At 41.0% G+C, this 72,089-nt stretch overlaps 1 protein-coding gene across 3 annotated transcripts; it reads right to left on the bottom strand.

Moving 5' to 3' along the window:
* Nucleotides 1-25,321: 25,321 nt before the first annotated feature.
* LOC146618614 (acetylcholinesterase-like) lies at nucleotides 25,322-45,353 on the bottom strand. 3 transcript variants are annotated; one of them, XM_085370030.1, is made up of 10 exons: nucleotides 45,288-45,353; nucleotides 44,337-44,636; nucleotides 42,964-43,192; nucleotides 42,629-42,761; nucleotides 42,410-42,561; nucleotides 41,247-41,433; nucleotides 34,915-35,225; nucleotides 28,094-28,303; nucleotides 27,851-28,008; nucleotides 25,322-26,103 (listed from the first exon to the last, which is right to left on the bottom strand). In XM_085370030.1, exons 2-10 carry the CDS (start codon nucleotides 44,626-44,628, stop codon nucleotides 26,009-26,011), a joined length of 1,767 nt encoding a protein of 588 aa, XP_085226156.1. In that variant the 5' UTR covers nucleotides 44,629-44,636; nucleotides 45,288-45,353; the 3' UTR covers nucleotides 25,322-26,008. The 3 variants fall into 3 exon arrangements, 2 of the variants coding, with proteins under 2 accessions (XP_085226156.1, XP_085226157.1); XR_014906772.1 differs by lacking the exons at nucleotides 25,322-26,103; nucleotides 27,851-28,008; nucleotides 28,094-28,303 and adding exons at nucleotides 32,995-34,350; nucleotides 34,425-34,651; XM_085370031.1 differs by lacking the exons at nucleotides 25,322-26,103; nucleotides 27,851-28,008; nucleotides 28,094-28,303 and adding an exon at nucleotides 32,995-34,651.
* Nucleotides 45,354-72,089: the final 26,736 nt, after the last annotated feature.

The raw sequence follows: 72,089 nt of genomic DNA, 5'->3' as shown, positions 1-72,089 counted from the left end.
CAAAAATGTTCCCCAATGTAAACTCGTCCTGCGAAAGATGTAAACTGCAACCTGCTTCACTGGCGCATGTTTTGGAATTGTCCCTGTATAACAACATATTGGAATAATGTCTTTCAAATCTTGTCTAAAATTCTAAAAAAAAACCCCACTTAAGCCAGACCCAATCTGTGCTTTATTTGGAGTGAAGCTGGTTGTTGTAGACCTATCAGCCACCCAAAATAATGTGATACGTTTTTTAGATTAGATTAGATTAGATAGAACTTTATTAATCCCTCGGGTGGGTTCCTCTGGGAAATTCGATTTCCAAAAAAGCACAGCACCGACAGAAGTTACAGAGTTACAGAATATTATATATATATATATATATATATATATATATATATATATATATATATATATATATATATATATATATATATTATGGAATGCCCTTTAGGAAAATATTATATATATATTCCAACCAAAGTCTGAATATATAGAATGATCTTTTGAATATATAGAATGAAGCTTGAATATATAGAATGAAACTTGAATATATAGAATGATCTTTTGAATATATAGAATGAAACTTGAATATATAGATTGATCTTTTGAAAATATAGAATGAAACTTGAATATATAGAATGAAGCTTGAATATATAGAATGAAGCTTGAATATATAGAATGAAACTTGAATATATAGAATGATCTTTTGAATATACAGAATGAAACTTAAATATATAGATTGATCTTTTGAAAATATAGAATGAAGCTTGAATATATAGAATGAAACTTGAATATATAGAATGAAACTTGAATATATAGAATGATCTTCTGAATATATAGAATGAAACTTGAATATATAGAATGAAACTTGAATATATAGAATGATCTCTTGAATATATAGAATGAAACTTGAATATATAGAATGATCTCTTGAATATATAGAATGAAACTTGAATATATAGAATGATCTCTTGAATATATAGAATGAAACTTGAATATATAGAATGAAGCTTGAATATATAGAATGATCTCTTGAATATATAGAATGAAACTTGAATATATAGAATGATCTCTTGAATATATAGAATGAAACTTGAATATATAGAATGATCTTTTGAATATATAGAATGAAACTTGAATATATAGAATGAAACTTGAATATATAGAATGAAACTTGAATATATAGAATGATCTCTTGAATATATAGAATGAAACTTGAATATATAGAATGAAACTTGAATATATAGAATGATCTCTTGAATATATAGAATGAAACTTGAATATATAGAATGATCTTTTGAATATATAGAATGAAACTTGAATATATAGAATGAAACTTGAATATATAGAATGATCTCTTGAATATATAGAATGAAACTTGAATATATAGAATGATCTCTTGAATATATAGAATGAAACTTGAATATATAGAATGAAACTTGAATATATAGAATGATCTCTTGAATATATAGAATGAAACTTGAATATATAGAATGATCTCTTGAATATATAGAATGAAACTTGAATATATAGAATGAAACTTGAATATATAGAATGATCTCTTGAATATATAGAATGAAACTTGAATATATAGAATGATCTCTTGAATATATAGAATGAAACTTGAATATATAGAATGATCTTTTGAAAATATAGAATGAAACTTGAATATATAGAATGAAACTTGAATATATAGAATGTATGAACCTCATTTTTAGAGATGATGTGTTTCTGAATTCTCTGCCTTTACAAAATGGCATCAGCTGAACTATTTCAGTACTTTTTAGAGCTTGACAACTGTTTTGCGACAGCTGTTCAAACTGCAAATGGTAGAAATAATTTGGAATTTATACTACGTCACCTTGAAGAACATGTTTTCATTATTGCAACATTTCTAGTGCTCATGAATAATGTTCAACAAAATGTTTCTGGGAGAAGATTATGCACACTTCTTGAGGGAATTTATCAATCACTGATGGAGATGTCAACTGAGCTAACACTTCGAGCAGAAGCTGAAGCACATGTTATGGGCTCATTATATCATTCTACATCTCAAAGAGGAAGGTCAAGGTAAGTGATAAAAATGGAAACAAATTCATTCATAATGTGTATGGCACTTGAAAGAGTCAAGAGATGGCAAACAAGATAATGAATGCAAGAAATAAGAAAGAAGTTAACATATTTCTTCTTTTGTTTCTAACTCTTTTAGGTACAACATACCAGCTACTCAGCTGACTGACATGCGAGACTTGGGGTTTAGTTGGATGGCCATATCTCAAATGTTGTCAGTAAATGTTGGAACACTGTACAACCACAGGATACAACTAGTGGACTATGGAAATTTGCAATTTGAACAGCTGTCGCAAAACAGTTGTCAAGCTCTAAAAAGTACTGAAATAGTTCAGCTGATGCCATTTTGTAAAGGCAGAGAATTCAGAAACACATCATCTCTAAAAAAGAGGTTCATACATTCTATATATTCAAGTTTCATTCTATATATTCAAGCTTCATTCTATATATTCAAAAGATCATTCTATATATTCAAGTTTCATTCTATATATTCAAGTTTCATTCTATATATTCAGAAGATCATTCTATATATTCAAGTTTCATTCTATATATTTAAGTTTCATTCTATATATTCAAGTTTCATTCTATATATTCAAGTTTCATTCTATATATTCAGAAGATCATTCTATATATTCAAGTTTCATTCTATATATTCAAGCTTCATTCTATATATTCAAAATATCATTCTATATATTCAAGTTTCATTCTATATATTCAAGTTTCATTCTATATATTCAAAAGATCAGTCTATATATTCAAGTTTCATTCTATATATTCAAGTTTCATTCTATATATTCAGAAGATCATTCTATATATTCAAGTTTCATTCTATATATTCAAGTTTCATTCTATATATTCAAAAGATCATTCTATATATTCAAGTTTCATTCTATATATTCAAGTTTCATTCTATATATTCAGAAGATCATTCTATATATTCAAGTTTCATTCTATATATTCAAGTTTCATTCTATATATTCAAAAGATCATTCTATATATTCAAGTTTCATTCTATATATTCAAGTTTCATTCTATATATTCAAAAGATCATTCTATATATTCAAGTTTCATTCTATATATTCAAAAGATCATTCTATATATTCAAGTTTCATTCTATATATTCAAGTTTCATTCTATATATTCAAAAGATCATTCTATATATTCAAGTTTCATTCTATATATTCAAAAGATCATTCTATATATTCAAGTTTCATTCTATATATTCAGAAGATCATTCTATATATTCAAGTTTCATTCTATATATTCAGACTTTGGTTGGAATATATATATATATAATATTTTCCTAAAGGGCATTCCATAATATATATATATATATATATATATATATATATATATATATATATATATATATATATATATATATGCCCGTGATCAGATACCCTGCTGGGGTAATAGACTGGCCAAAGGAGGAGATAGAAGCCACTGACATAAAGACAAGAAAGCTCCTTACCATGCATGGAGGGTTTCACCCCAAGTCCAGCACCCTGAGGCTGTACGATAAGCGGAAGGAAGGGGGCCGGGGACTGGTGAGTGTCAGCACCACAGTCCAGGATGAGACAAGGAACATCCAAGAATACATTGGGAAGATGGCCCCAACTGACCGAGTGCTCAGTGAATACCTCAGGCAGCAGAAACCCAAGAAAGAGGAGGGAGACGAGGAACCATCATGGAAGGACAGGCCCCTGCACGGTATGTACCACCGGCAGATAGAGGAGGTGGCTGATATCCAGAAATCCTACCAGTGGCTGGACAAAGCTGGACTGAAAGACAGCACAGAGGCACTAATCATGGCAGCACAAGAACAAGCTCTGAGCACAAGATCCATAGAGGCTGGGGTCTATCACACCAGGCAAGACCCCAGGTGCAGGCTGTGTAAAGATGCCCCAGAGACAATCCAGCACATAACAGCAGGGTGCAAGATGCTAGCAGGCAAGGCATACATGGAACGCCATAACCAAGTGGCCGGCATAGTGTACAGGAACATCTGTGTTGAGTACAACCTGGAAGTCCCGAGGTCAAAATGGGAGATGCCCCCAAGGGTGGTGGAGAATGACCGAGCTAAGATCCTGTGGGACTTCCAGATACAGACGGACAAAATGGTGGTGGCTAACCAACCGGACATAGTGGTGGTAGACAAACAGAAGAAGGCGGCCGTAGTGATCGATGTAGCGGTTCCGAATGACAGCAATATCAGGAAGAAGGAACACGAGAAGCTGGAGAAATACCAAGGGCTCAGAGAAGAGCTCGAGAGGATGTGGAGGGTGAAGGTAACGGTGGTCCCCGTGGTAATCGGAGCACTAGGTGCGGTGACTCCCAAGCTAGGCGAGTGGCTCCAGCAGATCCCGGGAACAACATCGGAAATCTCTGTCCAGAAGAGCGCAGTCCTGGGAACAGCTAAGATACTGCGCAGGACCCTCAAGCTCCCAGGCCTCTGGTAGAGGACCCGAGCTTGAAGGATAAACCGCCCGCAGGGGCGTGCTGGGTGTTTATATATATATATACACACACACACACACACACACATATATATATAAATACAGAGACAATATAAATAAAATATACGAAGGGGATAAATAGAATAAATAGGAATAAAAATAAAAATACAAGTGAATTGCACATTTCAAGTATTGAGGTCTATTGCACCGTTGACTATTTACAAAAGTATTGCACAAAAGGTATTGCACAGTGAGGTGAAGAGGCACTACAGCTTAGTTGTTCCCCCCTCCTTTGTCCTCCTGTTTCCCCTCCCTCTCCCCTCCAGGGAGGAGTTAAACAGTCTGATGGCGTGTGGGACAAAGGAGTTTTTAAGTCTGTTAGTTCTTGTCTTTGGGAGAAGCAACCTGTCACTGAACAGACTCTTCTGATTGTTTATGGCCGTGTGCAGAGGATGTCTGGCATTGTCCATAATGTCCATCAGTTTCTTTAATGTCCTTTTCTCTGCCACTGTCACCAGAGTGTCCAGCTTCATGCCGACCACAGAGCTAGCCCTCCTGATCAGTTTCTCCAGCCTGGATGAGTCCTTCTTTGCTGTGCTGCTCCCCCAGCACACCACAGCATAGAAAAGTACTCCAGCAACCACCGACTGGTAAAACATCCTCAGGAGCTTCCTGCAGATGTTAAAAGACCTCAGCCTCCTGAGGAAGTACAGTCGGCTTTGGGCTTTTTTATACAGGTGCTCTGTGTTGCATGACCAGTCCAGTTTATTGTCCACCCACAGCCCGAGGTACTTGTACTTGTTGACAACCTCCACCTCCTCCCCCTCTATCTGAACCGGCAGTGGACCTGCTCTAGACCTCCCGAAGTCCACAACCAGTTCCTTAGTCTTTGAGGTGTTGAGTTGCAGGTGGTTTGTGTGACTCCATGCGACAAAGTTCCTCACCAGACTTCTGTACTCCTCTTCCTGATCATCCCAGATACACCCCATGATGGCTGTGTCGTCTGCAAACTTCTGAATGTGGCATAATTCAGAGTTGTAGCAGAAGTCAGAGGTGTACAGGGTGAAGAGAAGAGGGGACAGCACAGTTCCCTGTGGTGCTCCTGTGCTGCTGTTTTGTGATGCTGCTGGTACGCCACTTAATTCTACTAAATTGGAAACAAAAGGTGCCTGCTACCACATCAGCATTAATACAAGATGCATTGAGACATTTGCAGCTGGAAAGAATTAAACTCCTATTAAGGGGGAGGTTGGAGAAATTCCATTCAACCTGGCAACCTTTTATAGATCTCTTCAATACAGTGCAGATATAAATGATCACTGAGCTCATTGGTAGTTCGATAAATAACATCCTCTGTCTAACTTTCTTTCGTTGTTTGTTGGTTTTTTTTGTCTGTTTGTTTTTTACTTTGCTTAATTTTTACTGTATATATGTAATCATTTATATTTGAATCTTTGTCGCCTTTATGATAAAGAAAACTGGAAAACCAAATAAAGAAATTTGGAAAAAAATAAATAAATAAAACCCCATCACCTCATATTTCATGTCTTGTACTAAAATGGTTTATCAAGTACTGAATTTTGGAGTGTGTGGGCTCAAAGGAGGAAAAAAATACCTTTTTTATCTAGAACTACCAAAATCATCACTTTTAACTTAAGATGTTAGCTAAAGATAACGTGAGCTAGTGACACATTGATAACAAAATTTACAGTGAACTGTAGTTAGATATAAGGAGGCCAGGTGACAGGTTGTTCACCGGACCAATAGAAACTTATTTTTCCTCCTCTGGCTGAGTGTACCGAGCAGAGTCAACAGCTGACGCAATCGGTGCTAGTTTATGCAATAAAATAATTTTCTCTCCTGCAGACCTGTTGATGGATGTTAGGCTTTCCAATCATCTTTGGTAAAAAACAGTTATGTTTTTGGTGTGATACCTGTGATGTAGTAAACTGTTTGGTTGTGTTTGCAAAGAAAAGAGAATATTTTATTGTTTAAAATAGCGCCGATTGCATCATGCGAAGTGTAGTGGCTGTAGTGTTTTATTATAGGCACATCCTAGGTGAAGGTTCTTTTTTCTTGTTTAGTAAACCTTCTGCCTTTATAACCCTTTGGTGAGCAGGAGGTCACACCAATGCACCCCCAAACACAAACACACACACTCACGGGCACCTACACATACACACACATTCTCGCACATGCATACACACACATACAAGGGCCCGACACACCACAGGGGTGTTACAATGGGTGGTGCCTGTGTAAACTGTAACTGTATTCAATAAAAAGGCTGCAAGGAAGGCTGTTTATTTAAAGTTGGCAAGGAAACAGGTGAGGAGCGTTTAGCTCCAAGAGCCTGGTTCCGACCAGCCTCCCTTGCTAGCAAGTAAAATTGATCGATTGCTGTTCGATTGCTCCACCAATATGTAAGGAGGATAGAGCTCTCGTTGGTGACTCCAATGTAAGGGAGATCATATACCTACTTTGTGTGTGAATGCACGTGTGAGTGCGGACCAGATGTGGTCTGTGTGTGGCCGATTTTTGTCTTGTAATGGGGAAAAAACCGAGTAAGTCTGCCTTGAAAGGGTGTGTGTGTGTGAAGCCGTCTCCAACTGGGGAAGAGGTGATTCTGCAGGTCCCTTCTACCCCAGTGGACACAAAAGAAAGAAAATAGTTGTGTTGTTGATGAAATATGTGAAATAATAACATGGAGAGTGTTTGGTGTTTCTCAGCCTGAAACAACTACAATCTCACTTTCTGTTTTTAAGAAAGGAGAGTTTAAAAACCAGAGAGAGGAGATGTGTGTTGTTTAAGCAATGATGAGAATGATGAAAATGTCTCAGTGTGTAACTTGCAGGTGAAGAGCAGACCTGGATCAATTTTCCACATGCAGCAGTTGGAGGAAAATTATAGGTTAAACATCATTAGAAACACTCAGACCGAGCTTTTGGCTGAATTGTGTTTAAAGCTTCCCTTCTATGTTCCTCACCCTGAAAAAGCAAGCTCCAAGGAAGCTAACCTCTGCTGGAAGACAAGGAGTGCAGTTCCAGAAACACAGGCACGAACATAAACAGTTGACAGCAGCCCAAGAGACAACAGCAGAGTCCTGAGCAGAGAGTTCCAGCAGCGCTATGGGCAAACGGCATCAGAAAGAGAAAGAGAAAACCCATCATGGATGGAGATGCGTTTCCAGCAAGCTGCAACTTCACTGTGTGTGAAGAGGACTTTTGTGGAGAATGTCTGAGTGACATTTTCCGCATTTGGAGTGAAATGGCAAGATGAGACAGTGGAAGACACAGGACAAAGCTGAATACGACTGCCACTGGACTGCAGAGTGGGAGAGGAGAACGGAGTGAGAGGAGCAGGTGAGAACACAAAGGAATGCTGTTGTTTAGTGTGGGAAATCAAAATTGGGTTAGCAATCCTGGGAAAAAGGAAAATTACTTCTTTAAGTGGGAAAATTGAAAAGGAGTCTGGACCACAAAATGAGAATGGTACACAAAAACACACACAAACAGAAAATGTATTAACCATACTAACCCTACATACACATACAATGAAACTCATGAAGACCAGACAGCATCATAAGCATGCGATTCTGTTTGTCATCTTGTCCAAGTCAGTTAGTAAGATGAAAAGTGATACATAGACTAGTGGACTAATATTATAGTAGGAAAGATGATTGCATTATAGATGGGGGAAAACAGAATGCTGATGAGGGGTCTTGAATGAGTGAGCTGAGTGAGCTAATAGGCTGTTGAGTTTCTGAGTTGTGTGAAGAAGTCTTAACATTTGGTTACATGAGAAGAAACTCATTATGTGATAAGACAACAGGGTTATGTTGTGTGTTGTATGTTGGGTGATGTGAGGTGTGTGGCTGATGGATGAATGGTAACAAGATGGTGCGGCCACGTCCAGACGCCTTCCTGACCGCTCCGCTCCGACTATCTACTTTTCTTGTTTTTTACCTATTTTTTGCTCTGGTTTACATCCCAAAATCCTCTAGTCTTATAGTTTACGACAGCGGATCACTTGTAAACATCGGTGCCAAGGTTGCACATCTAATCTTGGACACTTTTAAACCTGACCCTTCCTGGCCGCCAGAGATTCTACGCGGCGCGGAGAACAACAAAGGACGGGCCGCTCATCCGAGGCGCAGAACAAAGAAGCGCCGGGGGAAACGCGCTGGAATTAGGAACAGACTGAGACAGCAGGCGCATCGCGCACCACTGCCCAGTATCCTACTGGCCAATGTACAATCCATGGAGAACAAGCTCGATGACCTAAGAGCAAGGGTCACCTTCCAATGTGACATGAGGGACTGCAACATTCTGTGCTTCACGGAAACATGGCTGACCCCCACCGTGCCGGACCAGGCCGTAACTCCGTCGGATTCATTCTGTGTGCTCCGCGTGGACAGAACGGCAGAGTCGAACAAAACCAAAGGTGGAGGAGTGTGTTTTATGGTAAACAGAAAGTGGTGTGATGCCAGGAGCATTTCTACTCTCTCCAGCGGCTGCTCGCCACATCTGGAGTTCCTGAGTATTAAGTGCCGCCCTTTCTATCTGCCCCGTGAGTTCACCTCGGTCATCGCCACGGCGGTCTACATCCCACCCCAAGCGGACACAGGTATGGCTTTGTCCGAATTACATGATGTGCTGAGCTCGCTTCAAAACAAGGACCCGGGCGCAGCCCTCATTGTAGCAGGAGACTTTAACAAAGCGAACCACAGACAAGTCATGCCAAACTTTTACCAGCATGTCTCGTGTCCAACGAGAGAGGATCGAATTTTGCTGGTGGTGGACTTCAGAAGGGGTCAGCACAGAGACTACAAGCCCATTATCATCAATGGAGCTCCAGTGGAGAGGGTGCAGTCCTTCAAGTATCTTGGTGTTCACATCTCCTCAGACCTGACATGGGCTGCCCACATTCAGGCCCAGACCAAAAAGGCAAGGCAGCGCCTGTATCACCTACGACAACTGAGGAAGTTCAGGGTGAGCAGGTGGAGGGAGGTTTGGAGTCTTCTCTCACCCCCGTTCTCTGCAACCTGCTGGAGCGGGGGGGCTAGGAGGAGGAGTTGGCCGTCCGACTGCGGTCTGGAGTGTGGGGCCTCCCTGCTGCCGCGGAGTCGGGGCGGTCTGCCTCCCCCCACCGCAGGGAAAAGGGTAACACCACCTGGGTCTGGGTGCAGTTCCCCCTCCAGGGGCAAGGGTACCTAGACCCGGTTTGTAGAGTATGCTTGGGGAGTGTGATCGCGTGTACAGCGTCTCTTTATGTCTGTCTCCACGTTGGTTGAGTGTGGAGTAAGTGCATATGAGAGCATGAGGGTGGGAATGGATGTTTGTATATGTGTGTGCCTGTATTTCTGTGTCTATATGTCAGGTTGGGTGTCAGGCGCCACCTCTCTGGGGACATCTCAGGCCCTCCAAGGTTTGGAGGCCTATCTCCCCCTACCACCACTTCCCCTGCCAGTGGCGGACTCCCTCAGACATCGGTGCGTTGGTGGTTCTTTGTGTCCGGGGATGGGCGTCCAGGTACACACCGGCTCACTCCTTGGCGGCCGCTTATCGGGGCCTGGAGCCTGGGGCTCGCTCGGGCCACTTCGGAGGTGGGGTGCCCCCGGCCTCTCGGCCTGGGGCTCGGTCACTCAGGCACGGCTGGCTGCCGGCGGAGCTCACGGGCGCGTCACTGCAACTCCCCCTGGCTTCTGCTCCGCGGCTGCTGAGTGAGCCCTCATCTGGGACTCTCCTCAGCTCTTTCTGGGACAGTGGCGCGGCTGCCCCTCTGTTGGTCTTCCTTGGTCTCTTGTGTTCTGGGGGCCTCTGGATGTCTGGAGTTTTGATCTCCTCCATACCTGCTTCATGCCCTGGAGGACGGGGCTGTGGCCCCCCCACACCCTCTAGCAGATCATTACATGAAGGAACCTTTTAAAAAAACAAGCGCGTCCATGCTCACAGGTGTACACACGGGTGATCACACCCACAAACTACACCCTTTTTGGCTCCTACCTCAAAGCACACTGTGTTCTGTTGATCTTATGTGCTGCACAATAATGTTTAATATTTAGTATTTACTGTCATATTCCCATATATCATTGTGATGTTGTTTATTCTATTACTCTTGTTCTCTTCTGCTTGTTTTCTTTTTTCTTTCTCAGCAGGTGATCCAGGTGATTGATATATGCATTTTTTATTTCTTTTTTTTTCTGCTCATTCTGTTGGTTTTTGTTTTTTGCCCTTCTCCCCCGTCCCTCTTCTCAGCTGTTTCTCTTTCCCTCTTTCTTTCTCCCCTTCTTTCCCCCAGTCAAGTCTGTCCCGTATTCAGTAAGTGAAAATAAAATAAACAATAAAAGGTGAATCAAATGGACCATTACGGCAAGGCTGGGATGGTCAATTTGGTAAAGTAAATCCGTTGGGCATCTTTCTTTGCCTTTAGACAACAATTCTGATGGCAAAAGAGCCAAACGGGACAGGCAAAAAGAAAAAAAAAACAAAAAAAAAAAAAGGAAGGAAGTTCAGGGTCTCTCCAAAGATCCTCAGGATTTTCTATACAGGCGCTGTGGAGAGCATCCTCACACAGAACATGACATCGTGGTTTGGGAACAGCTGTATGAAGGACCAAAAAGCTCTCCAGAGAGTGATCCGTACAGCAGAACGCTGCTGCAGGATTGCTCTCCCCCCGCTTCAGGACACCTACACCAGGAGATGCCGGACTAAATCAGCGCAGATACTGAAGGACCTGTACCATCCTGGCAACAAACTGTTCCAACTTCTGCAATCTGGTAGAAGGTTCCGCATCTTCCGGGCAAGGACAGAGAGACTCAAGAGGAGCTTCTATCCCCAAGCCGTCCGGGCCCTAAACACACACACCCGCCCGCTCACATCATCTCACATCATCTATAATTGCCTGAGACAGGACTCTCTTCCAGACACTAAACCAAGGAACAATGTACATTTCAAATTCCTTTAATTTTAAATATGTTTATATTGTCTATCCTGTAAAATAGTCAGATGTCTATTCTTATTAATGTACAGAATTCACCTGCTTGCTGCTACTACTGCACATTCACCCAATGTACATACTATATATATATATATATATATTAGGGGTGCAACGATATTCGTATCGATATTGAACCGTTCGATACAGTGCTTTCGGTTCGGTACGCATATGTATCGAACAATACAAAATTTGTAATTTATTTTATCAACTTTCCTTCTGACGATGCTGTCTGTGTTGAGCGCTCAGTGAATCTGCGTTCGACTGCTCCGCCTAGGGTCGACAGTGCAGCCTAGGCGGAGTAGTCGAACGCAGATTCACTGAGCGCTCAACACAGACAGCATCGTCAGAAGGAAGAGCGCAGGGCAAGCTAGCGAGGCAGAAGTTAAGCTCCCCTTACAACATGGACCTCCCCCATGGACCACCCTCATTCAGATCTGGCGTTTGGAATTATTTTGGTTTTCATGTGACGTATGACCCTGAAGGTAAGCTAGTCATGGACTAAAGTAAAACAGTATGTTGGATGTGCCATGCAATGCTCAATTACATGGGTGGGAACTAGTGTGTTAGCGCAGTTAGCTCGTTAACGTGTTGGCCGTCTAGCCCCATGCACGGGGCGATCGGCGGTAGCTCGTTAACGGAGATTTGCCGTGTTGTGGCGTTAAGGTCATTTCAACGAGATTAACCTGAAAGCACTAGTGGGAACACAACGAATATGACTGCACATTTACGCCGACATCATCCTAGTGCAAAGACAAGTGGAAGCAGAAAAAAAACAAGCAAGCATGCTACTAACTTTAGCCGAGTCATTTAGACAGCTGTTTAATATGCTGCTGAGAATATAGCCCAGAAGAAGCGGATAGTATAGCTTTTATTTTGGAAAGAGACATTTCTCTGTAATAAACTCTCTTTTCCAAAGATGAGTGATTCCTCAATCAGATACAGGGCTTGCAATATCGCTAGCCCGACGTCCTGGGGCTAGCGATTTTTTCAGTCGGGGTACCAAAATCTATCTCTGCCCTGCCCGTCGGGCTTTTGTAGGAAGGAAAAATATATGTCAATGCTTTTGCATTCTTTCGGAAATGTAGCTGGGTAATTATGTCATTGGCATCGGTGAACCACTGTCAATATGTGACATATTGAAATCGCATTTGAATTTCCGCTTGTTTTTTTGCTTTCACTTTGCAATCGTGCGAACTGTGTATAGAGAGCGACAGCACTGATCTGTGAGTGATGATAATTTGCGCACCAATTCCTCTGACATCGTCTTATTAATCGTTAGCTTACTATGCAAACATGACAAGTGAAATCTCCCGCAGCAAGCTTAAACATGTGAGAGGTTGATCGCGCAGAGAATCGCTGAGCTTATGTGAGTGCATGTGTAAAAGCATTTCAGTTCTGCTGAGCCAAATAAGACAGGTCAGGGTGAAGAAGTGACAGCCAAAGAAAAGCTTACCACAAAACGGAGAAGTTATGACAAATCAGACTATAAGGCAAAAAGAAAGTGCAGCTTTATGGTTTCATGGACAAAAGAATTTCTGTGGCTGCAATATGACGAGCTAAATAACCAGGGCTGCACATAAGTGGTCCGCAGGTGCGCATTCGCTGTCAAAATAAAAAACACGCACAAGGGTTAGGGTTAAATTTAAAAACTGTACTTTTGAGTTAAAATATATATTTATAATTTTAATAAATGACAAATTAAAAAGGCATGAACATTTTTTTTGTATTGAAAAAATATCGAACCGTGACACCAAAGTATCGAACCGAACCGAACCGTGAATTTTGTGTATCGTTGCACCCCTAATATATATATATATATATATGGCCTGTAAATGGCCTGTATTTATATAGCGCTTTACCAGTCCCTAAGGACCCCAAAGCGCTTTACATATCCAGTCATCCACCCATTCACACACACATTCACACACTGGTGATGATGTTCTTCCTCTACAGCCCCCCCCCCTATTTTTGCACATGTCGAGGAGCGTGTCAGGCTGCATTTCACTGTTTGTTATACTTGTATAACTATGCATGTGACAAATAAAGAACCTTGAACCTTGAATGTTTGAGATTAAGTTGGCTGATGATTTGTCTTTTGTTACAAAGTTGCCAATTAGGTTTGGCATGATTTACCCGCCTGGGACGAAGAACATGTGTCATGACTTAGTCAAGGCTTTTTTTTTTCCTTTTTATGTTGTTACTTTCACAGTGCACTGAAAGTTTTGTTTAATAATCTCTGTCATTTAAGCAGGTCTGAACAATTTGAACAGGAAGAGTTACGCAGCGTGTTGTCGGGAACGGTCGCAAAGTGAGCTTCTCCAAAATTAAAATGGGCTCGGGAGAAAGTCACTTATTGGGACAATCAGAAAGCGAGTCCATGTCTAAAAGGATTCTGCAAGGTAATCCGATCTAAATTATTTTTCTATATTCATAGAAAAAGAAACAAAACGGAAACGAAATGCGACGATAGATTCCACTATCAGCAACGAATAAATGAATGAATAAGCAATGAGTGAAAGAATGGGGAACTGACTGGACTGGTAAAAGCTGACAAGAGTTGACTGACATGACTGACTTGACACCACTATGCAAGGTTAACTCCCACCCAGATGTGACAAAGTGGGGTAGCTGTATGGATGTGTGTGTCTTTTGTTGCAGGAGCAGGAGGAGACCAGAGTTGGAAACTTTTGGTCACATGACACTGTGTGAGCTTTGCAGATTTAACCTTTGACTGTAATTTTTCAGGGTTTTTGTGTGACAGAAACTGTGTTTACAGGCTATATGTTGATTTGTCACGGCTGATGGAAGGTATGGACTCAAGCGCGGAGCTCTGGGTTGAAGCAGACAGTGCGTTTATTTACAGTGCGTGAAAGATAGTCCTTAAACATCAATATATCCAATAATTGTCCTTTTTTTTTTCAGTTTCCAGAAGTGGTGAAGGTGAGTTTTCCCGTGAGGTCTGTGTGCGCTCCTTCCGTGTGAGCTCCTCCTCCCGAAAACACCAGTGAATCCTTTACTCCACTCCTCCGTCCCGTACTTCTCCAATCTGAAAGTCGAGCAAACACAACAATGGATGAGAAGGCTTGCCTGGCCACGCGGGTGACAAGATCACGCGCACACTTAGCTACCGAGCTCCGAGTACAATCCAGCGTCGACTGCCGTCTGGACACATCGTTAAATACCTCCGTCTAGTGAGGAAAGATTAGCGGCAGCTGGAGCCGAAGATTACACTTCCGGGTCAGAGATCGGCCTTTCTCACTCTCTCGGAGACGCCGTTCCTCGGCAGCCAGACCCGCAGAGTAGGGAGGGAGAGAGAAAGAGAGGAGGGCATACACACACATCACAAACAAACAAGCAGGTCGTCCGGGAAGACCATCCGACCGTGACAGTACCCCCCCTCTAACGGGAGCCCCCGGGCGACCCACGAAACTTATCCGGGTGCCGGCGGCGGAATTCCCTCACCATACCATGGTCGAGGATCGCAGACCGCGGCACCCAAGAATGCTCTTCCGGACCGTACCCAGCCCAATCCACCAGAAACTGAAAACCCCTACCGCGCCGCCTGGCATCCATAATGCGAGTAATGTCATACGCCGGGGAGCCAGCGACCATCCGGGCGGGCGGCGGGGGCTCAGGAGGCGGGCACAACGGGCTGGTCCGGACCGGCCTAAGTTGAGAAACATGAAACACATTATGCACCTTCATGTTGCGCGGGAGGGCCAGCCGGACCGTAACCGGGTTCAGGACAGCTTGCACCGAAAACGGGCCCAGAAACCGGGGACTCAGCTTCTTGGACTCGGTCCGCAGGGGAATAGTCCTAGAGGAAAGCCATACCTGCTGGCCCACCCGATAGGCCGGTGCAGGAACGCGACGACGGTCAGCGAGCTCCTTATTACGTCCGCACGTCCGCAGAAGAGCTGCCTTGGTCGCCCTCCAGATCCGTCGACAGCGCCTCATGTGTTGTTGGACGGAAGGCACAGCCACCTCGCCCTCAGAGATGGAGAGAAGCGGGGGCTGATACCCCAAGGAGGCTTCGAAAGGAGAGAACCCCGTAGCAGCCGACGTGCTGGAGTTGTGGGCATATTCAACCCATGCCAACTGGTCACTCCAGGAGGACTGGCTGGAGGAGACGACACAGCGCAGCAAGGCCTCCAGCTCCTGGTTAGCTCGCTCCGCCTGTCCATTAGTCTGCGGATGAAAACCAGAAGACAGACTGACCTGGGCTCCCAGCTCCGCACAAAACAGCCTCCACACCCGAGCGGTGAACTGGGACCCACGGTCCGAGACAATGTCCTGCGGAATGCCGTGAAGGCGAAAAACGTGCTGGGTAAGGAGCCGGGCGGTTTCCAGTGCGGTGGGGAGTTTGGCAAGGGCAACAAAATGGGCAGCCTTAGAGAAACGGTCAATGATCGTGAGTATTACGGTGTTACCAGAGGATGGCGGAAGGCCGGTGACGAAGTCCAGAGCGATGTGCGACCATGGCCGGCCGGGGACGGGCAGCGGTCTGAGGAGTCCCAATGGAGGGGAGTTCGATGACTTATTTCGAGCACACACTGGGCATGCCGCCACATAGTCGCGGACGTCCTGAGAAAGAGATGGCCACCAGAACAACCGTTGCAAAAAAGTGACAGTGCGGTTCTTACCCGGATGGCAGGCGAACCTCGCGGCGTGGCCCCACTGGATAACTTTACACCTGGCCGCCGAAGGAACATACAGTCTGCCGTCCGGACCAGTCCCGGGGTCGGGTTCCTGTCGCTGGGCGTCCCGGATCACCCTTTCGATCTCCCAGGTAAGAACCCCCACAAAGCAGGAGGCGGGCAGGATGGGCCTCTCTTTCTCCCCCGGGTCGACGTCAGGTGCGAACTGGCGTGACAAGGCGTCCGGTTTCGTGTTCTTGGACCCGGGTCTGTAGGTAATGGTCAGGGTGAACCGAGTGAAAAACAACGCCCACCTGGCCTGTCGGGCGTTCAGACGCTTTGCCGCTTGGAGGTAGGCGAGATTCTTGTGGTCGGTCCAAACCACTACTGGATGCTCGCTCCCTTCCAGCCAATGCCGCCATTCCTCCAGCGCCAGCTTGATGGCCAACAGCTCCCGGTCGCCCACGTCGTAGTTCTTTTCCGCCTGGGTGAGACGACGGGAGAAAAAGGCACAGGGGTGCAGTTTACCGTCGAAGCGCTGTGAGAGGATGGCCCCAACCCCTGAATCCGAAGCATCCACTTCCACCACGAACGGTAAGGTGAGATCAGCTTGGGCGAGAATGGGAGCCGACGCGAACAGGCGTTTGAGACGGTCGAAGGCCTGCTGAGCTGCTGGAGACCACAGAAAAAACTGTTTGGGTGAGGTGAGTTGAGTGAGAGGCAAGGCTACCTTACTGAAGTCCCGGATGAAGCGCCGGTAAAAGTTGGCGAAACCAAGAAAACTCTGCAACTTCTTCCGGGTCGTGGGCACTGGCCACTCCAGAACGGCCTTGATCTTCGCGGGATCCGCTCGCAATCGGCCCTGTTCAACGATAAAGCCCAGAAAAGAGACAGAGGAAACGTGGAACTCACACTTCTCAGCTTTGCAAAACAGGCGATTCTCCAGCAGACGCCGCAACACCAGCCTGACGTGCTTGACATGCTCTGTTTGGGTCCTGGAGAAAATCAAGATGTCATCAAGATAGACAAACACAAAGCGGTTAAGAAAATCTCGCAAAACATCATTCACCAACGCCTGGAACACAGCGGGAGCGTTTGTAAGCCCAAAAGGCATCACCAGATACTCAAAGTGGCCCAGGTGGGTTTTGAAAGCAGTCTTCCACTCGTCCCCCTCACGGATACGAACCAGATGATAGGCATTGTGGAGGTCGAGTTTGGTGAAAACGGTGGCTCCCTGGAGGAGCTCAAAAGCTGACGCCAGAAGAGGAAGAGGGTATTTGTTCTTGACCGTGATCTTATTCAGGCCCCGGAAATCTATGCAAGGGCGTAGGGTCTTGTCTTTCTTTTCAACAAAGAAAAACCCAGCGCCCAGTGGAGAAGTGGATGGGCGAATGATGCCCACAGCCAAGGAGTCTGTTATGTAGCGCTCCATAGACTCACGCTCGGGCTTAGCGATGTTATAGAGACGGCTTGAGGGCAAGGGAGCACCAGGGAGCAGGTCTATCCCGCAGTCATACGGGCGATGGGGCGGCAGCGATTGGGCTCTGTCCTTGCTAAACACCTGACTCAGGTCGTGGTAATCCGCCGGTACAGAAGACAAATCGGGTGGAGCGGGCAGCCCGGCCGGGTCAGTAGTCACGCAGACAGGCACTGCAGAGCGTAAACACTGCTCGTGGCAATACGTGCTCCACCCAGTAATACACCCCCTAGCCCAGTCTATATGTGGGTTATGCTGCTGAAGCCAGGGAAAACCCAAAACTAAGGGGGTGTGGGGCGCCTTGAGGAGAAACAGGCGAATCCTCTCTGTATGATTGCCGGACAGGGTGAGAGTAATTTCTTGGGTGCGGTGAGAGACAGAAGCTAGTGTGCTGCCATTAAGCGCCGAAACCTCGAGCGTTTCAGGGAGAGGGACGACTGGCAAACCTATCTTGAAGGCCAGAGCCTCATCCACAAAACTCTGCTCGGCCCCAGAGTCGATCAGAACGTTACATGGGTGAATGCAGGAAAGAAACTGTAATTTCGCGGGACAGCTAAGGTGGAGAACCGAACTTGCAGGTGCACCCGTCAGTATCCCCACCTTTACTGACGGGCAGACTCTTTTGACCGAGAGGGGCAGGCATCCGCGAAATGCCCCCTCTTCCCGCACTCAAAGCACTCACCCACCAGTCGTCTTCTTCTCCGGTTGAATCTAGTCCGCCCCAATTGCATGGGTTGCTCCTCATCAGCTGGAGAGTCGGGTTCCTCCTCCCTCCATTCCAGCGAGGGAATTCCCACGCCCCCTGCTGACCTCCGCCCATCTCCAGATCGCCTCCCAAACTCTCGCATATGGTCATCCAGACTGATACACAAATTCACCAAGGCACTCAATGATTTAGGTAGCTCTTTGGATGCCAACTCACGTTTGATGTTCTCATTCAAGCCGTTCAAGAAGGCCCCTCGGAGTGCCTTCTCCTCCCAGCCGGCTTCTTCGGACAGGATCCAAAAATCCACGGAGAAGTCAGCCACGGTCCGCCGACCCTGTTTCAATGCAAACAAACAATGAGCAGCACTGTCTGGGTTAGACCCCTTATCAAATACACATCGAAACTTGCTTAAGAAGTTACTGAGCGCTCAGCACCGCTTGAGCCCACTGCAGAGCCCTTCCCGTCAGTAGCTCGACCATAAAGGTGATTTTGGTAATGTCAGAAGCATACGCTTGAGTCTGCTGCCTAAACATCAAGGAGCATTGAATCAAAAACCCCCGACATTTATCCAGGTCCCCGCCAAATTTCTCAGGCACCGGCAACGCGTGTTCACGTCGTGGCGGGGGTGGAGACGGCGGAAGGGGAGACGCCGCCGCTTCGTCAAGCAAGGCTATAGGTGGTTGTGGTTGCGCAGGGCCCCCTTGTGGCTGAACGGGTGCCCTGGGTGTAGCGAGTAGCATACCTTTTAGCTCCGATACCACCTGTAGTAATGCGGACTGCTCCTTGGCGACATGCTGCAGCATTGTCTCGTGTCGCTCCAATCGTTCAGCCTGAAGCGCGATTTCGCGCTGGAGGGGGGTAGAGTCCGCTGAGTCCATTGCTGGCTGGATTGTTCTGTCACGGCTGATGGAAGGTATGGACTCAAGCGCGGAGCTCTGGGTTGAAGCAGACAGTGCGTTTATTTACAGTGCGTGAAAGATAGTCCTTAAACATCAATATATCCAATAATTGTCCTTTTTTTTTCAGTTTCCAGAAGTGGTGAAGGTGAGTTTTCCCGTGAGGTCTGTGTGCGCTCCTTCCGTGTGAGCTCCTCCTCCCGAAAACACCAGTGAATCCTTTACTCCACTCCTCCGTCCCGTACTTCTCCAATCTGAAAGTCGAGCAAACACAACAATGGATGAGAAGGCTTGCCTGGCCACGCGGGTGACAAGATCACGCGCACACTTAGCTACCGAGCTCCGAGTACAATCCAGCGTCGACTGCCGTCTGGACACATCGTTAAATACCTCCGTCTAGTGAGGAAAGATTAGCGGCAGCTGGAGCCGAAGATTACACTTCCGGGTCAGAGATCGGCCTTTCTCACTCTCTCGGAGACGCCGTTCCTCGGCAGCCAGACCCGCAGAGTAGGGAGGGAGAGAGAAAGAGAGGAGGGCATACACACACATCACAAACAAACAAGCAGGTCGTCCGGGAAGACCATCCGACCGTGACATGATTATGCTATTACACTGTGTTGTTAAGAAAATGGTGGATATTACAGGGAAAAATGTGACTACAGTGTGAGACATACTGTGTTACTTCTTTTTACAACAGATTGTTAACTCTGTGGAAGCGCAGACCCAGCATACGGAAGAGGATTAGGGCTACTTTTTTTCTTCTTTTCCAGAATTCTGAGAAAATCAGAAAATCAGTCTTCTGACTTTAATCTCAGAATTCTCAGAAAAAAGTCAGAATTTTGAGATTAAAGTCAGAATTCTGATTCTGACCTTTTTTCTCAGAATTCTGGAAAAGAAGAAGAAAAAAAAAGATGTGCCCACTTTTTTTCTTCCCCCAGTGGCCCTAATCATTTTCCGTATTGTTGAATTTACACTCATAAGACAAGAATTGATGGAACACCCCATAGAACAAGTTGTACATTGTCACAAAGTTTATGTATACAGACATAAAATTCCATGACAGTTACTGCATGTAAATTGTAAGTGTGAGTAAAGTGTAAGTAATATTAAAGTGTGACTATTTTTGTAACAAATATCTTTGTAAACATCCTTTCTAATACAGATGCATACACTGCTTGCTGCAACTGACCTACTCTGCCACCTGAGGCAAAACATCTCCATATTTTGTAAAGGGTGGTCAGAAAGCATTTTAGAGTCACTTTAAAAAGTCAAATAAAAGAGCAATTTAATATATTTTATGTGATATCTTGTTTACATAATGGTGTCCTTTTTATTTTCATTTAAAAGTAAAAATTCACTTTGAGATTTTATCAACTCCTGCAATTAAAAAAATTAAAAAAAATTTAACATTTGCCTGATGAAGTCTACTTTTCCTATGTGGTTTATTATTACAGAGAAAGGGTAATTCTGGAGGTGTATTAGTATTATTTAGCCAGTGTGTGATCATGTTCAGTGAAGTGATGACTTATCCTCCTTACCTCCCACTCAGACTGCCACAACTAACGTGAAAAAGGGAGTAAGACCGAATGCAAATGTGCTCTACCAGCTGAACAAGGCAGAATCCTTATCAGATGCAATGCTTATACTACAGATAGCTAAGTCATAGTTAAAATAAAGTACTTCCTGTTAAGTCTGAAATTTTACATATCGGAACATAACAGACAATTCCGTAGTTCTCACTAGGTCTTAATTTTACTTAATTAGGTAAACCACAGATGAGCAATTACAAATAACATATTACACTGACATTATTTAACAAAACTAAGCCAAAATAAAGAAACAGTATGTGGAAAAAACTATACTGTAGAACCCCGCAGAGCCACCTATAGCAGCTATGAAGTAGTTGTAGAGAAATTTTGGCTCACTCTTATTTACAACATTGCTTCAGTTCATGGAGGTTGAAGGCTGGACAGAATGGGGTTAACGTGAGACACATGGAAAGAGTTGTGAATTTTCACATGTCAGGTTAATCTCAGAAGGACAGTGACAGGGCTGATGATAGACAGGATCTCAAAGGGACAAACGATCTTGAAGACAATTTTTTTGACTTAGTGTGCAACAAGATATTGTTGATAGGCAACCATATTTTTTGACCTGGGGTGTACTCGGGCGCTGGGACTTGATGGCAGTCAGCACGCTGCTTGTTGCCATTTTCAACAAGGCATCCAGGTTGCCCTCCAAAAGTGCTGGCAGTGGTGGGGATGCTGCTGGACAGAGGGGGTGCTCAACTCAGCATCAAAGGATGACAAGTCTGTGTCGGCAAATGTTAATGAGTTCCAAAAAGTTGATTTTGTTCACCTGGACGTAGTGTTTTCACTAAAAACGCTACATCCAGATGAACAAAACAACTTTTTGGAATATCCTTACCTGGATGACTGAACATGCATCAAGACATGTTGATGAGTTCTTGGCATAATCAGCCCACACCAGGTGGGGGCTTCAGTTGGTTTGATTGGAGGATGGCACACAACAAAGTGCTGCCTCCAGCTCCTAAATGAGTCTCCCAGTATGTTCATTGGTCTGTGAATGGAAAACTGATGACAAACTGACAATTTAAATGTAGAATTCTTTCCAGTTTAAATTGGCAGGCTCAATCAAAAACATAGTTCAATTTTTCAATTAAATTTTATTTCATAATGTCCAGGGGAATGCAATGGAGTCGGAATACATGCTAGGCTAGAAACTGAGCAGTTTCCAAAGCCATTGGAAGTTTAGGAGGAGCGATGAGTTGGGCTGGTTTGCAGAGACGATCAATGATTGTAAAAATAGTGGTGTTACATGATGCAGAGGGATGCCTGTTGATGAAATCCAATGAGATGTGGGACCACAGCTGCCCAGGTACAGGTAAGGGTCTCAGTAATCCAGCTGGATGTGAACAGGGTGTTAGTTATTTTGTGTTCTGTTTTCAGAACACGCTCCCACATACTCTGCAAATCTTTGACCAAAGATGGCCACCAAAACAGCCTCTGAGGGAATGTTAGAGTTCTCTGGAACCTGGGATGACAGGTGAATTTGGCTGTGGCTTCCCAATGCAGTAGCTGAGATCTGGTGGAAAGTGGGATGAAAAAACGGTAAGGAGTTCCACTATCTGGATCTAGTTTATTTCCCAGGTTATACAGGATGCTATGGGGCTGTGCCATGGGGGAGTCCAAGACTGAAAACTGACAGGAGAGAGCAAAGCACCAAAATGTTTGCTTTTCTAGAGTTGGTAACAGCTGTTGATGATGCATGTTTCCAGAGCATGTTTCCTGAGCTCACAGCTTCCTAGCTCACAGTATCATTTGATAATAAAGTGTGTGAAATCTTTATTTCAGTATCTAGCACTTGGGTTTCATTCTTAGCAGCCTTGGAACTTTTCATTCAAGGGCGTAGATTTGGCATGGACGGAAGGGACATGTCCCCACCAATAATTTGATCTATTCGAGTAAAGAAAATCAAACACAATAATTTCATCCTAATGGTACTGACATATTCATAGGGTTAATTTTTGAGACAAAATGTCATGAGGTAGTCATGATTTTGCAAATATTCCAACCAACACTAAGCTCAGAGAGTAATGGTGATACAAGTTCACAGGTGAAATTGGATGATGACTTGATGGTTCATGACTGTATTTGAAGCACATGTGTGACTGCATGTATGTGGAATGTCTCACTGTCATTCATCAGGTGACAGAGGCAGCTCTGCCATGTTGTAGCTCAGACAGAGGTGAAGAGGCGAGGTCACAGGTGACTGACTGATGATTTGGTGCTATAGATTAACTAGTATTTATTGCCATGACAATTGTTAGGCTGCTGATGTAAATTGATTCATTTGACAAAGAATCTGAATTGACACGTCTCACTTTTTATATGGCTCGAATCAATGTGTTATTTTATCAGGTGGCAATATGTCCTAGTGCAGTCAGAGGGGAAGAGCCAGGGCCAAAGCTGAGGCACATCAAGCACATAGTAATAATAATTGTAATCTGAGGATAAAACGCATGTACTTAGGCTGAAAGAAGCTTCAGTGCTCTCAGAAGACTAAAAAGATGGGTAAGGTTAACAATGACTCAAATGAGATTAAACAATGCTGCTGTATGTCCACCAGGAGAGACTGGACAGTATAGATGTAAAACCAATATGCCAGCAGTTTATCTCAGTTAACGAGAGGAGCAGGCATGTGTGTGGTTACTGTAGTTATCTACTACAGATAACTACAGTAATGGTTAAATAAACAAAAGTCTCACCACCGTGTTGACATAGCCTACAAAGGGTAAATAATACAGACACATTCATTTAAGATTATCCTTTATCTCACTCTCCCTACCATCATCTGTCACACCAATTTGTTTGCTGTCCTTCACTATATCCATTTAACCCTAGAAGTTTGTTATATAAAACCACCAGTGTATTATCATTTTAGTGAGACTGTTTGTGACTGCATTATTGCATCTGACAAGTTCAACTTTATTACATTTTATTAGAAGTTAATTCTGAAATTATCCTTAAAAATTAGCTGTATATAAATATTAATTTATCCATAGTTAAACATAATAACTCTCCGGAGTGAATGGAAAGGCCATGACAGTTTTTAATTTCAATATAATAATGTGTGAATTCTAAGAAATGTGTTGAAATGAGTAAGAAGGGGTAATCAAGTATGAGTCTGTCATATAGCTCAAAACCACAGTTATGTGATCAGTGCCAGAAACAAACAAACAAAAACCCAATAATAGTTTTCTGAATAATATAATTATTCAGATATGTACACGATGAATCCCAACCATAAAAAATAAAGCCACAGTGTGGTGATTTTTACAGGAAGGCATGCAGACACCACCACCACCCCCTTTTAATTGTGCATACAGCACTACAGCAAGGGTGCATTTTACACATTAATAATCATTTAAAATTAACCTAGGCAACGTCTCTTTTTTATTAGGCCTGACTTAGTAAGAACTACAGCCCCCTCTCCAACATCGTCAAGGCATTCCTTGCTAAAGGAGTTATTAACAACTTTTCACATTCCATCCTCTACTTCACAGGTTGGCCAAGGTGGTGAGGAAGAGGAAAATCATCTGTCACAATGACAAATCACTGAAGCTTGTGTACTTGGAGATACAGTACAAGCTGTGTTTCCACACAAAGGATAGGAACTGATCTCAGAGCAGTGAAAGCAGAGCAAGTGGTAGCTTACCATGCACATTTACCATCAAAGACCAGAGGTTCATCCACAATGTGCATGCACAAACCACCAGAAAAATGCTGCTGGCTTTACCTATGCTCATTGCTTGTCCTAAAGAAAGGTTACAACTTCAACTACTGTTTCCTTAATTCATACAGTCTGGTAATGAAAAAAATCCACATTGTGGACAAGTTGTTGCTGTGGCAGTTCAGTTTAATTATTCAGTTAGCAGTAGTTTGTGGCTCAGCTGCAGAGGAGGGGTGGAGCAGTGGGTTTAGGGTGCAGGCTGGTCATGCCTTCACTATTTTAGTAGGTTGCCGGGACCTGACAGTTCTGTGTGGTGTGGAGCAATGAACGTGACTGGAAAGCTGCTCTCATAAAAGCAAAGGAAAACAGTGCAAATAAATTAGCTCTCATTGGATCAGCTTATGCAGATAAATTTAAAGCATGACTCTACTTGAATATTTCAGAACAAATGGCAGTGTGTTGAGGCTATTCGGTGCTCACAGTTAACTGTCCTAGGGTGTGGTGTACTCAGATAAAATATGTCTGTTGTTTGTCTCCTGCTTTGCCTCTTCAATCTCAGTAATTTTTCTACATGGCTACATTTTCTATGAGTTTTCGGATTGTGTTTTAAAGTAATTTTAAAAACAGCCTCTAAATGTAGACTCAGGGTACACAACAAATCAAACATACTAGGTCTACTAATTGTACAAATTGTACGCTTGTTGTACTCTTTAAAACTGTAAATGGGCACTCTTGCACATTTTAGTTTATAACCTCTGGACATAGTATGTGTGAGTGCAAATATATTTGTATTAATTTATTGTTAAATGTTTTTTTTTTTTTTTTTTAATGGAATAGTTAAATGACTTGAGCCCAATGCCCCATGTCAAAGGTGACTGCCTGTGCAGTCCATGCACTCCGGTGCAGATCCCAGACATTATTTTGAATTGGAAGACCAGTGGTAAAGGGTCACAGGGTCATCCTTCAACCTGCTCACATTAGCTGTCAGCATCCTCTATTGGACATATGTACCATATCCATATGTTCATCCTGTTCACATCGAATGATGAGACTTTCTGCATACAATTGTTTAAATGTCAAAAGTTTTTTCTTCATAACAGTTCAACCCTTTATTGTCATCATTGAGTTACTGAGAATTCACTGTCTGAGAGTAAATACAACAGTGCATGCATACAAAAAAATTATGTATAACTGAAAGAGGAATACATTTTTTGTCAAATACAGTGATAATTTTGATTGATGATTATGTTTTATTGCTTTAGAAAGAGCAACTCTATCTGTAATTGTTAAGCAATTTGAATTAGGCGTATTACCAAGTGTAATACCATCCTTTTGTGACTTTGTGTTTACATCCTTGTTCATCTTTTTTTATATATGTTATGCACAGCTGGATTAACAATTGACAATGCTTTACTGGGACTCTGATATATTGGCACAACAGGCACCGACACACGCCACGTCTCCTTTCTGTCTGGTAAATTTACATTTACCAGACTTCAACTTTGTAGAAGACAGGCCTCTTCAGTCCATCAGTAGGTTAAAGTTATAGCCAATAACATGAGCAGGAACAAATAATTACAGCGGAGTATAATCCCACTTGCATTATGACAAGACACCAGTTTATCTGTGGAGAAAAAAGCACAAGAACATCATCATGATGTTATTTCACAAAGAATCTTTCGGCTTTAGTTTACACGTGTGTGTGTGTGTGTGTGTGTGTGTGTGTGTGTGTGTGTGTGTGTGTGTGTGTACTGTTAGATGTTTCTCTTTTTTTGTCCTTTCCTTTTTCCAATAAAAAATATTTAATCATTCTGCTATGTGGTGTATGATTCCACAGTAAGTTTAATTGTGGAGGTGTATCAGTATTATTCACCCTTGTGTGATCTATGCTCAGAGAAGTGATGACTGACCCTCCTCTCCTCCCACTTAGACCTCCAAAACTTAGGTGAAACACAAGGGGAGCAAGACAGAATAAAACTCTCCTCCACAAGCTAAACGCCTTCCTAACAAAACCTGATGTAATGCCTCCTACTACAGATAACTACAGTAATGGTTAACAAATGTACACTCTCTATATCTTCTAAAGTGTTACATATTAAGATATAATGAAAAAGTATCTAGTCCTTACAGGATGTTAAAATTGGAAAAACAGAAACTGAGAGAAAGAATGTGGTGGACATTAGTGTCATTATTTAACAAAAACTAAGACAAAATGCAAAAAAAAGGCTATGAAAAACTAAGAGTGACATATTTTTCAATAGCTTCCAGAACCAACTTTAGAAGCAATAATTTGAAGTGATCATTTTCTATTTGACTTTATCAGCCTCTCACATTGTTGTGGATGAATTTTGGTGCACTCTTCTTTACATTAGGGTTCGTTTTTTAAAATAAGCAGAGGTGAAAAAATACAGAAAGTTTTACCTTAGCAGAAGTACAATGCAAAGAAAAAAAGTAGCTATTTCAAGGACATTAGCTGTAACTTTAGCTAACAGACAAACTGTGCACATAAATAGTTTGTGTGTTTGCTGATATTTGTGAAGGTTATAAAAACTTTTGAAATTAGCTGCCACTTAAAAAAGCATTAAAATCTTTATGCTCTCTCCCCTTCTCTTGTGCTAGGTACAGTCCTACAATTCATGACATCTGCACCAAAAGTGCAATAAAATCATTCTGGCCTGATTTAACCCCCTGAGTACAGTGCTGTAAATGATGCTTAAATTATATTTTTTGAACTTTTCATGTCTTTGTATGTGACAAGCTCTTGTGATAAACACACCAATATAGCTGGCTCAGTATTGTTCCCTCCATTTAAGCACAAATAAGTTTTGGTTCGCAGGGCAGGGAAGTAAAAACTTCCCTCAAACGTGTTGAACCTTAAGTGAATTTGCTGAGACATCCATTCCTGGTGTGCTTGGCAACTGTCTTTAATGTTTTCCACTGGTTAATAATTGAAGGACTTAAATTCTTTGGAAATAGCCCTATATCCCAGCAACAATTGTTTCTTCTAAGAGATGGCTGATGTATTTTCCTCAAATCCTCCAGACCAGCAAACTGGCAACATTTCAGTTATTATACGCGTTCACACTTGGTGGTGACCAGTTAATCAAATAGATCTGAGTAGCAACACCTGACTGTAGATCACCCTCTTTATTCCTACAGAAGCACTTACTTTTTCAGAGACGGCTTCATTTTTTTAAAGTAAATAATGACACTGTGGAATATGTAATTTTTTTTTACTTCATCTGAGATTATATTTAAGATTCATTTTAAACCTGCCAAATTTAAAGAAAATATACTTTCATTTAGACTATATAGAGTGATCTTTATATATGTGTCATGCATGTATGTGTGTAGGTGTTTGTGTATCCAACCTGACACGCTTTGGACTTTTGGGATAAATTTGCTCCAGAGCTGACATTCTTTGGCTTTCATCATTGTCTTTTCTTCTGGATGTTTATAATTCAGTGTGACATACTTCTGCTCTTGAACAGTAAACACAGGCCACTTAGCTCCCTCAAGGCCTGGATTTCTGAAACAGACAATAAATCAGTTCTAAGAATCATCAGGGTCTTCATACTAGTTGAGTGAGTGTCTGACCATCTGGTTATGCTTACCCTGTACGAGCAAAGTTGGCCCAGTGTTTCATAAACTTCTTGGTCATATTAACTTCCTCCTTTGTGTATCCCAGAGATGCATTCAGAGGCATTCCGAATACAAATTCTATCTCATACCCATGCATAGCACCCATCCACTCTGGCCAGGGATTGACTGATGAGTGGTGATCAAATAAATATACAAAAGGCTTACCACCATGTTGAGAGAGCCTGCAAAGTGTAAATAACAGAGATATATTATTATATTACAACAGGTTAGCTCAAGATGGATGAAACATAACAGAAAAATAAATAAAGTGGTTCATACAAACTGAGGAAAAAACACAAAAAATGCAGAAACATTGTTAGTGTTAGTAATTGTCATTTTTATACTGGTTTGCAGTTTTAACACTGGGATTTCCAGGCTTCTACCGTTCTACCTTTAAAAGCCGGAGAGCAGTCAAATGCTGGAAGTGGAAGCTAAATTGGCTAGTCATTCATATGTATATTAGGTCGTTACCTAGGAATTCTGGAGGGAGGGGAGTGGGGGTGAGTGATTGAGGGGGTGGGGGAGTGGAGTGTTTCAGTTTGCCATCTTAGGGAGAAATCAACACATGTCCTTTGTATGTCCTTTGTTGCTGACATTTATTGATGAAAACAGTACAAAAAACCAACCATTTGTACACATATTTACAAATAATGATAAAAAGTGAGTGAGTACATTTCAACATTTTCAGCAATCACTCACAATCCTGGCACTGCCACGGTATCTGTCGTCTGCATTTACCACATGTGTACCTGTAGCAGTGAACACATCGCACAGTGGCCTGATTTTTTTTGCATCTGTGTTTGACCTGACACGTGGCCCTTTTTCCAGGGCTCGGTGTGGAGGGTTGTGTCCGAAGCAACTGATCTTTTCTTGCCTTCTTCGCAGCTACATGAGAGCGAGCCAACTCCCTTGCAAGCTCCACCAGGAAGTCCACCCGTCTTTCCTTCGTCCCGGTGCATGCTTGATACAGCACATGTGCATTCAGTGCTGCCATGTCAATCATGTTATAAAACACGGCGACTGGCCAGCGCCGTGTTCCTTTGCGGACAGTGTACTCCCGAACCATCTGGTCCATCACATCCACGCCACACTTTGTTTTGTTGTAAAGGGTGACAGTGTTTGGCTTCCTTTTGGTAGTGTTATCAGTCTGAACCACGCTGTGCATGCTGCTAAGAATATAGACTGTCTTCTTCCGTTTGGCCGCATACGCCGTCAGCGTGGCAGCAGAGGTTGAAAACACCTAAGAAATAAGATAAATTGTTATTTCCATAGCCCTTTTACACACAATGAAACACATAAACATAGAACCACAAAAGACCTGCAACATACCTGAGTGGTGAATTCATTGCGATCTGTCTGTCTAGTGGATTGAGGAATTTCCCTGCGAATCTTGTTGACTGTGCCGAGGATGGTGGTTTTCCGTCCAAGAAGTTTTTGCGCAAGTGAAAGCGATGTGAAGAAATTGTCTGTGGTAACATTTCTGCCCTTGTCTAGGAATGGTTCCATCAGCCTCATTACTACATTTTCAGAAAGTCTCTCCCCAGTGGGACGATTGGGGTCCTTGCCAAGATATGGGAAGACATTGCAAATGTACTTGGATTTTAGGTCGCAGGCCACCCAAAACTTGATCCCAAACTTGTCCGGTTTACTTGCAATATACTGCAGGAAACAGCACCGAGTCTTTGATGGGAAAAGCTGTTCATCAACGGTGATATGTAGACCAGGGTTGTAGCACGTGATGCAGTTGGTGACAAATGATCCCCACACACTGGAAATTGCAGCGAACTTATCAGTCTTTGCTCGATCACTGCGGGTGGACTTGTCATCAAAGCGTAGGTGTTGCATGATGTCTTGGAAGCGGTTTCGTGCCATAGTTCCAATTATCTGTGGGTTTCCCAGGTTTGCTGACCAGCAGTCATTTACCGATGGAACCCTGTAAACCCCCCGCAAGATGACAATTGCAATAAATGCCATTAGTTCAGGGAGGTCCATGAACCAATGAACATGCTCCGTTTGCTGTGCATGTTGAATAGTCCATTCTTGAATGCTATGAAGCATGTCAAGAGTGATGAAACACAGGAAGCTCTGAAGGCGACTCGAGATACTTCTCCTGGCCTTAGCCGTTGGCTCTCCATCTGCAGTGTACAGTTCTATTGGGGTGAAAGGGAGACGGGTCCCCACATGTTCTTCACGCCACACTGTGCCATCTTTCGCTGTCTCAGTCCCCAAACAAGCTCTCTTTTTCGGTGGAGAAGCAGTCTCCTCATCTGCAGTGTGAACAAATTCTAATTGTGAGCAATGGGAAGGTCAAACAAACTTACTAACTACATCCACTTACTTGTTTGAAATGAAAAAGGAAATAACATGAAATGAAACTAACCGGAAGACTGATCAGACAGCTCTGAGTCTGAATCCGGCTGAACTTCTAGGTCTTCTCCATCCGAGTCACAAGGGTCGACTTCCGTCAGGATCATTTCCAACGCCTGCTGAGTAGTGAGTCTTCTCTGCATTTTCTTTCCTTGGAGAGGAGGTCCGTACACCACAGAATTCTTCAGGGCAATGAAGGGTTAGGCTAAGTGCAGTGAGATTGTGTCATATATATACCCAGTACAAAAAACACCCAGTGCTCTGATTGGTGCACAATCATAGAGATGATTGTGCACCAATCATAGAGCACTGGGTGTGCCCCGTCACAGTACCCCGCTTAGTGCCCTGAAGAATTCTGTGGGCATCATCTCTATGATTGTGCACCAATCAGAGCACTGGGTGTTTTTTGTACTGGGTATATATATGACACAATCTCACTGCACTTAGCCTAACCCTTCATTGCCCTGAAGAATTCTGTGGTGTACGGACCTCCTCTCCAAGGAAAGAAAATGCAGAGAAGACTCACTACTCAGCAGGCGTTGGAAATGATCCTGACGGAAGTCGACCCTTGTGACTCGGATGGAGAAGACCTAGAAGTTCAGCCGGATTCGGACTCAGAGCTGTCTGATCAGTCTTCCGGTTAGTTTCATTTCATGTTATTTCCTTTTTCATTTCAAACAAGTAAGTGGATGTAGTTAGTAAGTTTGTTTGACCTTCCCATTGCTCACAATTAGAATTTGTTCACACTGCAGATGAGGAGACTGCTTCTCCACCGAAAAAGAGAGCTTGTTTGGGGACTGAGACAGCGAAAGATGGCACAGTGTGGCGTGAAGAACATGTGGGGACCCGTCTCCCTTTCACCCCAATAGAACCGTACACTGCAGATGGAGAGCCAATGGCTAAGGCCAGGAGAAGTATCTCGAGTCGCCTTCAGAGCTTCCTGTGTTTCATCACTCTTGACATGCTTCATAGCATTCAAGAATGGACTATTCAACATGCACAGCAAACGGAGCATGTTCATTGGTTCATGGACCTCCCTGAACTAATGGCATTTATTGCAATTGTCATCTTGCGGGGGGTTTACAGGGTTCCATCGGTAAATGACTGCTGGTCAGCAAACCTGGGAAACCCACAGATAATTGGAACTATGGCACGAAACCGCTTCCAAGACATCATGCAACACCTACGCTTTGATGACAAGTCCACCCGCAGTGATCGAGCAAAGACTGATAAGTTCGCTGCAGTTTCCAGTGTGTGGGGATCATTTGTCACCAACTGCATCACGTGCTACAACCCTGGTCTACATATCACCGTTGATGAACAGCTTTTCCCATCAAAGACTCGGTGCTGTTTCCTGCAGTATATTGCAAGTAAACCGGACAAGTTTGGGATCAAGTTTTGGGTGGCCTGCGACCTAAAATCCAAGTACATTTGCAATGTCTTCCCATATCTTGGCAAGGACCCCAATCGTCCCACTGGGGAGAGACTTTCTGAAAATGTAGTAATGAGGCTGATGGAACCATTCCTAGACAAGGGCAGAAATGTTACCACGGACAATTTCTTCACATCGCTTTCACTTGCGCAAAAACTTCTTGGACGGAAAACCACCATCCTCGGCACAGTCAACAAGATTCGCAGGGAAATTCCTCAATCCACTAGACAGACAGATCGCAATGAATTCACCACTCAGGTATGTTGCAGGTCTTTTGTGGTTCTATGTTTATGTGTTTCATTGTGTGTAAAAGGGCTATGGAAATAACAATTTATCTTATTTCTTAGGTGTTTTCAACCTCTGCTGCCACGCTGACGGCGTATGCGGCCAAACGGAAGAAGACAGTCTATATTCTTAGCAGCATGCACAGCGTGGTTCAGACTGATAACACTACCAAAAGGAAGCCAAACACTGTCACCCTTTACAACAAAACAAAGTGTGGCGTGGATGTGATGGACCAGATGGTTCGGGAGTACACTGTCCGCAAAGGAACACGGCGCTGGCCAGTCGCCGTGTTTTATAACATGATTGACATGGCAGCACTGAATGCACATGTGCTGTATCAAGCATGCACCGGGACGAAGGAAAGACGGGTGGACTTCCTGGTGGAGCTTGCAAGGGAGTTGGCTCGCTCTCATGTAGCTGCGAAGAAGGCAAGAAAAGATCAGTTGCTTCGGACACAACCCTCCACACCGAGCCCTGGAAAAAGGGCCACGTGTCAGGTCAAACACAGATGCAAAAAAAATCAGGCCACTGTGCGATGTGTTCACTGCTACAGGTACACATGTGGTAAATGCAGACGACAGATACCGTGGCAGTGCCAGGATTGTGAGTGATTGCTGAAAATGTTGAAATGTACTCACTCACTTTTTATCATTATTTGTAAATATGTGTACAAATGGTTGGTTTTTTGTACTGTTTTCATCAATAAATGTCAGCAACAAAGGACATACAAAGGACATGTGTTGATTTCTCCCTAAGATGGCAAACTGAAACACTCCACTCCCCCACCCCCTCAATCACTCACCCCCACTCCCCTCCCTCCAGAATTCCTAGGTAACGACCTAATATACATATGAATGACTCCAGCATTTGACTGACTGCTCTCCGGCTTTTAAAGGTAGAAACGCAAAATGATGACTCCGCGGGGGTCTAAGGTAGAAAACCAAAATGACTGCTCTCCGGGGGTCTTTAAACTATTAGTAAGGTGGCATTTCTTTAAACCAGCTCTATTTGTCAGTGTTTTGTCAGGATTTGTTTGCAATAATCGCAAGAACATAAGAGTTGAGTCTTGTTCTTGTTCTTAGTCTCTAGATGTTGTGAGAATTGTGGTTTGTTGCAGCAGCTTCCGTAGTTAAGTGTGTTTTGCGGTTTTATTCATAGTGTCCTTTTTGTCTTTTTTTTTTAGATTTCAGTTTTTACAAACTATAGACCTTAGTCGTCTTTTTTTGTAATTTTATGGTCCTCACTGTCTTTTTTATATTTGTCATGATGAGGGGTAAGACTGAGTGGAATGGCTCTGTGTTTCTATACACTCAGGACCTGGCACTCTCACACTCAGGATCTGGCACTTTCAAAAACACAACACTGCTGCCTGTAGCCAGACCGGTCATCCTGCAGGAACTCAAAAGGTGACATAATCAGTGCCAGGCCAGAGTAAGAATATAATCAAGGAGAAGGAAACATAAACCCTCCTTTCCACCGGTCGTCATGGGGAATGTGAGGTCTCTTAAAAGTGGATAACTGGTAAAGCATCAGAGTAATCGGCAGTATCGGGAGCGCAGTGTATTATGCTTTACAAAGGTACCTGGACCACACCACCACAGTATCAGACTTTTTCATAGTTTGGCTGACAAAGACGCCAAGCTGAGCAATAAGAAGAAAAGATGGAGAGATTGCAGTGTTTGTTAATAAATGGTGATGCAATCCAGGACATGTTATCTACGATGAGAATTCTCCGCTATATTAATACGTGTTTATGTAGCAGCTAATGGGTCAGCAGCATGTGACATCACACACGGGACTTTCACTGACCTAAAGCATAAACCCCCAGAGCCTTTCATCACCATCACTGGCGGTTTCAACCATATCTAGCCTCCACTATGCCAACTTTAAAGCAGTATCTGGTCAAAACATGAAAAAATAAAACTTTGGATCTTCTGCACGCAAACATGCAGGATGTATACAAAGCCACTGCCCTTGCCAACTATGTAGATCAGACCAAAACCAGGTCCTGTTAACATCTCAGTATGTTCTTGCAGTTCTAAGACTTCCTGTTGCCACCAAGCCTGTGAGAAGAATTCTGGAGTCAGGGAGCCAGTGAGACTGCATACTGGGACATGCTGAATGAAAAGTAGAGGATCTTCAGGCCTGGGAACAAGGACAAGTTGAGAAACCTACACCATGACCTAAAGGCAGGGCTGAGAAAGTGTAAAGATACCTACAGAGAGAAGCTGGAAACCAAACTCCAGTTGAATAATTTCAAACAATTGTAGAGAGGGATGCAGCTGATCACTGGCCTCAATCAAAGAGATCAACAGCAGCAGGAGGGCAGCATGGATACAGCCAGATTCTCGAGGTTCTGGATGGGGGGGGCTGTAATGTTTTATTGCAGATACATCCTATCTGGAAGATCTGCTTCTTTTGATGTAAGCTTCCTGTGTTTACGACCCTTTGGTCAGCAGGACAATAGAGAAATTGAATTGAAATTGAATTGAATTGGAGGTCTGACACACACACACACACACACACACACACACACACACACACACACACACACACACACACACACACACATTCTTACTTAGATACAGAAGTTCACACATATACATACAATGCCTTTTCTTAGAACCATGTGGGCGTGGCTTTGTTCTGACGTGTTTTGTGTTTATTAACTGTGACTAAAAAATATGATCAATAAGAATTACTCATTACCTGTGAGCAAAGTCGAGCACTGGACACATGAACATTTGATCTCCAACAAGACTACATACAGAGTCACGGTTTTTCACCCTGTTGTCCACATCTGTCCAATCCGTGTAATGGAAAATGGCTGCATCTCTCATGACATCACTCGCAGTATCCATTGCAAGCGTCACTCCTGCCAAGAATTCCTTTCTAGTGATGAGACTCTGACCGGTGTTATTAAATCCAGGGACTGCATAAACAGCAAAATATGTCCCTTCATCCTTATTTAAACCAAACATCACATCTTTCTTTGCAAAGTTACCAGAACTTAGAAGTACCTGCAGAAGGAAGAGAGAAAGTTGTTTAGTTGTTTTTGTGAAGTTAATTTGTTTATACATTTACACAGGGAGTGCAGAATTATTAGGCAAGTTGTATTTTTGAGGAATCATTTTATTATTGAACAACAACCATGTTCTCAATGAACCCAAAAAACTCATTAATATCAAAGCTGAATGTTTTTGGAAGTAGTTTTTAGTTTTAGCTATTTTAAGGGGATATCTGTGTGTGCAGGTGACTATTACTGTGCATAATTATTAGGCAACTTAACAAAAAACAAATATATACCCATTTCAATTATTTATTTTTATCAGTGAAACCAATATAACATCTCCACATTCACAAATATACATTTATGACATTCAAAAACAAAACAAAAACAAATCAGCGACCAATATAGCCACCTTTCTTTGCAAGGACACTCAAAAGCCTGCCATCCATGGATTCTGTCAGTGTTTTGATCTGTTCACCATCAACATTGCATGCAGCAGCAACCACAGCCTCCCAGACACTGTTCAGAGAGGTGTACTGTTTTCCCTCCTTGTAAATCTCACATTTGATGATGGACCACAGGTTCTCAATGGGGTTCAGATCAGGTGAACAAGGTGGCCATGTCATTAGTTTTTCTTCTTTTATACCCTTTCTTGCCAGCCACGCTGTGGAGTACTTGGACGCGTGTGATGGAGCATTGTCCTGCATGAAAATCATGTTTTCCTTGAAGGATGCAGACTTCTTCCTGTACCACTGCTTGAAGAAGGTGTCTTCCAGAAACTGGCAGTAGGGCTGGGAGTTGATCTTGACTCCATCCTCAACCCGAAAAGGCCCCACAAGCTCATCTTTGATGATACCAGCCCAAACCAGTACTCCACCTCCACCTTGCTGGCGTCTGAGTCGGACTGGAGCTCTCTGCCCTTTACCAATCCAGCCACGGGCCCATCCATCTGGCCCATCAAGACTCACTCTCATTTCATCAGTCCATAAAACCTTAGAAAAACCAGTCTTGAGATATTTCTTGGCCCAGTCTTGACGTTTCAGCTTGTGTGTCTTGTTCAGTGGTGGTCGTCTTTCAGCCTTTCTTACCTTGGCCATGTCTCTGAGTATTGCACACCTTGTGCTTGTGGGCACTCCAGTGATGTTGCAGCTCTGAAATATGGCCAAACTGGTGGCAAGTGGCATCTTGGCAGCTGCACGCTTGACTTTTCTCAGTTCATGGGCAGTTATTTTGCGCCTTGGTTTTTCCACACGGTTCTTGCGACCCTGTTGACTATTTTGCGCTTTGGGGTCCTTAGGGACTAAAGCGCTATATAAATACAGGCCATTTACCATTTACCATATTTTGAATGAAACGCTTGATTGTTCGATGATCACGCTTCAGAAGCTTTGCAATTTTGAGACTGCTGCATCCCTCTGCAAGATATCTCACTATTTTTGACTTTTCTGAGCCTGTCAAGTCCTTCTTTTGACCCATTTTGCCAAAGGAAAGGACGTTGCCTAATAATTATGCACACCTGATATAGGGTGTTGATGTCATTAGACCACACCCCTTCTCATTACAGAGATGCACATCACCTAATATGCTTAATTGGTAGTTGGCTTTCGAGCCTATACAGCTTGGAGTAAGACAACATGCATGAAGAGGATGATGTGGACAAAATTCTCATTTGCCTAATAATTCTCCACTCCCTGTACACAAACACGCAAATACACACACATATATATATATACATACATACATACATACATACATACATACATACACACACACATATATATATATATATAAACACCCAGCACGCCCCTGCGGGCGGTTTATCCTTCAAGCTCGGGTCCTCTACCAGAGGCCTGGGAGCTTGAGGGTCCTGCGCAGTATCTTAGCTGTTCCCAGGACTGCGCTCTTCTGGACAGAGATCTCCGATGTTATTCCCGGGATCTGCTGGAGCCACTCGCCTAGCTTGGGAGTCACCGCACCTAGTGCTCCGATTACCACGGGGACCACCGTTACCTTCACCCTCCACATCCTCTCGAGCTCTTCTCTGAGCCCTTGGTATTTCTCCAGCTTCTCGTGTTCCTTCTTCCTGATATTGCTGTCATTCGGAACCGCTACATCGATCACTACGGCCGTCTTCTTCTGTTTGTCTACCACCACTATGTCCGGTTGGTTAGCCACCACCATTTTGTCCGTCTGTATCTGGAAGTCCCACAGGATCTTAGCTCGGTCATTCTCCACCACCCTTGGGGGCATCTCCCATTTTGACCTCGGGACTTCCAGGTTATACTCGGCACACATGTTCCTGTACACTATGCCGGCCACTTGGTTATGGCGTTCCATGTATGCCTTGCCTGCTAGCATCTTGCACCCTGCTGTTATGTGCTGGATTGTCTCTGGGGCATCTTTACACAGCCTGCACCTGGGGTCTTGCCTGGTGTGATAGACCCCAGCCTCTATGGATCTTGTGCTCAGAGCTTGTTCTTGTGCTGCCATGATTAGTGCCTCTGTGCTGTCTTTCAGTCCAGCTTTGTCCAGCCACTGGTAGGATTTCTGGATATCAGCCACCTCCTCTATCTGCCGGTGGTACATACTGTGCAGGGGCCTGTCCTTCCATGATGGTTCCTCGTCTCCCTCCTCTTTCTTGGGTTTCTGCTGCCTGAGGTATTCACTGAGCACTCGGTCAGTTGGGGCCATCTTCCCAATGTATTCTTGGATGTTCGTTGTCTCATCCTGGACTGTGGTGCTGACACTCACCAGTCCCCGGCCCCCTTCCTTCCGCTTAGCGTACAGCCTCAGGGTGCTGGACTTGGGGTGAAACCCTCCATGCATGGTAAGGAGCTTTCTTGTCTTTATGTCAGTGGCTTCTATCTCCTCCTTTGGCCAGTCTATTATCCCAGCAGGGTACCTGATCACGGGCAGGGCGTACGTGTTGATGGCCCGGATCTTGTTCTTACCATTCAGCTGACTCCTCAGGACTTGCCTGACCCTCTGCAGGTACTTGGTGGTTGCAGCTTTTCTAGCGGCCTCTTCATGGTTCCCATTCGCCTGCAGGATCCCCAGGTACTTGTAACTGTCCTCTATGTCTGCAATGTTGCCTTCTGGTAGTTCAATCCCCTCAGTTCTTACTACCTTCCCTCTCTTGTTACCATCCGACTACACTTCTCCAGTCCGAATGACATTCCAATGTCATTGCTGTATAGCCTGGTAGTGTGGATCAGTGTATCGATGTCTTGTTCACTCTTGGCATACAGCTTGATGTCATCCATGTACAGGAGGTGGCTGACAACTGCTTCGTTCCGTAGTCGGTATCCGTAGCCAGTCTTGTTAATGATCTCACTGAGGGGGTTCAGGCCTATGCAGAACAGCAGTGGGGACAGAGCATCTCCTTGGTGGATCCCGCACTTGATGGTGACTTGTGCTATGGGCTTGGAGTTGGCCTCTAGTGTTGTACGCCACATCCCCATTGAGTTCCTGATGAAGGCTCTTAGGGTCCCATTGATCTTGTACAATTCTAAGCATTCCAGTATCCAGCTGTGGGGCATTGAGTCATAGGCCTTCTTGTAATCAATCCAGGCAGTGCACAGGTTGGTCAGTCTGGTCTTGCAGTCTCGGCTGACTGTTCTGTCTACCAGTAGCTGGTGTTTTGCGCCTCTGGTATTCTTGCCAATCCCTTTCTGTGTCCCGCTCATGTATTGACCCATGTGCCTGTTCATCTTAGCCGATATGATGCCTGACAGGAGCTTCCATGTAGTACTGAGGCAGGTTATTGGTCGGTAGTTGGAGGGGACCAGTCCCTTCTTGGGGTCCTTGGGGATCAGGACCGTCCGACCTTCGGTTAGCCATTCCGGGTGTCTCTCGTTAACTAGCAGCTGGTTCATTTGTGCTGCCAGACGCTCGTGGAGTGCAGTCAGCTTCTTTAGCCAGTAGGTGTGAACCATGTCGGGCCCTGGTGCTGTCCAACTCTTCATACTGGAGACCCTTTCTTGGATATCTGCCACTGTGATGGTTACTGGACCCTGTTCAGGGAGGTCGCTGTGGTCTGCCCTCAGATCCACTAGCCACTGAGCATTGCCATTATGGGTTGCGTCCTTCTCCCATATGCTCTTCCAGTATTGCTCCATCTCCAGCCTTGGTGGTGCTGTTCTCTTATTGTTCCCTTGCCACTGAGAGTACACCTTTGCTGGTTCTGTGGAGAACAGCTGGTTTATTCTCCTGCCTTCTATCTCTCTGGTGTACCTCCTCAAGCGGCTGGCCAAGGCTATGAGTCTTTGCTTGGCAGTTTCCAAGGCCTCAGGTATGGACAGCTTGCTGTATTTCTTATGCACCTTCTTTGTCGCACCTTTCTGCAACTCCGTTAGTTGGCTAACCTCCCTCCGTGCTACTTTGATGTTGCCCTCTAGCCTCCTTCTCCATGGAGGGTACTGCCCCTTGTGGCTGTTCAACTTGTAGCCAAGCATCTCACTGATCACCGCTGCCGTATTGTAGATCAGCTTGTTAGTGTCGGTAATCGTGGTTGTAGGTATCGTCCATAGTGCTGCATTAACATCATCTAGCAGACCTTCTGAGGGTACTTCACGTAATCTTGGTAACCGACTACGGGGATACAGGTTTCAAGCTTGGCCATGATCCTATTTTTCAGGTCAGTTCCTGTCCATGATTCTTAAGTGATCCAACATTAGACCACATAATGATCAGAGAAATTATAAAAAGCCAGATAGCTACAACAGTCCTCTGCTAGTATATTAAATACTAAAATTCATGATAGTACAACTGAAATTATCTCTCAAAACTGAACATGACAGCATGGCTTAGGTTGCAAAATTGCAACTGAAGAAGTCACAAAACTTCTGGAACAATGTCCTTTAGATAGACAGGACCAATGTGGAGATGGGATTGTGATAGTAGGCTCAAATGTGAAGCAGTCTCCCTAACAGCTTAACCTTAGGCAAAACTGGGTCATGCAACAGGACAATTAACCTAGGCACACCAGCAAATCTACATCAGAATGAAAAAAAAAAAATCCAGACCAAGTGTTTGTGGTGGGATGTCAAGAGACTTGTGCATAAGCAAATGTCCATTAACCTCAATGAACTGAAGCAACATTGTAAAGAAGAGTGGGCCAAAAGTGATGAAGAGTCATGAAGTCGTACATAAAGCAGTTACATCAAGTTATTCCTGTGGAAAATGGTTCTACAAGCTACTGAGTCACAGTGTATACTTTTTTTTAAAATATTTTTTTTCCACACACTGCTTCTTTAACTTTGTTTTTAATAACTAAAAAATCACTCGGTGCAAGATGCCATGTACTGTAGTTCATCTAAGGTTGTATTTTATTTAATCTGGTAAAAACCAGATAATTGTTATTTTTTTTTCATGTATAACCTTAGAATTAAAGAGGGTATACTTCCCTTTGATTGTATAAACGTTTATTTTTTTTTCTTTTGACAACATGTGGACTGGTTGCATGCAACTTTTTCCTTAAACCAGTGTTTCCCAACATTTTGGAGCCACGCCACATATTTCACATTATAAAAATCACACGGCACACCACCAAACAAAAATGTCACAGAAAGCACATTGATATTTTTCCCGCGCACCAAATATAGGAAAATTTGCTCATCTGGGTAGGAATTTTTTCCAGGATCCAGGTCAGATTGACTACTTTTTCTTTTCAAATATTTATCTATTGCTATTATGTGCTGCGTTGTCTCACTCACAGCATGATTATTATGTCATTTATTCTTCGTCTTCTACTATTTTACTGTCAGTTGGCAACCAATTTAATTAGAGCAGATAGTTGTATTGCCCTCTATTTGAAGAGAATGTAATTGTTCTGCCAGTTACTCAGGTGGAACCAGTTAATCATCCACGGCACACCTGATCATTTTTCACAGCACACCCATGTGCCGCGGCACAGTGGTTGGGAAACACTGCCTTAAACCCAAGTATGAACAGCACTTATTGGAGATGCATGATGTAGCGAAAAAAATATTTCTTAAAGAAAGTCAACCAAATGCCAAATATGGGTACTCACATCAACTGCATCTGGTAAGAAGTTCCCATCAACATGAGGCATAAAGGGAAGACTTAATAGTGACGATTGAGTGAGAACCTCAAATTGCTTGGTTGAGACTTTTTGAGGATCAGCCTGCTGCAGACAAGCTTCTAGACGAGCTGCAGGAGATGAGGGACAATCCACAAGTTTTGCCAGCATAAGAGACCTAAATATTGAAAAAGAATAAAATAAGGAAGAACTCATAGAACCAAACTTTTATTCAATGCAAATCAAATCAAATCAAATCAAATCACTTTTATTGTCACATTGTCACACAATATGATCTCACAGATAGTATGAAAGACAAATGTAGATTTTGGAACTGAATATTGAAGTCAAAAATCATGTTTTTTTGTAGTAGATAAATATATATAACTGAATGAAAATATATATCCACACACACACACACACACACACACACACACACACACACACACACACACACACACACACACATTATTATTTATTTTTTACTGTGATCAAAGCCTTTTTTGACAAAAAATAATATATGTTTTTATCTATTGCAAAGCCACAGTGTTCTTGTTAGTCTGTTAATCTGATTGCTAAGAATTGTTAAAATTAAACGTGTCAGTATACAGAAAGACTACTGTGTGTAAGTATCTTCAAATTTGGCAGATCCTTGTAAACTTAGCTGCAGCCTGGGACAACAGCCAAGCCCTCACTCTAGTAGGATATTTTTAACTGTGTGGGATCACCACAGCCATTGACCTGAAGCACAAAACTAAACACCTCGATACCTGGTTAGTATAAGACTGCAATGAAAAACACCATTTGTGTGCTAGCCAACACTTCAGAATTAACTATAGCCACTGCTGTGTATTCTTTTTACACTAAACTCTGGAGGGTAGTATCAGAAATAATATCAGACTATCAGGATGTATTAATATTTGTAAGTAATATCAGTTTCAATATTGGTATTGATAAAATCCTAACGGTACCTATATGGACAGAGGATGAATGAGAATGTCGACCTATTGTTGGAGCTAAAGGCAAAGTCATCAGGTTTCAGCCTCTGGAAATCTTCAGACTTTTTAATACACTTGTCATTTTGTCAGTCTAGATACAAGGGTTAAGTCAACCAAGTTGGCTCAAGACAAAGATGATAAAAAAATGTACACTACCTGTCCCAGGCCTCAGTCTGACTAATTGTGCCCCAGTATGCATTGGGGGAGCCACTCTGCATCACAGCCCTTTGAAAAAGATCCTGGCTGCCCGGCGAGAGCAGCTGGAAGCCAACAGATGCAGACCCAGCACTTTCTCCGAACAGAGTAACCTGGAAACAATGCCAAATTAAAATTGTTTCAACATGTGAAAAACCTTTCTAGAATTAAGGCATTTACCTTAGAAGGATCACCACCAAAAGCTGCAATATTATTTGCAACCCATTTAAGAGCCAGGCGTTGGTCCAAAAGGCCTGCATTACCCTGGATATTTGTGTTGTCGGGAAGAGACAGGAAACCAAACGCTCCCAATCTGTTATTGATGACCACAACAATAAGGCATACTGACAATGTATGACTGAAGCTAAATCACAATATTGCTTACTCTTATTATTCTAAAAAGAATATCACCCAGATTTGTCATACTCAATTTTATTTTCTTGTATAAATGTGTAGAGTTTCTAGTTACATATAATAACTATATTTAATTACTATTAGTATTTATTACCTCTTACCTGTAATTCATTGATACCACAACAACACTTTCAGATTTACTCAGGAAACGGCCGTCGTAAATGTCCAATGACGATGTTCCTGAGATGAACCCACCACCATGAATCCAGACAAAGACAGGGGCAAGTGGTGCAGGCTGCGTTTTGTTGAAACGTGGCGACCAGACATTGAGGTACAGACAGTCCTCACTCAGAGGAGTGTTTGGGTTCCACATTTCTACACCTTTGAACCCTGGAAAGAATTTTGTTAGATAACAGCAGTAGTATAATTATATAATTTTGAAGAGCCTGATTGGGACAACATTACTGCAATCTACAAGTTCAAATTAATTTATTCATCGGTCCATTTCATTTTATTAGCTTGAAGAAAAATTAACTTGAATTTACCATTAATGTACTGTGTACAGTTGTATGGTTGTTTTTACCTAGAATGAGAATCACTGACAACAACCTGATAACAGTGAGTTAGGTTCATTTCTATCTCTGATGTCATATCTAAATTAAGTGAGTGTGCTTATTACATTGATATATGTCTGGTATCCGTTGCAGTAGTTCAACAATCTCCGACAGGTGGCTTCATCTATAAATACAGCCAGCCCAACCGCAGTAATTCTTTTGAGTGAGGGGAAAGGCATTTGAAAACTTTGACTCGTGTATTCGTGTTAAGGAATATATGAAAGTGTAATGTGTAAGAGATACATTCTTTATCAGTCTAGAAAATAATAATACAAAAAAAAATTGCTTAACATTTATGGGTCATGTCCAAGATTTACTTTTGCAATTAAAAAAAGTGTTTAGTTGGGAAAGGGAATGCATACACTACGAATGAGATCATGTTTCCTAACTGCCACTCCCCACTAAAGCATTACTCTGAAATGAATACAGTGCAAAAAAACCTCTGCATGACAAAACTGTCCGAGAGCAAAATGCTACCCTTTATAAGCTAGCGTTTAGGTAACATAAAATGTTTTTTAAAAAACAGTCTAAAGTGGATTGCAATCCTAACTCTCTCTCTAAAAAGAAAAAAAATGAAGATTACTTATCAGTCAAACAAGTGATGAATTAGTGCTATCAGGTATGATAAATATTTTTGCAGGTTTTATTTTTAAATAAATTATAAAATAATATTATTAATTTATTTATAGTAATGTAACTCTCTGGTTATTGTTTAGATAAAACATGTGTACATAACATATAAATAACAGCAATGTGAAATATGTTGAAAATATTTATTTAATACTATGTTTGGATTTTGTTTAGTCCTTTGAATATTTCATATTATGTAGTGGCTATATGTATGTAAGTGTACAGATATGCACTATCCATTACACAGTCTGTGCATGCATTGTGCCCAGTTGTGTTAATGTGAGTCCTACCAGGAAAGGCTGTATCAGGCATCTGGTAGCAGGAATTTGGAAAGTTGGTAGCATCCTTCACACCATCCCATTTCTCTACTGGCTCTGGCGCTCTGAATCTTAATTTCCCAACAGGTGGTTTTCCATAGGGAATTCCAAGAAAGGCTCTAACATCCGAACCCAGCACAGAAAGCAATTTCCCTTGAATTTTCCCATCGCTTGTACTGATCATAAGGTCATCTTGAGTGCCAAGTGATAATGTCAGAAAATTAAGCAATATAACAAGAAGTACACACTGAGAGTTTGCAGCCATGGAAAATCCTGAGGATAGAAAAATAAAGGCATATTACACTACAATATGGCCCTAACTTTAACTTTTTAAGTGCAATAAGCATTGTAGTATAAGTAAGACTTTGTAGACACTAAAAAAAAAACCCAAAAAAACACATGCAGATAAACACACCAGCATTCCAGATACTATTGAAGCATGCCTTTGTTAACTAAAATAGCTTGTCTTCAGGTCATAGAAAGTTTAGGGTGGGTCGATGTGTGTGGATATATTGCGCAGAGACCGTGGGTGTGTATGTGCGTGTGCATGTGTGTGTGTGTGTGTGTGTGTGCGCGCGCGCGCGCACGTGTGTGAAAGAGAGAGCGAAAGAGAGGGAGAGCGAGAGAGGGGATCATTCCCGCTATCAGAGTGTCACTTTAAAAGCATCTTTAATCCTCGGATATTCACAAATACTGAAGCTGTTGGCGAGTATAAAAAGTGCAAGTAACTGCACGCACGCAGATCACGTGTGAAGCCGCCTTACTTTGAAAAGGCACAGACTAATCGAGGTTAGAGTGAAAATCGCGCAAGGCTGGTTCGATGCGCGCAATGGGGACACAAGCGCTCATGCAGAGATTATTATAAATGACTGCAAGAATTAAATCCGCCAGTTCCAGTTTATAAAAGCTTTAGTGATGTCTTACCTTGTCAGCTAGCAGTTTGTGTCTGTCTGGAGTGAGTGAGGAGGGCACGGTACTGATAGGATGAAAACATGGACAACCTCTGTCCAGTGATCCCTGGGCCGGCCCAGTGCACCACCCACTACTACTGCTGCTTGTACTACTTGTATTTTATATAATACAACACAGTATTACCTTTCCCTGAATACAATTAATAATAGTAAAAGACAAAAACATTGCCATCCATATTATGAATGATAATAAAGACTGAGTGAAGAGCAAAATTTCGTGAATAAAGTCTTCAGTTTTATTATCTTTACAATACATTTTCTTGAAGAGGAAAAGGAAAGTTTGATTTGCAGTATTATGATTGTAACAATTTGTGAGTGCTGGTGTGATATTAATGTATAAAATGCACTCTTGCTGTAGCATTGTTATTTTTTATTTATTAATGATTTACAACAATGTATTTACACACACACACACACACATATATATAAATATATGTATATATATATATATATATATATATGGGCTGTTTCTTTTCATAATGACACATCCCTTTATTTATATCACAATCAGAATCTTTGTATTGTCATTAAACTTCAGATGTTCAACAAAATTAGAAGCAACTCCCTGCTAGCAGCATTTAGAATAAATAGCAAAACACAAATAAATAGCTAGAAAAGAAACCCAAATAAAATGTAACTGACAAATATACAAAACTAAAGAAACATCGGTTTATAATGTAAGGTTGCTCTGAAACACTCTCTTTCTCAAGGTTAATACAGTAATGCATGCAGAAAATGGATCTAAGAAACTGTAAATAAGAAAATTAATGCATAATTAAACCTGGAATGCATTTTTGTGTAAATGTAAACTCTTGGATGTATTGAATGCACTAAAAATGAAATTAAGGAATTGTCTTTTATGACTGTTATGTTACTGCTTTAAAAAAAAGAAAAGAAAACAAATATATCTGCAATTGTTAACAAACCTGAATTAGGTATGGTGCCAAGCATAACCCAGAAGGAAATCCAGCCCTGATAATTATCATTCTGGACATGGATATATATATATATTTTTTTTTTTAATGAACTCCGTGGAAACTTAATTTGATCATTCTATGTAGTCACGCAGAGCCTCCTTAATTCTCATTATACCACTTCCTGTGTCTGTTCCTTGTTTATTTCTCACACTGCTGTCTGCTTATTATACCTGTCATTTCTTTCTTTCTTTTTTTTTTGGGGGGGGGGGGATCTTTGCTTTTCTTTCCCACTCCCATGGTCAAAGCTAGAGAGAAATCTAAACCCCTTTGGAACTGTTAATAGTGTGTAGTTTGAGCATATGTTTGTGTACGCCCCCTGTGTGTGAGTGTGTGTGTGTGTGTGTGTATGGTTTCATGTTATTTATAGCATGTTATGTGCAGTTGGATTAACAATAAACAAAGGCTTACTGGGACTCTGATGCAATGTCTTGGCACAACAGACTGAGGCACAGACACAGGCCGCATCTGTGTATGTCAACCTGATTAATAATGCGTTCCCTATCATGGTGCATACTGAAGATTGAAGTTAATTTTAGACATGGAAACATTCAACCCTATACCCTAGGCAAGGATTTGTTTCCTTTTTGTGTCTCTCCATCAGTCTACCACTCACTTTTAAAGCCTCTTGCTCTTTCAGTATGCCAACCAGCTGTAGTCATGGACATCAGCTTAGGAGAAAGGGAGCCATGGGAGTTCTGGCTTTTTAGAGTTATGTACAACTCAGCAGGAGGGTTTGATAGATATGCGGACAGTGACAGAAAAATGCAGAAAAATTAAGCAGAACCATTTGTTTTAGAAACAGCACAGCAGTATTCACTACAAATGCATATTTAATCAAGAATTAGGTTACCAGGATCCAAGTGAGCATCTGGTGTTTTTCCACTGCCTTCCTGTGTTTAGCTCCGTCCACCTTCTTGACAAAACCCTGGTTCCTCACCTGTCATCCACTCACAATGTTCAGCAAGGCTGTATTTACGATCAGTGCAGTCATCTATTCCAGTTTGTCAGCTGCCGCATGGTGGTAACCAGGCCTCATTGCTTCTTGTTTACATGTTCATGCTCTGTACTTACCTCAGTCTCCTTGTGTCTCCAGTTTCCTCATCAAGTCACCGCTTCACTCCCCTGCAGCTTAATTACCTGGATGCTGGTCTCCTTGTCAAGATTCTCTGCACCTTTCTGCAACCCACTTGGTTGGAACCGCATTCACTCACTCACCTCTCGGACGCTCACTGGGTTGCCCTCCCCAAAGCCTCACAACCTCTGCCTGCAAGTAAGCCCACAGAATCAGTATTCCTCTCTCCTCCACTCATTAAGTCCTCACTCTAAGAACCTAACCAAACTCTCCCTCTGTTCTAGTGCCTCCACGTCAGAGACTCAACACTGCGTATCCTCTTGTTGTCATTTCCAGTTTCTGTTTTCACAGTGAAGCTTGTTAAAATCTTAACGCTGTTCCATTAGGTTTCCACATTTGAGTCCCCTCCCACGTACTGGCCTCCGGGCCCCCTTGACATAGGTGTGTAAAGGAAGAAATGGAAGATATTTGATAGGACCCTTTGAGTAAATGTTTTCTTTCTCTCATTCCAGTATCATCAAAATAAGCCTGCAGACTGAAATGGAAACCCCACCCAACCTCAAACACACAAGTTAATTTCAGCCGTGCCCCTTTAATGTCAGTCTTCTGTTATGAAGCCAGGGATAAGCAGCAAAAAATTAAATAAATAAATAAATGAAAATTAAAAAGAAACAGAAAAAACCCTATTAAATTCATTTCTGTGTGAAAGCTTGGAGCAAAGAGATATAATAATAATATCCAATCACAGTGTCATAGAGAAGGATATTAGTTTATGCCATGCTCTCTGTATCTGTTTCTGTTTTATTTGAATTTGAGCTGTGTGTGTGCGCGCGCAAGCATGTGTGTCCACATGTGTACTGAAATATTCAAAGTGGAGCTGAGGTTCTTTACTCTTGCACTTGGTGATTGTGACGACCCTCTGCACCTTACCTTCCTATCTGTCTGTTTGTTAGGCTGCTGTGTCTTGCAGATCCTGCAGAGGAGGTGAAATCTGTGCAAAATCAGCAGTGGTGCTCAGTGTGGCAGTGCTCCATAAAAGAAAATTTGTCCCTCAAAATTTTTTATTTTTTTTATTTTAAAGGATTTTAGTCGGCGACAGAATAAATAATAGACATGGACATGAATATTGTAAACTCGAGCTCTTTTAACTTATGGGGAAAAATGTTTAAGCAGTCCAGATAATTTAAGCTTAACTCAGGAGGGAGTCCAAGCCTAATAATACCATATTAAACTATGAGGTTAAACTGTACAACCTTGAAATATGAGAATTTCGAAACAGAACAAATGTTTCTTTCATTATCACCACTCTACAAATGGTGATAATCCTCCTATAAACTGGAAAGTAAATAGGAGCCCTCTAATAAAAAGATCATTAACGTAAACTGAACCGGTCCAAAAAAATATCAGTTGAAATTTTTAATACTTGAACCGTAATCAAATTAACAATCGTACCAAAATCACTACCACCAATAATAATACTAATAATATAACACATGATGCCATGATTTAAAGAAACACATGAGAAACAAAGTCATTGACATCTCTTAGTCCAGAAAGAGTTACAAAGTCATTTCTTTGGCTTAGCGACTCCACGTTGAGAGCTATTATCTACCAATGGAAAAACCTTGGAACAGTGGTGAAACTCCCCAGGTGTGACTGGCCCATAATTTCTCCAAGAGTGCATCAACAAAAATCTAAAGAACTGCAGACCTCACTTGCCTTGCAGTTAAGGTTAGGGTTCATGATTCAACAATAAGAAAAGAACAGGCAAAATTGCATCTATGGGAGATTTCAAGACATAACCCAATGATTACCAAAAAGAACACAAAGCCTCATGTCACATTTGCCAGAAATCATCTTGATTATCCCCAGGACTTGGGGGAAAATACTCTGTGGACTGACAAGACAAAAAGTGTACTTTTTGAAAGGTTTGTGTCTTGTTACATCTGGCATAAAACCAAGACAGCATTTCATAAAAAGATCATATCAACAACCACCAAATGTGGTGGTGGTAATACAATGAGATGAGGCCGCTTTGTTCAATTTGTGCTTTTTTCTTCACCTAAAAATATTTTGTTACCTAAACAAAACCAAATAGTAACCACAAATAAAACAAAAATCAAAATGGGAGTGACGTGCATTGGTTTTCTAAGGAAAAGGTAGCATCGATCGTCAAGCATTTTTTCTTTAAACAGGTGTTGTGTATATCAGTGGCATCGTGGTCAGAAGCATGAATGTCAAGAATGTCAATTTTGCCCTTTTAATTATTTGTTTGAACTTGTCTAATTTCAGGGTTTAATGATCGTGCAGGCTTAAAAACCAACAACTCTGATCTCAAGTCTACACAAATACATGTCTGCACATAATAATAACTGTTTCTGGGAAAACCATCACATTTCAATCCCAGCGCCAACATACTTAGGCCTTTCTGATCGTATTTCAGCTACTCGTTACCCATTCAATATAATTTTTTATTGTGCAAGTTGCGCTCTGCAACAGCTGCTTGTGGTTGTGGTAAAAAAAAATTTATAATGCCAGTGAAAACAGCATATTAAGTGGAGATTAGTTTCCATTTTACTGATGTAACTCTAGATCAATTTTTGATATTATATTTCTGACAGAGGGGAGGTAAATTCATTGACTGCAAACACTTGATGATGCTATGTCCATTCCTCTAAAAGAGACTTTTTGGTCTGCTTGCACTCATGCATGACATAGTGATACTTAGTAATGGGTCATAATCTTGGCTAATGCCCACATCCATATTTGGGTCAGGCTTCACTCTTTGGTGTAAGTCAACAAGGTCCTCATGCCTGTCACAAACAGATTACAAGGGATTTAGCCTATTTATGCTACAGTATGCTGGTGGCTAAAAGGTTACAAAACTGTAAATGCAGCATGACTGCGGGGTAGCCTTTGGTCTAGAGTCCTCTGCGCCTGTTTGTGTGTGGGCTTGTGTACGTGAGGGTGAGAAAGAATAAAAAACAGGATGATAGATTGTAGGGCCATTTCAATGGTGTAAAATTTCATTTGAAATCCTACTTTCAATTCAATCTTAATAAAACACTCAAATGCCTTGCGACCCATTTAGTGTCCCAGTGCACTCATACCTACCCCACACTCACTCACTCTGTCTTTCTGACTACCTCATGTGCACACATGTACACACAAAAGGGTCTTATCAGGCTGCTGTGTGTCTGAAATGTTGTTTTTATATTGCAGTCATATTTCATTTTGGCCTACTTTCTTTAAATTGCCTATGGGGTTTTGTATGGGGAGAGGAACCATCACATTTATATATGAGATAGAAGGGGGAAGAAACAGAGGTGAGAGAATGTTTATGTTCTTATTCATTTTCTTTGTCTTCTTTTCTCTTTGAGTATGGTGCATGCTTTTCCACATTGTGTTTTATTTCCTTTACCCTGCTTTCTATTAGATTCTTTTATGTGTTAAAACACATCTCTGTCTCTCTCCCTCTCTCTTTGACTGCAGATCCCCAACCGTGGCATGCAAGTGAGGTTTAATTGCTGTTAGGACTCTCCAGGTGACTGGGGAATGATGCATGGGAACAGAGGAGCAAAAAAAGAATGGGAAGATAGTGTGCAGTTTATTATGCAGTGTATTGTAAGAATCTTTTAAAGTTGAAGGCCAAGTTAAATCTGGAAAACTGTCAGTGAATTAAAAGATTTTTTCTTAAGTTTTCTTTTTTTTTTCCACCCCAAAAATTGGAGCTGGATAGATAAGTAATAATGAGGTAGAAAGTATCTGCTGTCAATTTCAAAATGTGTTTTATAAAAGATGTTTTTTTCACTGCTATTCATAAAATTATTTGAGTAGCACAAAGAGTAATACATTTTTGCTCCCTCCTCAAATATTTATTTTCTTTCCTGCTCTTGCATCACAAATTTCCAAATGTTTCCATTTTGTGTGGTAACAAAGAGAAACTCACTGTCAACATAGCTCATATCCACTGGAGGCTGCAGGTAAAACAGGAAGATTGAATAAGAGATTACAATAAATCTGTAGTTCAACTGAATTTTTATTACGGGTAAGGAAATTTATTAACAGGTCAGCTGGGTGGTTAATTATACTACCAGCATATCCAAGAAATCAATGCTCATTTTACTATTTACTCACTTTATTATTTTGTTGCCTAGCACTAATTGGCAGGTGTTCATATGATGCAACAATGCTGTCTATGGATGGAAGTTCTGTCCCATTAAACACCTCACCTAGGTGCCTCATGGACACCCAGTCCTAGGATACCTCGGTATCCAGCAGACATTCTAATAAGGCCCTCTAACATGGCTTCGTTCATTTTACAGTTATAATGACTCGGCTTCGGCTTCATGACCCTTCAGGCTTGGGTCCTCTGCCAGAGGCCTGAGAGCTTGAGTGTCCTGCACAGTATCTTAGCTGTTCTTAGGACTGCGCTCTTCTGGACAGAGATCTCCGATGTTGTTCCTGAGATCTGCTGAAGCCACTTGCCTAGCTTGGGACCTAGTGCTCTGATTACCACTGGGACCACTGTTGGTATTTCTCAAGCTTCTCGTGTTCCTTCTTCCTGGTGTTGCTGTTATTCAGGACCGCTACATCGATCACTACAGCTGTCTTCTTCTGCTTGTCTACCACCACTATATCCAGTTGGTTAACCACCACCATTTTGTCCGTCTGTGTCTGGAAGTCCCACAGGATCTTAGCTTGGTCATTCTCCACCACCCTGGGGGGCATCTCCCATTTTGACCTCCGGGCCCCCAGGCCATATTCGGTACAGATGTTTCTGTATACTATGTCCGCCACTTGGTTATGGTGTTCGATGTATGCCTTGCCTGCTAGCATTTTGCACCCCAGTGTTATGTGCTGGATTATTTCAGGGGGACAGCCTGCACCTGGGGTCTTGCCTGGTGTGATAGACCCTAGCCTCTGTGGATCTTGTGCTCAGGGTTTGTTCCTGTGCTGCCTGATTATTGCCTCTGTGCTGTCTTTCAGTCCAGCTTTGTCCAGCCACTGGTAGGATTTCTGGATGTCAGCCACTTCGTCTATCTGTCGGTGGTACATAACATGCAGGGGCCTGTCTTTCCATGATCGCTCCTCCTCTTGCTCCTCTTTGTTGAGTTTCTGCTGCCTGAGGTATTCAATAAGTACATGGTCTAACATGTCTTCCTGGCCTTTGCAGCAGGGCCGTGCAGAGAGGTTTAAAGGGGCGGGTGCTCAAAGTTAAAAAGGGGCACATTGAACCAGGTTGAATAGCAACAACACACATTCATCAAGAATCTAATATGGGCAACAATGCAAAGCAAACGTAGCCGATGTTTTACCTGATGGGTACAATGTTACTGTTGAGGGGTTGCTGTGGATAGTGCTGGAGGGCAGGGCTGTGTTGATCTGAGACTGTAGACATTAAAAAGTCCATAGGAGAGATGGTAGCTGATTAAACAAGTATCATGAGATAATAACAATATGCAAAGATTGGTGACAGCGCTTGGAACCATAAGGCAACAAAAAACTGTGAGAAATAATTTAGGCTCTGCCTGTGAATTACTCTTTGCTTCTCTTCTTCCTTCCATCCCATCTTTTCATATATCACTCTCCACTTGCTGTCCATCTGAGAACAAGGCAAAACTTGCTATTGCAATAAACTATAATCTAATTATCCACACCTAACAACTCTTGCACTTAATCTATAATAAAATGATGACAGAAAAATGTTATAGCACTGCCTTTAGTAGCCTCACACAGCTCCTACTGTTTCCTCCTCATGTCCTTACCAGCCATGTCTGGACAATGTTATATCATGAGTAATATTTTTTTTTAAAAATCCATCTAAATAAAACACACATATGCACGCACACACAGTGACATTTTAGACCTTCTTCAGAATACTGTATATACTAAGGGCATCATGGAGCTGATCCAGAATCCTTACATTATTATTTATTACTAGAGCTACAATAATAAAGCAATGAGGAGGGGGAATTAATAAATATGAAATAATGTATTTATGATGATTCCATTTGTTTCACTATCCACTTTGTGCAGGGGCAAAGCTTATTACATTTTTAAACTGTAGAGATACAATAATTTTACTGCTGTAAAATCCAAATTTTGTCTTATTTAAAATATAAATCTAATATAATCTGCTTCTTAATGTATGTTCTTTAAAATACAGTGTGTGTTTTTTAATATATTATAATTATGATAATGCACAATTATGTGGACATGCATATTAGATCGTTTTTTAGTGAAATATAATCCCTCCAGAAAGGCAGGAAAAGCCCGGAAACTTACTTTAAAACTGAATATGTTCTAAATACTTTAAAACTAAATATGTTCCCTAAAACGGTGACAGAGCTACAGACCCATGACAGCCTTACACAGGTAGCCAGCAGCTATGACCAGCACTACTTGTGCAGTTAATAAAAGGACAGGTAATGTTTGTCGCGCTGTTGCACACACAGCACGCTCGTTTGTTTCAGTTCGTCAGTTGCAACAAGACAGCTTACCAACATGTACGTAATAAGCTAATACTCCTGGGTGCTATACACTACAGTGTACGCTGTACACGTACTTACTGGTTTTGTCACATCAGTCTGTGTCTCTGAGTTAACTTGTGTTTCTCCTACAGCTCCGGACTACAAAAAATGCACGTGGTCTTTGTGAGCTCGTTCCCAGCTCGCAACCAGCGCGTTCTGCCATCAAGGGCGATCATTGGTTAAATGTGATCATGTGACTGATGCAAGCCAGATCCTTTTATTTAGCAAAACTGTGATTAATAGTTAAATATTATTGTTGAGGGGCACAGACAGGACTGCGCACGCACACACACATAAAAAAAAAACAATAATTTAAAAAAAAAAAGTTGCCTCAACAAAAGGGCACTTTGGGCACCCATCAGGAAAGGGGCGGGTGCTCAAGCACCTCTAGCCCCCCCTCTGCACGTGCCTGCTTTGCAGTAGCATTTTTGTTGTACCTCATCAATCTCTAGCCATGAGAGCAGTTCCTTCTTCCGAATGTTAGAACACTGAGCTACTAGTTGTTTCGCCATCAATCTGGATGCTGGGTATCGAAGAGTCCATCTGTCCCACATCCTATTTACAGTATGTAACCCCTTCTGCTGGGGTTACTTGAGTAGTAGCATTCCAATAGTGCCCTGTTCTCATCTCTTGCCCACCTGTGCCTTCTTGTGCCAGTAGCCCACTTCTCACACTTCTCATTAGTGCGTTCTGGTTTCTCAACACCTGACGTGGACCTTGCTAATACATGTGACATCCGAGCTTGTATGGCTTGTATGGTTTTCTAGTTTTCTGCCTCTTGCTCATATCCGAGGTAGGCTTGGTTAGCATGGAGAGTCTAGCCTAAGGACCCTTACTGGATACAGACACCCTGGTCAGGAGTCGATATAAATATATATATATATATATATATATATATATATATATATATATATATATATATATATATATATATATATATATATATAAAAGAAGCAAAGCAAAGCATTTAAGAGCAAAGAGATGAACCCAAAAATCTCATTAATATCAAACCTGAATGTTTTTGGAAGTAGTTTTTAGTTTGTTTTTAGTTTTAGCTATTTTAGGGGGATATCTGTGTGTGCAGGTGACTATTACTGTGCATAATTATTAGGCAACTTAACAAAAAAATATATATACCCATTTCAATTATTTATTTTCACCAGTGAAACCAATATAACATCTCCACATTCACAAATATACATTTCTGACATTCAAAAACAAAACAAAAACAAATCAGCGACCAATATAGCCACCTTTCTTTGCAAGGACACTCAAAAGCCTGCCATCCATGGATTCTGTCAGTGTTTTGATCTGTTCACCATCAACATTGCGTGCAGCAGCAACCACAGCCTCCCAGACACTGTTCAGAGAGGTGTACTGTTTTCCCTCCTTGTAAATCTCACATTTGATGATGGACCACAGGTTCTCAATGGGGTTCAGATCAGGTGAACAAGGTGGCCATGTCATTAGTTTTTCTTCTTTTATACCCTTTCTTGCCAGCCACACTGTGGAGTACTTGGACGCGTGTGATGGAGCATTGTCCTGCATGAAAATCATGTTTTCCTTGAAGGATGCAGACTTCTTCCTGTACCACTGCTTGAAGAAGGTGTCTTCCAGAAACTGGCAGTAGGACTGGGAGTTGAGCTTGACTCCATCCTCAACCCGAAAAGGCCCCACAAGCTCATCTTTGATGATACCAGCCCAAACCAGTACTCTCTGCCCTTTACCAATCAAGCCACGGGCCCATCCATCTGGCCCATCAAGACTCACTCTCATTTCATCAGTCCACAAAACCTTAGAAATAATCAGTCTTGAGATATTTCTTGGCCCAGTCTTGACGTTTCAGCTTGTGTGTCTTGTTCAGTGGTGGTCGTCTTTCAGCCTTTCTTACCTTGGCCATGTCTCTGAGTATTGCACACCTTGTGCTCTTGGGCACTCCAGTGATGTTGCAGCTCTGAAATATGGCCAAACTGGTGGCAAGTGGCATCTTGGCAGCTGCACGCTTGACTTTTCTCTGTTCATGGGCAGTTATTTTGCGCCTTGGTTTTTCCACACGCTTCTTGCGACCCTGTTGACTATTTTGAACTAGAAAAATTTGCATTTCCTGCGAAAATGCTGTGTGGATGCCTTAACGCTGAAGATGTCTGCTGAAAAAAGCTGTAAAAGTTGAAAAAACAAAACAAAAAAATGTTGCCCTGAGCTGGATTCAAACCTGGCCCTTCTGGTACTCAAGGCTGGTACTCATCTCACTGCGCCACACTCTTTCTCACAAAGAAGAGGTGGAGAAACTGACAATTGTGCTGAAATGAGCAGAAGAGGCTGAGTATTGTGCTGATAAGAGTTGAAAAGGCTGAAGACTTTGCAGAAAAGAGTTGAATGAGCAGAATTTCTGCTGAAAAGAGTTGAATGAGCAGAATTCTGCCTAAAAGAGGTTAATCAGAAGAATTTCTGCTGAAAAGAGTTCAATCAGAAGAATTTCTGCTGAAAAGAGTTCAATCAGCAGAATTTCTTCTGAAAAGACTTCAATGAGAAGAATTCTGCTGAAAAGAGGGTTTTGCTGAAAACAGCTGAAAAAGCTGGTATTTGTGCTGAAAAGTGGTGAAAAAACTGAAAAATGTGATGAAAAGGGGTGAAAAAGCTTAAATTTGTGTTGAAAAGAGTTAAAAAAGGTTAAGTGTTAACTGAAAGAAATGTTGCCATAAGCGGGATTTGAACCCGGGCCTCCCAGTCTGAGAACGGACGCTCATCTCACTGAGCTAAAACACAGGTCAAGCCGGCAAGGAATATCAGTGAGGCCAATGATAATATGGCAGAAATGAGCAAAAAATATTGCAAAAAAAATTTAATATCTCAAAAAGTATAGAAGTTATGAGCACCAAAAGTCATAGCACCCATTAGCAGAAAGAGCAGAATGTTTTAAGATTTGAACTGAGAAAATCGTCTGAAAACTGAGGGAGTAGTTAACGTCCAAAAAACGTACGGAAGCAACTAGCAGAATAATAAAGAACTAGAAAAATTTGCATTTCCTGCGAAAATGCAGTGTGGATGCTTTAAAGCTGAAGCTGTCTGCAAAAACTAGCTGAAAAAGCTGAAAAGTTGCAGAAATTGTAAAAACTTTGCAGAAATGCTATATTTAGAAAGAAAAATATAATATAGTAGAAATAGTATGATTTAGCAGAAATACTACAATATAGCATAACAACAATGATTTAGAACAAATACTATGATTGAGCAGAATAGTAATAACTTAAGTGAAAATACTGGAAAAGTAAGATGACAAGCTGAAAAAAAAACGGAAGATGGTTAAGTTCCCTCAAAACTAATTGTTGTTCACCTGTGAAAAAAAATGAAGAAATAAAAATAAATTTAAAAAACAAGAAGGAACAGCCAATAGATACACACAAAATCAAATATGTATACACAAATGCACAGAGAGAGAGACACACGGAGGGTCTATGCCAGTCAACCAGTCTGAATATATTATATTTTTTTCCAACAATGAGATGCTGCCCTAAACAGGGTCTCTCTCTCTCTCTCTCTCTCATGCACACACACACACACACACACACACATACAAGCTTAAGTCCCGTTTGGGGTCGCATATCTTAACTCCCCCCCTTTGGGGACACCACTTTCTGTATGGTTTAGAAGCAAGCTGGCAACTCAGTTTTACTCCCCCAAGACCACAGAAATAAAAAATCACTTGAGATTTTCATTTTAAGCAACTTTTGTCCAGACAGTATTTTTACCTTCCCATTGGGGACTGGGAATGTTTTTAATGTCCCCTTTGGGGTCTTCAGCGATACACAGATAAAAAAAACTATATTATGCCACTTTTGGGGACCTTACTTCCATTTGGGGTCTTCGGCGACACACACACATACACAAACTATTTTATGCCACTTTTGGGGACCTTACTTCCATTCGGGGTCTTCAGCAATACACACATACACAAGTTATTTTATGTCAGTTTTGGGGACCATACTTCCCTTTTGGGTCTTCAGCAATACACACATACACAAGTTATTTTATGTCAGTTTTGGGGATATTAATTCCCTTAAAGGCAATTCCTTCAAAGTACAATGTAATGTTAACTACCCAATCTAACAATAATCTAAACAATAATTAAGGTCTCTATTTATCTTGAAGAAATCAAAACTATGTCCAATGTCTCGGCCACAGAACAATTTAAATTTTTGACTGCATTTTTTACTACTGTGTTGTTTTGGGAGTTTATATGCACATCATTAATGCAGAGAAACTTGGATAAAAAAAATCATCTGTACTATTGAGTGTTTGTTACCAGCAAATTGTAAGGCAAGAACTTTGCTTCCAAATATGTTCACTGGGAAGAAGTCCCTGGTCCCCTGTCTTCATCTTGATCCGTTTTCTTATTCTATTGTGTTTTTGTTGGCTCCATACCTGACAGAAGAGACTCAATCTCATTGCTTGAGGAATCTGGATTTTGCAGATCAATTTTTTTTTTACATTTCAGGCATTTCTCATGATGCTGCTTCAGCTTGGTTAGTCTTGAGTAGATAAACATAAGTTAAATAGGCAAACATTAGACAGTTAAACTAGTTTTTATATTCTATTTAAACTAAAAGAAATTTCTAATTTCACCTATGAATTGTTAACACAGATAATTTGAACACAATTACCAAGAGTTCATTTGATTTTCAGAAACTATCCAAACCTATCATAAAAGATTTAATTTAATTATTAATAAACACACTACTTTAACCTACATTAGAAGCAATCAAAATATCCTTTACATCAGGGCAACAATGAGTACAGTATTAAAGATCTGTGAGTGATAAGACAAGCTGTACGATTTTAGAATGGATATCTTAATTTTAGTTTTCACTGACGTTACGAGTAGATTTAACATGAATAACAAATAGACAAGAGACAATTAAAAACTGCCAAAGAAGATGACTCTTATGACTTCCGGGGACATTTCTAACAAAAATGCACTGCATTAACCTGAATGAGGACAATCAAAAGGATATACATAAATGAAATTGAATTGATATAGTACCAGAGTACAGTGATCATTAACTGATCGTCATTAACGATCAGTGACCATTAACGGTTTTGTCACTGATCTCAAGGGTAGATTAATACTAAATACAGAAATATACCTCCATTTAAAAATTGCAAAAACATATGCAACAATAGTTATTGGTATACCTGACTCTTATGACTTTTGGGGACGTTTCTAACACAAAAACACTCCGCTTTAACGTAAATGGGGACATTCAATGGGAAACTTTCCTTAGGGAACTGGTTAATACAATAAACTCTGATTATTAAACATCTGCATATGTTAAGGTATGTGTAACTACTTTTCGGATGGATTTCTTTATCTTAGTCCTCATTCTGATTGGTATTTGTTCCGTATTTTTAAATCTTAGACATAGTGAAGGTTTTTTTTTTTTAACATAACCCTTGAGTGTGGGGATCATTGATAAATTATTTACAGACTTCATGGATAGATTTATACTGAAAAAGAACATGATAATATTTTTAGAAAAAAATTATGAAAAATATCCAACTATAGTCATTAGTATGCCATATACTTATGACTTTTGGGGACGTTGTTAACACAAATACACTCCGCTTTAACCTAAATGGGGACATTCAATGGGAAACTTTCCTTAGGGAACTGGTAAACACAATGAACTCTGATTATTAAATATTTGCTCATGTTAAAGCATGGGTCCCCAATCCCAGTCCACGAGGGCCGGTGTCCCTGCAGGTTTTAGATCTCACCCTGGGTCAACACACCTGAATCACAATTCAAGACATGTTGAGATGGTAATTTATCCATTTAAATCAGCTGTGATGGATCAAGGACACATCTAAAACCTGCAGGGACACCGGCCCTCGTGGACTGGGATTGGGGACCCCTGTGTTAAAGTATGTGTAATGATCTGAAGGATGGATTGCTTTATCTTAGTCCTCATTCTGATTGGTATTTGTTCCATATTTTCAAATCTTAGACATAATGAAGGATTTTACAACATAACCCTTGCTTGAGTGTGGGAATCATTGATAAATTGTTCTCCGACTTCATGCATAGATTTATACAGAAAATAGGGACATGATACCATTAAAAAAAAAAAAAAAATGCAAAGCATATCCAACTATAGTCATTAGTATGCCATATGCTTATGACTTTTGGGGACGTTTCTAACACAAATACACTCCGCTTTAACCTAAATGGGGACATTCAATGGGAAACTTTCGTTAGGGAACTGGTTAATACAATGAACTCTGATTATTAAACATCTGCATATATTAAGATATGTGTAATGATTTGGGGGATGGATTGCTTTATCTTAGTCCTCATTCTGATTGGTATTTGTTCCATATTTTCAAATCTTAGACATAATGAAGGATTTTACAACAATAACCCTTACTTGAGTGAGGAGATCACTGATAAATTGTTTGTTGACTTTATAGGTAGATTTATACAGAAAAAAGGAACATGATTACATCTTTTAAAAAAATCCCAAAGCATATCCAACTATAGTCATTAGAATGCCATATACTTATGACTTTTGGGGACGTTTCTAACACAAATACACTCCTCTTTAACCTAAATGGGGACATTCAATGGGAAACTTTGATTAGGGAACTGGATAATACAATGAACTCGGATTATTAAACATCTGCATATATTAAGATATGTGTAATGATTTGGGGGATGGATTGCTTTATCTTAGTCCTCATTCTGATTGGTAACTGTTCCATATTTTCATATCTTTGACATAATGAAGGATTTTACAACATAACTCTTGAGTGTGGTGATCCCTGATAAATTGTTGTCGAACTTCATGTATTGAGTTATACTGAAAAAGGGACATGACACTATTTGTAAAAAACAATACAAAAACATATCTGACTATAGTCATAGGTATGCCGTACAGTATATTTATGACTTTTGGGGATATTTCTAACAAATACACTCCTCTTTAACCTAAATGGGTACATTCAGTGGGAAACTTTCCTTAGGGAACTGGTTAATACAATGCACTCTGATCATTAAACACATGCATATGTTAAGGTATGTGTAACTACTTTTCGGATTGATTTCTTTATCTTAGTCCTCATTCTGATTGGTATTTGTTCTGTATTTTTAAATCTTAGACATAATGAAGGGGTTTTTTTTTTTAACATAACCCTTGCTTGAGTGTGGGGATCATTGATAAATTGTTTACAGACTTCATGGATAGATTTATACTGAAAAAAGGGACATGATACTATTTTTAGAAAAAAAATCCCGCAACATATCCAACTATAGTCATTAGTATGCCATATGCTTATGACTTTTGGGGACGTTTCTAACACAAATACACTCCGCTTTAACCTAAATGGGGACATTCAATGGGAAACTTTCGTTAGGGAACTGGTTAATACAATGAACTCTGATTATTAAACATCTGCATATATTAAGATATGTGTAATGATTTGGGGCATGGATTGCTTTATCTTAGTCCTCATTCTGATTGGTATTTGTTCCATATTTTCAAATCTTAGACATAATGAAGGATTTTACAACAATAACCCTTACTTGAGTGAGGAGATCACTGATAAATTGTTTGTTGACTTTATAGGTAGATTTATACAGAAAACAGGAACATGATAACATCTTTTAAAAAATCCCAAAGCATATCCAACTATAGTCATCAGAATGCCATATACTTATGACTTTTGGGGATGTTTCTAACAAAAATACACTCCGCTTTAACCTAAATGGGGACATTCAATGAGAAACTTTCCTTAGGGAACTGGTAAATACAACGAACTCATTACACATAAATCACCATATGCATATGTTATATGCATATGTTGAGGTATGTGTAATGATTTGGGGGATGGATTACTTTATCTTAATCCTCCTTCTGATTGGTATTTGTTCCATATTTTCATATCTTTGACATAATGACGGATTTTACAACATAACTCTTGAGTGTGGTGATCACTGATAAATTGTTCTCGAACTTCATGTATAGAGTTATACTGAAAAAGGGACATGACACTATTTTTAAAAAACAATACAAAAACATATCCGACTATAGTCATAGGTATGCCATATACTTATGACTTTTGGGGATGTTTCTAACACAAATACACTCCGCTTTAACCTAAATGGGGACATTCAATGGGAAACTTTCGTTAGGGAACTGGTTAATACAATGAACTCTGATTATTAAACACACGCATATGTTAATGTGTGTGTAACTACTTTTAGGATTGATTTCTTAATCTTAGTCCTCATTCTGATTGGTATTTGTTCTGTATTTTTAAATCTTAGACATATTGAAGTTTTTTTTTTTTAACATAACCCTTGCTTGAGTGTGGGGATCATTGATAAATTGTTTACAGACTTCATGGATAGATTTATACTGAAAAAGGGACATGATACTATTTTTAGAAAAAAAATCCCGCAACATATCCAACTATAGTCATTAGTATGCCATATGCTTATGACTTTTGGGGACGTTTCTAACACAAATACACTCCGCTTTAACCTAAATGGGGACATTCAATGGGAAACTTTCGTTAGGGAACTGGTTAATACAATGAACTCTGATTATTAAACATCTGCATATATTAAGATATGTGTAATGATTTGGGGGATGGATTGCTTTATCTTAGTCCTCATTCTGATTGGTATTTGTTCCATATTTTCAAATCTTAGACATAATGAAGGATTTTACAACAATAACCCTTACTTGAGTGAGGTGATCACTGATAAATTGTTTGTTGACTTTATAGGTAGATTTATACAGAAAAAGGGAACATGATAACATCTTTTAAAAAATCCCAAAGCATATCCAACTATAGTCATTAGAATGCCATATACTTATGACTTTTGGGGACGTTTCTAACACAAATACACTCCGCTTTAGCCTAAATGGGGACATTCAATGAGAAACTTTCCTTAGGGAACTGGTAAATACAACGAACTCATTACACATACCTCAACATATGCATATGTTTCATACCTCAACATATGCATATGTTGAGGTATGTGTAATGATTTGGGGGATGGATTACTTTATCTTAATCCTCCTTCTGATTGGTATTTGTTCCATATTTTCATATCTTTGACATAATGAAGGATTTTACAACATAACTCTTGAGTGTGGTGATCACTGATAAATTGTTCTCGAACTTCATGTATGGAGTTATACTGAAAAAGGGACATGACACTATTTTTAAAAAACAATACAAAAACATATCCGACTATAGTCATAGGTATGCCATATACTTATGACTTTTGGGGATGTTTCTAACACAAATACACTCCTCTTTAACCTAAATGGGGACATTCAATGGGAAACTTTCCTTAGGGAACTGGTAAATACAATGAACTCTGATTATTAAACACACGCATATGTTAAGGTGTGTGTAACTACTTTTCGGATTGATTTCTTAATCTTAGTCCTCATTCTGATTGGTATTTGTTCTGTATTTTTAAATCTTAGACATAATGAAGGGTTGTTTTTTTTTTACATAACCCTTGCTTGACTGTGGGGATCATTGATAAATTGTTTACAGACTTCATGAATAGATTTATACTGAAAAGGGGACATGACACTATTTTTAAAAAACAATACAAAAACATATCCGACTATAGTCATAGGTATGCCATATACTTATGACTTTTGGGGATGTTTCTAACACAAATACACTCCTCTTTAACCTAAATGGGGACATTCAATGGGAAACTTTCCTTAGGGAACTGGTTAATACAATGAACTCGGATTATTAAACATCTGCATATATTAAGATATGTGTAATGATTTGGGGGATGGATTGCTTTATCTTAGTCCTCAGTCTGATTGGTAACTGTTCCATATTTTCATATCTTTGACATAATGAAGGATTTTACAACATAACTCTTGAGTGTGGTGATCACTGATAAATTGTTCTCGAACTTCATGTATTGAGTTATACTGAAAAAGGGACATGACACTATTTGTAAAAAACAATACAAAAACATATCTGACTATAGTCATAGGTATGCCGTACAGTATATTTATGACTTTTGGGGATATTTCTAACAAATACACTCCTCTTTAACCTAAATGGGTACATTCAGTGGGAAACTTTCCTTAGGGAACTGGTAAATACAATGAACTCTGATCATTAAACACATGCATATGTTAAGGTATGTGTAACTACTTTTCGGATGGATTTCTTTATCTTAGTCCTCATTCTGATTGGTATTTGTTCTGTATTTTTAAATCTTAGACATAATGAAGGGGGTTTTTTTTTTAACATAACCCTTGCTTGAGTGTGGGGATCATTGATAAATTGTTTACAGACTTCATGGATAGATTTATACTGAAAAAAGGGACATGATACTATTTTTAGAAAAAAAATCCCGCAACATATCCAACTATAGTCATTAGTATGCCATATGCTTATGACTTTTGGGGACGTTTCTAACACAAATACACTCCGCTTTAACCTAAATGGGGACATTCAATGGGAAACTTTCGTTAGGGAACTGGTTAATACAATGAACTCTGATTATTAAACATCTGCATATATTAAGATATGTGTAATGATTTGGGGGATGGATTGCTTTATCTTAGTCCTCATTCTGATTGGTAACTGTTCCATATTGTCATATCTTTGACATAATGAAGGATTTTACAACATAACTCTTGAGTGTGGTGATCACTGATAAATTGTTCTCGAACTTCATGTATTGAGTTATACTGAAAAAGGGACATGACAGTAATGCTGCACTAATGAATTAGACTAACTATTCACTTTAGCTAAAGTTATTAAGTTAGCTAAAGAGTTGGGATGCTGTGTAAGACATAAATAAAGCTAAAATACAAAGGTTTGGACACCGTTTTGCATGTTTCCCTACTGTAGGGGTCTCTGCAAGCATACAGAGGGGGTACTCTGAGAGGGTCCAAGATGACAACTTTGGAATTCTACTAGAAACAGTCGATCATATTTGTTGTCAAAGCTGAATTCAGGGCAAACTACGCTAAATTAGCGTTTTTAGCTAACAGCTACAATAAGCATAAAAGTTACCGTACGGCTATCATTTGTTAACATGACGCTTGTTCTTATACATGTAGTACATTTATTACCAACCTGAGAGTTCATCCGCTGGTCATTCGACATGACGAATGACTTCTGAAGTCTTAATTCAGCTCAAGACGCTGTAGATTCCCGTCGGTAACACTTTCGGTCCGCTAGTAAAACGTAGTTCTATTAATCTCGCTTGAACCGGAACCGGATGTAAGTTTCAAAAAACTGAATTTTGGAACTGAAATTGAATTGTAGAACTGAAACTGAATGGTGAGAAGTGAAACTGAAATTATTCGAGAGCTGAATTTTTAAAGGATAAAATGCAGTTTCAAAGCAAATCAATTCATTTTCAAAATATAAAATTCAATTTAGTGATGATCATTTTCAAACCAAAAATTCAATTTCAAATTAGACTAATTCAAATTCGGTTTTCAAAAGCATTTATTCAAGTTACAATTCAGATTCAATCTGAGCAATTCAAATTCAAAATGAACTTATTCAAATTCAGTTTCTGATGGCACAGATTTCTGCCCATAGGTAATAGGTGAGAAAATAATTCTTGAATTGTGAGCGTTAGGAGTGTCTGAAGATATACTGGGACAAGCCTTGTATCTTAACTTTGCTTTGTTAAGGAGATATGACGATTTGAATATGCCTCTCATTACAGAAAACAAGCTCTCCATTGACTTTCTATGGAGAGTTTTGCGACTTTGTGTTGGTCTGAGGAGATTTGCCAAAATTCTATAAATCCCACAACAATGATAGTGAAATTTTCGGAAAGCCAGCAAAAATACCTACGTTTTGATGTATAATTTGTGGAAGTTGAGTGAAAATTGAGCAAGTAGCAAGAAGTTGTTCGGACATGAAGAGAAGACTGCAAAACCTTCAGTGGCACACTGGAAGCCAAGTGCATAGCAACCATAACAACGCATGTATTTTGTGAAAAATCACAATTTTGCAACTGAAAACTTTAAGAGGCATAAAAGTAAAATGGTAAAAGATTTGAAAAAGCTGATTTTTACCTGAATAGCCCAATAATTTGAGAACATTTTAAAGTTTGAATGCTTGTTCTAAGTGAAAATATGAGGAAGTAGTTAAGTTTCAGAAACAAGCAAATTTTAGCAGAATTGCAGAAGTTTCCCATTCATTTCAATGGGACAAATTAAGCTTAATATTTTAAAAAGTATAATAGTGAAAAATACCAAAAGATATAGCACACATTAGCAGAAATAGCAGAATAGTTTAAAATTTGAACGGTGAAAATCGGCTGAAAATTGTGGAAGTAGTTAAGTGCCAAAAAGTGTACGGAAGTCCCAAGAGGAACTCAATAGTGTGGATGCTTAAAGCGTCCACACAATAAAGAGAAACAGGATCTCAATAGTGTGGATGCCTACGGCATCCACACAATGAAACGCTTGATTGTTCGATGATCACGCTTCAGAAGCTTTGCAATTTTGAGACTGCTGCATCCCTCTGCAAGATATCTCACTATTTTTGACTTTTCTGAGCCTGTCAAGTCCTTCTTTTGACCCATTTTGCCAAAGGAAAGGACGTTGCCTAATAATTATGCACACCTGATATAGGGTGTTGATGTCATTAGACCACACCCCTTCTCATTACAGAGATGCACATCACCTAATATGCTTAATTGGTAGTAGGCTTTTGAGCTTATACAGCTTGGAGTAAGACAACATGCATGAAGAGGATGATGTGGACAAAATACTCATTTGCCTAATAATTCTGCACTCCCTGTAATATTCAGACATATTGTAACACACTTGAAGTCTGTCTGAGTCCCATTAATAGGTGCTTTTTGAGGTAGAGTCAGTTCTGTAAAAAGCATTTTGGCTGCCTGTAAAACAAAAGACATCCTTGTTTGCATCACGTTCCTTCCCTTTTTCTGGCACTGAGTTCAGTTAATTTATGCTATTTAGTTTTCATAAAAATACCAGTGTTACTGAGGACCAGAAACATGTGTGGCTCAGTTCCAAACACGGGGGGGGGACTCGGTGAAGAGTTCCAGGACATAGTCACATGTTATGTTCCACTCACACTAGTGTAAACAGAACAGCAACTGTCTTGCAACAAGGAAAAATTATCTCTTTAACAGTGATTATGCTGAATTTTTGTGCTGTGAATCATTTGCAAGTAGTTACAACAACCAGTTGGTTGCAGAGGGGCTGAACATTTGACTCATGGCCAGCTGATTATACACTGATTATATTTAAAAGCAAGGTTGTTTTTTAAACTTTTGGCTGGATTGTGAATCGTTTATCATTTATTTATTTATATAGCACATTTAATTACAACAGCAACGTTGACCAAGTGAATGTAAGTAAGTAGTTAATATGAGATTCTGTATGTAGACAGCAGCAGATTTGTAATTCTCACCAACTTACCACAGTAAATAACCAATTGCATGTAACTGTCAACTTCACCCGACACAATCGTATACTGATAGAAGACTTAATCCGTACTATTGCCATATTATCACTGCCTTCTTAATGCACGAAGGTCACGTTGAAGACTGTTGTTAACTGGAAGTGGTTGCAGACCTGGCTGTCTTCAAAGCAACCATTTTAAAGGCGACAAGGTTGCAAGTCCATTGCACATGATTATAGTGTTTTTGGTCATGTCATAGTTTTAAATTGCTGTTCTCACTATCATGACTGTATCATTATGTATCACACACATTGGGTGCATAATAAGAAATGATTATTCTGATGATATACACAGCCAGACTAACACAGCCAGCAAATTTTATTATTTGATTTCTTATGAGTACATATTTCCTCAGTTTGAACACAATGCAACCACACAGACACATACAGTACCCACACACATACACACTTACTCCCACCTATTCCAAATCAAATTCAAATTTTATTTGTCACGTACACAGTCATACACAGTACGATATGTAGTGAAATGCTTGGACAACTGCTCGTGACCTAAAGAGAACAAAAAAGGAAAAGGCTATGAATAAGATAGGAAATAAATATGAAAAATTAAAAAGGGTAAATTTAACTAGGAAGGAATAAAATATAAATTAAGGTTAAAAATGAAATAACTGTACAACACAAATTAGAATGAAGGGTAAATTTAACTGGGAAGAATAAGATAAAGATAAATATATAAATTAAAGTTGAAAATAAAATAACTGTACAACAAAATACACAATACACAATATAGAACTATATAAGAATGTATGAAGAAATCTAAATCTAAATAAATATATACACAATAACAGCAGCTGTACAAGTATTAACCGGAAATGAAGAATATAGTGACCAGTGTTGTGCAAAACCAAAGTCCAGAAAGTCCAGTGTGTGTGTAAGAACCATATGTGTGGGTCAGTACTGTGTGGTGGTGTGATTGAGAGACCGTATCGCCTGCGGGAAGAAGCTCCTCCTCAGTCTCTCTGTGTTGGTCTTCAGGGAGCGGAATCGCTTTCCTGACCTCAACAGAGAGAACAGTCTGTTGTTGGGATGACTGAGGTCCTTCACGATCTTCCTGGCCTTGGTCCAGCACCGCCTGCTGTAGATTGAGTGCAGGTCAGGGAGCTCGGAGCGGATGGTGCGCTCAGCTGACCGCACAACCCTCTGTAGAGCTCGTCTGTCCTGCATGGTGCTGTTCCCGAACCAGGTTAAGATGTTTCCCGCCAGGATGCTCTCTATGGTGCACGAGTAAAAGTTCCTGAGCACCTTGGAGGGCAGTTGGAAGTCTCTCAAGCGTCTGAGGTGGTAGAGACGCTGTCGGGCCTTTTTCACCACGGTGTTGATGTGACAGGACCATGACAGGTCCTGCGTGATGTGAACTCCGAGGTATTTGAAGCTGTCCACTCTCTCCACTGGGCACTCGTTGATGACGGGGGTCTGGTAGTTCCTCTCCTGCTTAGTGCTGAAGTCCACTATCAGCTCCTTTGTCTTACTGACGTTTAGAAGGAGGTTGTTCCTCTGGCACCAGTTCTCCAGATTCCTAATCTCCTTCAGGTAGGCCGTCTCGTTGTTATCAGAGATCAGGCCCACCACGACGGTGTCGTCAGCAAACTTGATGATGGTGGTGGAGCTGGTAGTGGCCACACAGTCATATGTGTACAAAGAGTACAGCAGGGGGCTCAGAACACACCCCTGGGGGGCTCCAGTGCTGAGAGTGGTGGAGGCTGAGACATGTCCGCCCATCCTTACTGCCTGTGGTCTGCCAGTTAGGAAGTTGGAGATCCACTGACACATAGATGAGCTGAGTCCCAGATGCTCCAGCTTGGTGGTGAGTGTGGAGGGAATTATGGTGTTAAATGCAGAGCTGTAGTCTATGAAGAGCATTTTAACATAATTCCCCCTTCTAGTGTCCAAGTGAGTGAGTGATGTGTGGAGGAGATGAGAGATGGCATCGTCTGTGGAACGATTTGGACGGTAAGCGAACTGTAGTGGGTCCAGTGTGTCTGGTAGTGAAGAAATGATGAAGTCTCTGACCAGGCGTTCAAAGCACTTCATCACTACTGAGGTGAGGGCTACAGTGCGATAGTCATTGAGAGAAGCAGGGTGGGGTTTCTTCGGGACAGGAACAATGATGGACTCTTTGAAGCATGTGGGGATCACCGACTGAGATAAAGAGATGTCCATGCATTCTCTTTAAGTATATTTTGTGAAATTATTTGTAACTCGTCAGGTATTACCAAGTACTTAGGGAGTCTTGTAGTCACAGCACTTTTTAACACAATAAAAGGTCTGTGCTAGATGCCAAAATGCATTTCTTCATTATGTATCTTCATCTCATTCTAAGGAAAAATGGTAAGATTGGAGGACAGTGTCTTCCTGGTGCAAATGAGGATTTTTTTTCTTTTTTGTTCTTTCTGAAGAACTGCTGCGTGCATCTCTGCACATATCTACTGTTAAATGCACTAGCTGGCATCTTCCACCTTGTACATGTTTTTTAAACCTTGAAATCCTTGCTGTTTGTTGCCTTTTTGTCTGAAAATGAAATTATTGGTCCCAAACAACCACACACAGCATCAAAGGTTGTACACCATGGTCAAATAACTATGCATATTCTTGTAATGTTTACCTTAATGGTTAAAGAAAACAAAGCATGAACAGACAACACACACACATAAGAACACTTAATTAATCAATTTTAAATTCACGATTGATTTAGTCTAGACCTAAAGTTTTTCTCTCATTGCTTGAGGAAACTCTTTGAAAGTCATTTCATATCTTACACCAGTGCAGAATTGATTGGATATTGTCATAATTAACTTGGATTTTTACAAAGGCTTGCCTTGTTGCAAATAAAGCCATCAATATTGTAACCTTCCTGAGCACATTCACTCCAAATATAAACTCTGCCTAGATCAATGCAAAACTTTGAAAAAGTGCTTGTTTTGAGATATTTTAGATAATTAAACAGTGTCAGATAACAAAAAAGCATAGAATGAGACAAAGGCATTGTCAGAGATGGAGAATTGGTTGATCCATTGCAACAAAATTAATGTATATTGTATAAGAATTTGGGCCTTTATGTGTTGAGTTTACATGCACTCCTTGTATCTTTCTGTGATGTGATGACTTGTGATGGGTGGGCAACTTGTCTAGGGTTTACAACTCTCTCCCCATGATAGCCACTCTAGAACATATAAGCCCTTGAGAAAATGAATGGATGGATGGATTCTTTGAGTGTTGAGTTTCTGTTTCATAATGTTACAGTTGCATGGAAGAAGTGCATCTGTGATGCAGCATTTGATTTCCTCTAGTTTGTCAAAAAAAAAACAAAAAAAACACCCCCCCCCCCCCCCCCCCCTCCAAAAAAAACCACAAAAACCCCCCAAAAACTAACCCTTCAACTTCTCTTTAAAATTCACGTGGAAAGAATTCACATTAAAACAAAAAAACAGCAATTGGAGAGGTATGACATATTTGTGTGGCAAAACAAACAAACCAAGAAACAAAAAACCTACTTGACCCTGGGGAAGACCCAGTACAACATAAAAGTTGAATCAATTTGAAATAGAAGTTGATGGTTTCTTTTTTATGCAAGGTCCAGACTGAAATTTCAAAGTCACAACAGGAGTGAGCAGAACAGGACTTCTAGGGTGCAATTTTAAAATAGCAAAAGCATTAGAAGTAGTCCAGAGGTGGACAAGGTCAGAACTTAAAGAGAAGTTGGCCAAAACTAAATTACCATATGATGCATGTACGGTGGAGTGTAAAGTCCACCAAAATGTTTGGGAATACAGTGTGGGGATGAACAAAAAGTATTTTACCAGCATAATATAATCTGCAGTATGATCATTGCTTTAACAATGTAACAGATAGCTTTAAGATGGCCTTAAGATGTTTATGATGATGTTAACTTTGTATTCCAGGTGCAGTTATAACTATTTTATACATATTGCATATCTGTGCTTATTTGAGTTGATGTTCGGGTTCATTAATGGTTTTGAGCTTCATCTAGTGAGAGTGTCTAGATGATCCATGCTGAGGGAAAACTAGAACATAGAAGGAATTGCAGTACATGCTTACACAACAGTTCATTTTAATATCTTTTATATGTTCATATTCTTGTATTAAGCTTTTAGTAGGGGTTCTTGATTAAAACATTTATTTAGTAGAGGACACATACATAGTCTCAGTTGTTACATATCAGAGTGGCTTCTGTCTCTCTGTCTGGTTAGAGGTTAGGAGCTAGTCGCGAGGTGAAACAGGGTGCAATTGTGGTTAGCACACAGACACACACACACTTAGTTAGAGAATCATTTATAGGTGAAAGTTTAATCATGTTTTGCTGGGGTTGCAAAAAGAGCAGTTTGTCGCAGAACTGCTGCTGAGGTGTCAGGATGACAAGCGAGCATCCGGCAGTGACAGGAAGCACCTGTGGTGAAGATAGAAGACAATTGTTCTTTTAAACGGTGTCAAAAGTCATTGTGGTTTTGATTTGATCTATGTATAAAATGTATCTGTGACGTTGAAGGGGCGTCATTAAATTTAAGCCCTGACGGTATAAAATATCTGTTTATGCTTTGATTAAGTCGAAGATCAATTGCTGTTTCTAGTGATCTTCCCACGTGTGAATTAAAATCTTCGTTTGACTTCACCCGGCCGGACCAG

The sequence above is a fragment of the Diplotaxodon limnothrissa genome, linkage group LG14 (genome assembly GCF_057381915.1).
Source record: "Diplotaxodon limnothrissa isolate DT_005_m linkage group LG14, D_limnothrissa_male_GT1.1, whole genome shotgun sequence".
Lineage (NCBI taxonomy): Eukaryota > Metazoa > Chordata > Actinopteri > Cichliformes > Cichlidae > Diplotaxodon > Diplotaxodon limnothrissa.
Note: the sequence above shows the minus strand (reverse complement) of the source record. Positions and strands in the feature narration are given on the sequence as shown.

Excerpts from the sequence above, each read along its gene's own strand:
- LOC146618614 (XM_085370030.1), bottom strand. The coding sequence starts at position 44,628 with ATGGCTGCAAACTCTCAGTGTGTACTTCTTGTTATATTGCTTAATTTT. Across the intron at positions 28,009-28,093 it reads GCCAACTTTGCTCGTACAGG|AAATCCAGGCCTTGAGGGAG; the intron begins GTAAGCATAACC and ends TGTCTGTTTCAG. Across the intron at positions 26,104-27,850 it reads AAAAGTCCAAAGCGTGTCAG|ATAAACTGGTGTCTTGTCAT; the intron begins GTTGGATACACA and ends TTTTCTCCACAG.